At 36.0% G+C, this 72,089-nt stretch overlaps 5 protein-coding genes across 8 annotated transcripts; 2 read left to right on the top strand and 3 right to left on the bottom strand.

Annotated features, from left to right (window-relative positions):
• The first annotated feature begins 33,278 nt into the window (after positions 1 to 33,278).
• On the top strand, positions 33,279 to 36,082 carry LOC133817276 (cytochrome b561 domain-containing protein At2g30890-like). The gene is made up of 4 exons (XM_062249748.1): positions 33,279 to 33,976; positions 34,065 to 34,226; positions 34,835 to 34,983; positions 35,528 to 36,082. Exons 1-4 carry the CDS (start codon positions 33,815 to 33,817, stop codon positions 35,829 to 35,831), a joined length of 777 nt encoding a protein of 258 aa, XP_062105732.1. The 5' UTR covers positions 33,279 to 33,814; the 3' UTR covers positions 35,832 to 36,082.
• Positions 36,083 to 36,392: 310 nt separating this feature from the next.
• Positions 36,393 to 38,698, bottom strand: LOC133817277 (uncharacterized). Its single transcript, XM_062249749.1, has 3 exons — positions 38,377 to 38,698; positions 37,360 to 37,434; positions 36,393 to 36,760 (listed from the first exon to the last, which is right to left on the bottom strand). The coding sequence occupies exons 1-3, from the start codon at positions 38,603 to 38,605 to the stop codon at positions 36,465 to 36,467; spliced, it is 600 nt and encodes a 199-aa protein (XP_062105733.1). The 5' UTR covers positions 38,606 to 38,698; the 3' UTR covers positions 36,393 to 36,464.
• Positions 38,699 to 40,775: 2,077 nt separating this feature from the next.
• On the top strand, positions 40,776 to 48,677 carry LOC133817275 (protein VACUOLELESS1). The gene is made up of 15 exons (XM_062249747.1): positions 40,776 to 41,713; positions 41,918 to 42,208; positions 42,342 to 42,481; positions 42,872 to 42,977; positions 43,068 to 43,160; positions 43,248 to 43,337; positions 43,439 to 43,552; positions 44,008 to 44,115; positions 44,276 to 44,349; positions 46,384 to 46,438; positions 46,637 to 46,818; positions 47,286 to 47,415; positions 47,634 to 47,736; positions 47,988 to 48,085; positions 48,205 to 48,677. The coding sequence occupies exons 1-15, from the start codon at positions 40,928 to 40,930 to the stop codon at positions 48,358 to 48,360; spliced, it is 2,526 nt and encodes an 841-aa protein (XP_062105731.1). The 5' UTR covers positions 40,776 to 40,927; the 3' UTR covers positions 48,361 to 48,677.
• Positions 48,678 to 49,125: 448 nt separating this feature from the next.
• Positions 49,126 to 54,141, bottom strand: LOC133817274 (3-hydroxyisobutyryl-CoA hydrolase-like protein 5). Of its 4 annotated transcripts, none has more exons than XM_062249743.1 (16): positions 53,920 to 54,141; positions 53,680 to 53,760; positions 53,456 to 53,539; positions 53,279 to 53,347; positions 52,387 to 52,450; positions 52,109 to 52,182; positions 51,896 to 51,979; positions 51,683 to 51,767; positions 51,167 to 51,252; positions 50,731 to 50,852; positions 50,553 to 50,613; positions 50,354 to 50,452; positions 50,171 to 50,272; positions 50,008 to 50,049; positions 49,624 to 49,727; positions 49,126 to 49,518 (listed from the first exon to the last, which is right to left on the bottom strand). In XM_062249743.1, the coding sequence occupies exons 2-16, from the start codon at positions 53,710 to 53,712 to the stop codon at positions 49,464 to 49,466; spliced, it is 1,164 nt and encodes a 387-aa protein (XP_062105727.1). In that variant the 5' UTR covers positions 53,713 to 53,760; positions 53,920 to 54,141; the 3' UTR covers positions 49,126 to 49,463. The 4 variants fall into 4 exon arrangements, with proteins under 4 accessions (XP_062105727.1, XP_062105730.1, XP_062105728.1 ...); XM_062249746.1 differs by having other exon boundaries at positions 53,680 to 53,757; XM_062249744.1 differs by having other exon boundaries at positions 53,924 to 54,141.
• A 4,235-nt stretch (positions 54,142 to 58,376) lies between these two features.
• LOC133817273 (large ribosomal subunit protein eL20y) lies at positions 58,377 to 60,649 on the bottom strand. The gene is made up of 4 exons (XM_062249742.1): positions 60,497 to 60,649; positions 60,156 to 60,271; positions 59,838 to 59,901; positions 58,377 to 58,997 (listed from the first exon to the last, which is right to left on the bottom strand). The coding sequence occupies exons 1-4, from the start codon at positions 60,509 to 60,511 to the stop codon at positions 58,656 to 58,658; spliced, it is 537 nt and encodes a 178-aa protein (XP_062105726.1). The 5' UTR covers positions 60,512 to 60,649; the 3' UTR covers positions 58,377 to 58,655.
• Positions 60,650 to 72,089: the final 11,440 nt, after the last annotated feature.

Raw genomic sequence — 72,089 nt, 5'->3', positions numbered from 1 at the left:
ATACAACCACCTAAGGGCAAAACAGTCATTTCTCACTTATCCCGCTAATTATAATTAACGTTCTCCAAATCCTGTTATTCCCAATATTCTCAATTAATAATTAAATCATAACTCATTAACTGTTCATTCCCGGTAATGTACCAAGCATCAAATTACCCCCAGACTTACCCCGAGCCCGTAAATTAATCCCATTATGACCAAATTGCTAATTTGCATTCTAAGATCTTCTCATGCCGAATAGCTCGAACATATCCACATTATAATGTGGTCTCATCCATAAATCACCAACATGCATATAAATATACAGATATGCAATTATCATCATATATTCCACATAATAATGCATTGAAATCACATAATTGCATAATAAATTAATTATGACCCTCCTGGACCCTAATCCAACCATTAAACTACATTAGGGAATTTGGGACATTACAAGTTCGAAACTAGATAATCAACTGTACTAAATTCCAACTATATACGCATCGCCTTCCTTAACCCTCCTAAGACCTGGAAGTAATAACAGAGTCTTCATCTGATATGATAGACCTTGAATTCCATGAAGGCGTACTATCTTTCTCACATAGAGATATGTATACTGATCATCTGTGTTACTTTTCCTTACTGATAGAAGTGGACTCACTTCAAATACTGGTCCATAATGACCCAATTCCAATCACACTGACCCACTATCCCGGGCAGCCCCACCGCGAAACCCATCGCGATGTTTCCTTATTTCCACTATGGAATACTCAAAGGCTACAATAGCCTTACTGGTTTCCGATACTCTGTCTTGACCTGCTCACAGGTTAAGAACTTACCACGTATTTTGTTACGCCCCTCTCCATCCCAGGCCATCAGTATAAAACTTTCAAACTCTGGTACACTGTCATGATGCCTGGATGAAGAGAATAAGAGAGTAGTATGAGATTCATCCAGAATCCCTCATTTAATCCTAGTGTCAATCGGATCCCAAGTTCGATCCTTATACCACAATAAACCATACCTGACACTGCATAATCCTTAGCTACTCCAGCTAAGACATTGCCCTCAATTCTGCCATCTATGGTTCACTTAGCTGTTTTTCCTTTAATCCTCTCTGCAAGAGTAAACTCAAATATACAGCTGGCCACCTGGCCCACCAGAAACTCTACTCTAGTTCTGGTCAGATCCTTTAACCAACATGATGCATAGGCAATCCCTTTTCCATGTCACTGAGGTGTCATAACAACCTACAAACTGATTCTGATCTGTAAAAAGACTCAGAATTCTTTCCCAAAACACATGTAATATCCTGCCCATCCAAGGAAACTCCTGCCCTCTAAGGCGTTCCTTGACCTTGGCAAATTTCCAACCAAGAATATATCACAACACCGTCGATCAAGACGATCACAAATCCAATTCAAATAACCCTTGAATACTCTATCCATCTAATCCATCAAAACAACTCAGCACTCCCAGTGCCCATATCCAATACAACAATCAGTCTTCTATTTATTCTTCTCCCTGATCTTTAGCTGGTACAAACCAGATCAAAGATCCACCTTGGAGAATACTACCTTATCCAATAATTGAGTCTTTAGATCTTACAACTTTGTTGAAGTCGTTCAATACAGTACCCTAGACCTGATTCCATTCCTGGCACCAATCCAATCACCATTTATCTTTTTATGTAAAGGTAATTCTGACAAATCCCCTAGAAATCCATCCAGAAACTCACAGACTAATCTAGTCTGTTCTAATCTCATTGGCACGACCTAAGTGGTATCCACCACACTAGCTAGGAGTTCTATGCATCCTCCTACAATAGATCTTTAACTCTAAATACAGATGTCATAAGCATACAGGGTCCATGCACAGTGCCAACTAATACAAGGGTTTCCCACTCTCAAACCCAAGAGTTACTAACCTTTCCTTGAAATCTATCATTACCCCACACTTGGTTAACCAATCCATATCCAGGATCATACTGAAGTCAGTCATAACCAACTTTATCAAACCAACTAATGACTCATTTCCACCATAATCTACCTTATCTCTTAAAATCACCAATACAGTATCACATTCCCATCACAACATAACCATGCAATCTACATAATAAGTTTATGCTTCTCTAGATGCAACAAACAAAGAACAACATGGCACCAAACTAGTCAGCACAATACAAGAATCAGAACTAGAAAGCTGACCTGCCTCCCTTGAGGAACCAGCCTCAGTCTCAATCTCCGAATCTGACTCCATCAGAGCGAACAATCGAGCCGGAGTCGAGTTGTCCACCCTTTTTTGCTCATCCTTCATTCGCCTTGGGCAATCCTTCTTGAAATGCCCAACCATTTCACATAAGAAACACGCCTTTGCTCGGAATTCTCCTAGATGATGCCTCTTACACCGAGTGCATTCTGGGTAGACTTTCCACTCCTTGTCCTTGCTCGTACCAATAAACGGAGGTATCATTGTCTAAGCTTCGTGCTCTCCAGCACTCTCCTTTATAATCTGATTTTCTGTGCTCTCAACAGCAAGAGCCTTCCCTGCCACCTGAGCGTAGGTAGAGATTTCATGCACTGGGGAAACTCTAATGCCCTGAGCTATTCTGGGATTCAATCCATGAATAAACCTATCCTTCCAAGATACATCCATGGGTACCATGTCAAAAGCAAACTTGGACAACCCATCAAATATGTTAATATACTCAGTTACTGTTGCATTTCCCTGAACGAGGTTTAGAAACTCATTCATCTTAGCAGTCTTGGTTGCATCATAGTAATACCTTTCATTGAACAACTGCCTAAATTCTTTCCAGTCCATCACAACTGTATCTCGCGTCTGGGATACTACTACCCACCACGTCCGGGCATTATCCCACAATACATATGTAGCATAAATCACCCTATTGTGACCCACCATCCCCATATTGTTGAGAATGGAACTGATCATGCCCATCCATTGCTCAACTCTGAATGGATCTAGGCCTCCCTCAAAGACTGGAGGGTAATACTCTTGGAATTTCCACAAAGAAATTCCCATCTGTTCTCAACCCTAGGCTGAGCCAAAACCGGTGCCACTCCTGGCATAACAAAGGAATAGATGTTCCCCGACAGATTCTGTTGTTACTTCAAAAACCTAATCTCTTCCTCTTGCCTTTGCAATCTTAATTGCACATCTGTAAACATTTGCTGAAAATTCGGAGGGGCAAATGAAGAACTCAAACCCTGGCTGAAACTCTCAGCCTCTGTATAATCATCACCAGGTCTCATTATCTTCCTTGGATACATAACCTCTGATTGAATCTGTAGTCAATAACTTGACCCATTAAATATGATGAGCATATCAAGAGCTTTCCCCACAAGAACATTCTTACCACACTACATCACAATCACTACAGTGCTAAAAACATGCCCATGGCATTTATCATCAATCATAATCCCTGCTCTTCCAACATACCTACCATGCCTCCAACTCCAGCATGCAAATATCACATTTATATATATTCATGGAGTAGGTAATCATATAGTCAAGAGTCAGGCTCTATCAGAATCTCATGCTCCCTAATACAATGTGCAGGTAAAGCATTTACATTCCATTTAAGCATTTAAGCTATCTTTAGTGACGAGTGTACATGCCCAGCTTGTCTTCAAGAACCCTTAACCTTGGCTCACTCTGATACCAAGTTGTAACGCCCTACTACCCAGGGACCATTACAGTGTGAATTTCAAACAATGCTAAACTCGCTAATCGAGTCATTTGGCCATAATTGTGTAACTAAGTATGATTAACGGTTTAAGATTAAAAAATTTGGTTAAGATACAACATTTCACTAAAACGTTTATTGTATACATTGGGATCCCAAAAATATATTTAAAGGTTAATTACAACAAAAGATTTACAACCAGCCGACCTAAGCGGCAAAGTAGGGTTTAACCCTAGTTCCTCTTTAAACCCTCGGTCGTGGCGGTCGAGCAACTGCATATGTACACATTGTCACCTAAGCTTTCCAACTCAAGGATGGTCCAGCTTTCTTTTGCCTTTACATGCACCACATAGCACCCGTGAGCCGAAGCTCAACAAGAAAACTGTAACGCCCCAAACTCCAGGGACCGTTACGGTGTGCCTTGTAAACAGTGCTAAACTCGCTAACCAAGTTATTCAGCCAAAATCGTGAACTAAGTATGATTAGCGGTTTCGGGATTAGAAACTTTGGTTAAGATGTAATGTTTCACTAGAACGTTTAGTATATACATTGGGATCCCGAAAATATAATTTCAGAGTCTATTACAGAAAATATTTACAACAGGTCGTTCTAAGCGGCAAAACAGGGTTCAACCCTAGTTCCACTTTAAACCTCGGCCGTGGTGGATGAGCAGCTGCATATGTACACGTCATCACCTAAGCTCTCCAACTCAAGGATGGTCTAGCTTCCTCTTGCCTTTACCTGCACCACGTAGCACCCGTGAGCCAAAGCCCAGCAAGAAAACACTATAAAGTATGATATAATATCAACAACGATCACAACAACCATTCAGGACCATCAGTCCAAGAAAATAGGTGACAATAGCCAAAAGTCACAGTAATGAGCATAGCTCCCTCTAGCCATGTGATGATAGGGTCACCAGGGCTTAACTGATAAGTGATTCGTTCATAAGTTTGATTAGGACAGGTGCATGGTGAATGGTCACCAACATAACCTTCCTCCCGACTCTAGAGTCGTGCTATGGACAACGTCCCCTAGCCATGTGACAAACAGTCACCGGGGTCATATACCTTGGCTATAAACATCTGGTCATAGACCAGGCAAGTGCTTATAAGTTCTTCCACTTTAGGGTCGGTCTAGCATTAGTGCCATTGAGCCACTCAATGCATGATTCTCGACTTTAGAGTCGGTCCAGCATTAATGCCATGGAGCCATTCAATGCGTGATCATTGACCTTAGGGTCGGTCCCTGACTAGTCAGTGTCATACACAAGTAAGTCATGCCACCGATCATATATCACATGTTCCATATCCATAAACAAGGTATTCAGTATGCTTACTAAACATGTATTAGTACAATTAGGACCATGCATAAACACAGAGGCTCAAGCTCTGAACGATATCATACTCAGTATACAAGCGTGTCCTAACCACATGTTTCTCATGCATCATATGCAATATATCCAGCAATCCAACATGCACCAATAACAGCCATGCATGTCACGCTTAATAACCAACCAACATGCATCAAGAAAAGCCATGCATGTCATACTCAATAATCAACCAACATGCATCAATACTAGCCATGCATGTCATACTCAATAATCAACCAACATGCATCAATAATAGCCATGCATGTCATACTCAATAATCAACCAACATGCATCAATAATAGCCATGCATGTCACATATACACAGGGTGCAGTTTTCTTACCTCAAAGTCGAGCTAGAACGATTAAAAGAACGACCCTTGAGAACGATCAACTTTTAGTCCTTTAACGGTCACCTAGTCATAACCAAATATAGGATACCATCAATAAAAATGATCAACACAAGTTCCCAAACCAATATCTAGCCTCCGGGACATCAATCCCCACTTAACCAAGTAGTAGGATCAACCCCGAGGCCTATGGTAAGCATCCCTAAGCTAAAAACACAATTTTGGTAAAATCTGCCCTGATGGGCCGCGGCTCACCACAGCCATGCCGCGGGTCATCTCCCTGACAAAGGCATAATTGCCTCAGAAGTCACCTTAGGCCGCGACACACAAAAGCCAGGCCGCGGCTCATTACCCAGATCAGCCAAAAATCAGCAACGCACCAGCTCGACCTCCCCTGCATATTCCCTTAGAACCAAGCCTTCAAACTAGTTCCAAACCTTCTCCAAACACTCAATTAAACCTCTAAACATCACCCATAACTCCCCCTCATCAAAACCCAACCAAACATACACAAAAACTCCCCTTGATTCCCACTTTCTACATCAAAAACCTTAAGCTGAAAACCAAAAGGAAAACAGAGCATAACCTGAATTCAATGGCTAGAACTCACCTTAAAAACGATTTTGAGTCCCCTTAAATGTTTGAGTCAAGTTCCCTAACTCCCACCTTTGATCTCCTAGCTCAACTCCTCAAAATGGCTCTCAAAATTCAAAGAAAGGATGAAGGAAGAAGCTTGTACGGGAGAGAAAGGGAGAGATGAGGATAAGCTCTGTTTTATTATCATTCCACAACCTTCTAAATTTCCCAAGGCTGATATAAATCCTTAAGGTCAAAAGACCATAATGCCCCTAGGCCAAATAAATCCCTCTAAAGGCTTCCGAGGGTAAAACCGTCATTTCCCGCCTATCTCGTTAATTATAATTAATGCTCTCCAATTTCCGCTATTCTCAATATTCCCAAATACCAATAAATCATATCCCATTACCCTTTAATTCCCGGTAATGCTCTAATCATTAAATTCACCCCGAGACTCACCCCGAGCCCCGAACTTAAACCCGTTATGACTAGACCGAACACTTACATCTCATGATCGTCTCATGTCGAATAGCTCGAACCAATCCACCTTTTAATGTGGCTATATTAATTAATCACAACCATGCACCCAAAATACACAATTACGCCCACATCGACCAAATTACCAAAATACCCTTATAATAATAAATACTCCCATATGCATGCATTCACTATTATATAATAATATAATTCACGTAAACATGCATAAAATCATTAAGTACCATAATAAATCAATTATGGCCCTCCCGGCCTCCTAATCAAGGTCCTAAACCTCATTAGGAAATTTGGGGCATTACAAAAACTCAATATGCTCATGAACAGTAATAACATGTTACTAAATCACAATAGGCATGCCTAGCAATAATAGCCCTATTCATGCATGCAAATATGTCCAAATAATGGTTGTGGATCCTGCCCTCATGTATGGATGACTATCAAGTCAATCATAATTAGATGAGTGATTAACACTTTGAGGTTCTGATAACCATGTTGGGGCGTATAACCCTAATCAGATGAATGATTAACACTTTGAGGTTTTGATAACCATGCTGGGGCGTATAGCCCTAACCAGATGAGTGATTAACACTTTGAGGTTCTGATAACCATGCTGGGGCATATAGCCCTAATCAAATGAGTGATTAACACTTTGAGGTTCTGATAACCATGCGGGGGCGTGTAGCCCTAATCAGATGAGTGACTGATGAGTAAGTCACTAACTTAAACCAGATGAGTGACTAATGAATGAGTCACTACCAGGAATCAGATGAGTGACTGATGAATGATTCACTAACATAAACCAGATGAGTGACTGATGAATGAGTCACTAACATGGGCTCCGCACCCTTAGCCATGTGACGATGCAGTCATCTGGGCCTTCTGGCTCTGGCTCTAAGTGACTAGCCATTAGGCTAGACAAGTGCTTTTAGTTTTCATCGAACTTGAGGTTGGTCAGACATTAATGCTCATGATGAGTCATTCAATGCTTATGTTGATTAAATCTAATCATTTCGGCTTGTTTTGAACACATCAATGGTGTTCTTGACTCTTAAGCCAATACCATATGGCCCGTGATGATTTCTGACTCATGGGTCAGTACCATACATAAGTAAGCAAGATTTGCTAAGCATTTGATATGCAATCAATGTCCACATATACATCACTCAACATGCTTCATGAATAACCATGCATGTCACATATGGGGTGCAGTTTTCTTACCTCTGGTTCGAGTGAGAAATAACAAATGAACGATCCTTGAGAACGATCGATCCTTTAATTCCTTAGCGGTCACCTAGTCATAACCAAATATGGAATCCAATTAATGAAAATGAGCAATAAAAGGTTCTTGACCTAAACCTCACGCCTGGGACCTCGAATCGTACTCAAACGGTTAGTAGATTCGATCTCGAGCCTTAGGAATTGAAACCCCAAGGAAAAAACCCTCAAAAGTGCCCAAAATATGAATCAGGAAGAACAGGGTAGCACTACAGTGTTGCCCCCCTAGCGCCCCATCGCTACAACCAGAGCAGCCTGGCCCTGGACAGCGCTGTAGCGCCCTCCCTTGGGTGCTATTGCGCTAGGACCAGGCTGAAATAGCCTTGGTTCTTCCTCCTTCTACTTCTCCATTTCCAACCTTAAAAAATTGATCCCAAACTCCATCCAACTTCCAAATGAACCCAAATATCCACTCTATAAGTCCTAGGCATCATAATCCAAGCAATTATAGCTAAAAACTCCCATCAATTCTCAACTTTCAAATCAAAATCCCAACTGAAACTCAATAAGAAAAACAGATCAAAACCAAAGTTCTAATGGCTAGAAATTTACCTCAAAATCAGTATCACACCCTCTTCAATGGTAGATCATAACCCTAGACCATCAAGGTTCAACTCCCTAGCTTGGTTCTTCAAATAGAGCTTCAAAATTCAAAGAGAAATGAAGGAGAAAATGATGAACGGAAGAAGAGAAGATGATGCTCTGTTTTCTACAGCCTTCTATAGCTTCTCATGGTTGATATAATCCTTAAGATCAAAAGACCAAAATGCCCCCAAGCCTATTTAAAACCCTAAATAGCCACTAAGGGCAAAATCATCATTTTCTGTCTATCTCGTTAATCATAATTAACACCCTCCATTTCCCGTTATTCTCAATATCCTCAAATACTAATAAATCATATATCATTACCCTTTAATTCCCGGTAATGTACTAATCCTCAAATTACCCTGAGACTCACCCCGAGCCCCGAAATAAAAACCGTTATGACCAAACTGATAACTTGCATTCTGAGATTTTCTCATGCTGAAAAGCTCAAACAAATCTACATATAATGTGGTCTTACTCATAATTCACCAACATGCATGAAAATATACAAATATGCCTTCAACAGACCAAATTATCAAAATGCCCTTATGATGAATAGTGGACTCATATGCATGCATTTATCATCATGTAATAATATAATTCACATAAACATGCATAAAATAATTTAATAACATAATAAATCAATTATGGCTCTCCCAGCCTCCTAATCAAGGTCCTAAACCTTATTAGGAAATTTGGGTCATTACAGTTAGGGTTAAAATTTTTGGTCAAAAGAACTATTGACTTTTCATTTAAAAAAGTTTCATACATACATGGGATCCCAAAATATTACAAACAAACATTTAAAAGAGTGTATATATATCAAAAGTTACAATCAGCCAACCTAGGTGGCAAAATCGGGGATACAACCCTAGCTCCTCTGAAATATCCTCGGTCGTGGTGGACTAGCAGTCGCATATGTACACACCCCCACCGAAGCTCTCGAACTCATGGCTGGTCAAGCTTTTTTTTCCCACCTGCACCACATAGCACATGTGAGCCAAGGCCCACCAAGAAAACTTAAACTTGTGCATGAATAGTAAATACAAGTTCTACATACATATCTAGCATGCCTAGTAGTAATAACATACTTATGCATGCTTACAATTACAAATAAATGATCATTGGGTCATTCTGGGGCCCGTTGCCCTAAATAGTTTACCATAGAGTCAACCCCGGGGCCCTGTGCCCTAGCTATGTGACCATAGAGTCACCTGGGGCCCTTGCTCTTAGCTTTGAATAACTAGCCATAGGGCTATCCAAACACTTTATTTTTCAACGACCATAGGGTCAGCTAACGTAATAGTACGTTGCTAATTTGGGCCTAAACTTTTCGACCAGCGCGCTATTGCCGCCCTTGACTAATAAGTCAAGTCGTGAACCAGGTATTCAGATACAGATACAAATAAGCATACTTCAGATAACACAAGTATGCATACATTTTATCATATAACACAATCAATTAAATTCAAACATAGTAATAACCATGTTCCCTAACGGTGCCGAGCCCTAGCTACGCAAATCATGCGAATAATCATATAACACTTAGCCAGAAATTGAATATTCAAGTATGTTTAATCAACAAGTGCAATCTTAACTCAAACACGTACATTCTCAGGGGCCCAAGCCCTATTCATAATTATAATTAACAATTGGGCCAAGCCCTAATCACATATATCATGTATTGGGTGTAGTTTTCTTACCTCGGGTCTTAGTATAGCATAAGATAAGGACGACCCTTGAGCACGATCCCAGTTTTGAGCCCCTAGCGATAACCTAGTCACAACCATAATATAGGATCCCGTCAATATCAAGAAAATAAAGGCTTCCGGACCGAGTCCTAGCCTCCGGAACATTGAATTCTACTAAACCGAGTAGTAGAATCGATCCAGAGCCCTTAGGTTTACATTCCTGTCACTCAAAACCCACGGTGGCCAAAACAACCTAGGCGGGTCGCAGTGCGCCTCCCAAGTCAGAGGCTCCCTCCTGCTTGGAACCTGGACACGGGTCGCGACTTGGCCTAGAGGGTCACGACGCACCCCTAAAGTGGAAACCCTTTCTAGCTCTGGGTTCGGTTGGGTCGCGGTGCTCGAAGAACAGGGCCACGGTAATGCCCCAAATTTCCTAATAAGGTTTAGGACCTTGATTAGGAGGCCGGGAGGGCCATAATTGATTTATTATATTATGTAATGATTATATGCATGTTTGTGTGAATTGTATTATTATATGATGGTGAATGCATGCATATGGGCTTATATATTAAATGTAAGGGCATTTTGGTAATTTGGCCATAGTGGGCGTAAATGTATATTTTGGGTGCATGGTTGAGATTAATTATAATTTTACCACATTGTATGTGGATTGGTTCGAGCTTCTCGACATGAGATGTAAGTGTTCGATCTAGTCATAACGGGCTTAAGTTCGGGGCTCGGGGTGAGTCTCGGGGTGATATTAATGATTAGAGCATTACCGGGAATTAAAGGGTAATGGGATGTGATTTATTGGTATTTGAGAATATGGAGATTAGTGGGAATTGGGAAGCGTTAATTATGATTAACGGGATAGGCGGAAAGTACCAATTTTACCCTTGAAATGGTTTAGAGGTTTTTGTTGGCTTAAGGGTATTTTGGTCATTTTGGGATTTGGATATATATGATTTAAAGGCTGCTGGCTGTGGAAAGTGGTAGATTAAAACAGAGATAAAACAGAGCATCTTCATCCTCATCTCTCTCCCTCACCGTGCACCATTTCTCTTCCTTCTCCCTTTGGAATTTTGAGAGCCAACTTGAGGGAACAAGCTAGGAAATCAGGGTGGCAGCTAGGGGACTTGTGTCAGCCATTAAAGGAGGTTTAAGCTTGGGTTTAAGGTGAGCTTTATCCACTAACTTTCTGGTTATACCCTGTTTTAATGTTAGATTTCAGCTTGAGTTTTATGGTGGCTTGTTTGAATTGATGGAGGTTTTAGTTGAGGTTTGTCTTGGGTTTTGCTAAGGGTGTGGTATAGAACAAGTTTATGGATTTTATTGGAGGTTTGAGTGGTGTTTAAATTGGGTTTGATGGATTGGTTCCAAGAGAAATCGTAGGGGAAGAAAAACAGGGGTTTTGGCTGAACTGGGGGGTTGCGCCGCGGCATGGATAGGGAGAGTCGCGGCCCTTGGTGTAAACTGGGTTTGGGCGCCTCTGTCTGAGGGGCGGGTCGCGGCATGGACAAGGAGGGCCGCGGCCCTTAAGGTCATTTTTGCCAAAATGGGGTTTTTAGCTTGGGGATTCAAGCCATAGGCCTCGGGGTTGAACCTACTACCCAGTTGAGTAGTATTTGAGGTCCCGGAGGTTAGGTTTTGGTTTGGGAACATTTTATTATTCATTTTATTAATGGTACCCTATATGTTTGGTTATGACTAGGTGACCGCTAAAGGACTAAAAGCTGTTCGTTCTCAAAGGTCATTTCTTTTATTAATTCTTGCTCGAACCCAAGGTAAGAAAACTGCACCCTGTGTATATGTGACATACATGGCTATTATTGATGCATGTTGATTGGCTATTGAGTATGACGTGCATGGCTATTCTTGATGCATGTTGGATGTTTAGTGTGATTATAATAATAATCGTTTGATAATGTTTATGAAAAGTGTTATGTTTTCTTGCTGGGCTTTGGCTCACGGGTGTTATGTGGTGCAGGTAAAGGCAAAAGGAAGCTGAGCCATCCTTGAGTTGAAGAGCTTAGGTGATGACGTGTACATATGCAGCTGCTCGACCGCCACGGCCGAGGTTTAAAGTGGAACTAGGGTTAAACCCTGTTTTGCCGCTTAGAACGGCCTGATGTAAATAATTTCTGTAATAAACTCTTAAATTTATATTTTCGGGATCCCAATGTATATATTAAACGTTCTAGTGAAACGCTACATCATAACCAAAATGTTTAAACCCTAAACCGCTAGTCTTACTTAGATCACGTTTTTGGCCAAATGACTCGATTAGCGAGTTTAACACTATTTACAAGGCACACTGTAACGGTCCCAGGAGTTGGGGTGTTACAGCCACGACCTGACCCTACGAACCCAGATTTCCTCTGTTTTCCTCCAGCCAAAAACATACCAAAATCTACCCAAATCATTCCTAGAACAACAATTAAATCCTCACAACAGATTCAACTTAATATCAGTAGCAAAACCCAACCTAAAATTTAATTAAAAACCCACCAAAATTCACACTCTATCACTTGAGCCATAAAGCTCAAGAACACCTCAAAAATCAAGGAAAACATGACATAAATTCAACTGAAACAAGGATTAAAGCTTTACCTCTGCTGTGAATGATGCTCTCATAGCCACAACCAATCCCAAAACCTAACCCGAGCCTTCAATTCCTTGGTTTCCTCAAGATTTCCACACCAAAGTTGAGAAAGAGTGATGAGAGAGAGGGATTCGATTGGGAGTGAGGGAGAAAACTGAGTGTTTGAGAGTTTTTTTGTTTTGTTTATTTCCTTGAGGCTTAAGTAACTTAAGATATTCCCTAGGCTCAGGGTACCAAAAACGTCCCCGAGGGAAAAATGGTAAAAATCTCAAACATCGCCTCCTAATCTCACTAACTCCAAATATATCATCGAATACTTATTCCCATTACCCGACAACCGGATAATGTATTAATTACCCACAATACCCCTTGACTCACCCCGAGTCGGGGATTGGGTCCGGTTGCGACTTCCCCCCTAACTTGCTCCCTAGGATCGTCTCGTGCCGAGTAACCCAGATAAATTCACATAATAATGTGGTCTCTCACATATATCACAAATATGCACATATATACAATTATGTCCATAACGAGAGAAATTAAGAAAATTTCCATTCTAATAAGAAACGGGCCCACATGCATATCTAATACTCCTAAACATGCATATCTAATTATATTATTATATAATTCACATAATCACATAATTATACACAAATATATCATATAAGCATATAACTCCATAAATCGTCATCCTGGCCCCCTAATCAAAGCCTTAAGCCTTATCAGGTAATTTGGGACGTTACATAGACTATGTCAATTCAATGTCAAACTTGGTCTACTTCCATGCTAGACTGGGTGCATTCAATGCCAGATTGGATCCAATTGATGCACTACAAGAAAAATACTCTACAGCGACGACATCTATTGCGACGACTTTGGAGTCGTCGCTGTATGTAGGTAAAATCAATTATTTTTTTCTTAATTTATTAAAAAAATAAGCTATTGTCGTCGATGTAGGGTCGTCAACAACACACGACCAGGCCCTACAAATTTCTGATACGCATCGTCGCTGTAGGGTTCCAGGAATTTTGAGGGAACACGAGGCAGGAACTGACTCTACGATGACGACATATCATCGTTGTAGGGTCTTCATAGAAAAAAGAGGGAAATATGTTTGTCTATAGCGACGAAATGTCATCGCTGTAGGATGCTCAGGGAACTCAACTGCCCGAAGTTGGTTGCATATTTGCACCCCCTATAGTGATGACCTATCGTCGTTGTAGAGTCATCGTGGAAAAAAAAAGAGGGAAATATGTTATTCTAGAGCGACGACATGTCGTCGTAGTAGGTTAGGGAGGGAACTTAACCGCCAAGGGTCGGTTGCCTATTTTTCACTCTCTACAGCGACGACATGTTGTCACTATAGAGTCCAATTTAATCCACTGGTAAGTTATTTTGTACTCTACAACGACGACATGTCGTTGCTATAGGACCCAAAATAAAACGTGGGAACTTGAACTGCCAAAAAATTTAAGTCAAATTTCACTTCCTACAGCGACGACAGTCGTCGCTGTAGAGTGCAAAATAGCACACGAGAGTATTCGTGTACTATTCACTAATCGTCGCTGTAGGGTCTCATCGTTTGAGTGAAACGGTGCGTTTGATATCAACGACGACGTTCTCATTTCCCATAGCGACGACATGTCGTCACTATAGGATCAAGACATAAATCCCCCAACCCGAGCCTTCTTCTTCATTTTCTGCAAACACTCTGGAAAAACCAGAGCTTCTCCTCCGCCTCAAACCGCTGCACGTCACCGTAGGACGCCTCCCCAACCCATTTTTTTGTCATTTTTTCGTGAGGTTCATGAATCTATACCATACTCTTTCTATTGTGCCCTTAAAATTGTAGTTTTTTTTTTTCAATATATGGGTTGTATTTGATATAAATGGGTTTTTGTTTTTTTTTTTCTTCAGATTCCATTGGAGCCCGAGCCTGAGCTCTTGCCCTTGGATAATTCCCCAAAATGAGCCCTTAGGTATTGTTTTTAAATTTTGTATTGGTTTTTTTTGTGATTGATTAATGTATTGATAAAATGTTAATTTATGTTTTCAAATTGTGTAATTAGTTATTCTAGATAGTGTTAATTTATTCATTTATTTCAGATTTGTATGTTTTTTAATTTGATTATAATTATGTAATTAGGTATTTTAGATAATAATGAATATGTTGATGTAATTAAATGTTAATATGTTAGTTGTGTAATTTGTTAATTTAGATATATAGTGTTGAATATGTTCTTTTAATTTAATTAAATGTTGTGTTAGATATTAATTGAATATGTTTATTTATATAAATGTGAATGTGAATTGTATTTTAAAATTGTATGGTAGGGTATATTAATATAATTAGATGTTTATAATTAATATATGTATATCTCAAGACCAATAAATATAGTTTTCCAATATTGTCTCAAAACACTAAAAATCTTTTGAGCTTTCGAAAGTGCTTCAAATAGCATTTTTTATGCCTTAAACTATGCTACGGCGATCTATCACTGTCAAGTGTAGGTCTCTGAACAAGCTTTAGTTTCTTGTGTCGTGAGTCTCATGGTTCAACTTGAGACAAAAGTTATGGCCCTTTAAAGTGAGTTTGCGCGCGAACTCCTATCAAAACATTCTAAAAACTCCTAGGCCTATTCATCCATTGTCTGTCTTGCATCACTCATTTAGTAGGTGTGTTCATGAGCTCTCCAAAGCATGGTGTTGGGCCCAAAATGTTCGGCCCAAAAATCCTTTCCTCATTTATCAAATATTCAAAACGGAACGTTTTGGCATATAGAAGTTCTGAAGGTAGAAACTGTGGGTCAGAGGCGGTCCGCGCCTCTGACCCCTGAGCGAGACATTCAAAGTCGGTATTTTTGGAGGGAAATTCAGTTATTTCTCCCCCCCCCCCCCCCCCCCATTCCAGGGTTCGCTTGAACCAACTAACTGCTTTACATATTTTGTCCTATAAATATAAGATTCATAGAAGGGAAAGGGGGTCGAACTTTGAACTGACTTAAGCATCGGAGTGTCTTTCTTGCAGGTGATCCCGACGAGTCAAAGGCAAATTTCATCACCAGAATAGTGACTGAGCATCGTCCATTATTGGGAGAAGCCTCCAGATATAGAAAGACAAATTGTTGTTCCAATAATTGGCATCGTCTGTGGGAATCGAAAAATGTTTTGGCCTTAGCCACGTCGTCGAACCAAGAAATCAAGACCCCTACGAACCCAGAAATCATGCCACCAAAAGGCAACGGAGTTTCGGGCCCAGTCTCACAGAGCGTCCCTCCGGCGGACGTGAGCGACCAGATCAATAGGATGTGTCGCCCCAACCTCTGACACGCATGGGCGGACGGAAGCAGAACCCACCGGACCCGCTCAGCCAGCAGCCGAAATCCGGCCTCAACACACCACACCTCAAGCCGCGCACGATTCTCCCTCTGAAGGTCGTGTTCCCTCGATCCAATTCTTAGACAATTGGAAAGAAGACATGATGAGGGAAATGATGCAGAAGTTCTCAGATGGGCGATCAGCCTATGCCACCGAACATTTGGATCTAGTATCAAGAACCACTGAGAAATCGCCTTTCTCGGAATGGATTCAGAATGAGCCAAAGCCTCGAGACTTCATCATCCCTTCCCTGCCTGCATTCAATGGAAAGGGAGATCCACTAAACCATTTATTCCAATTTCAACAGAAGATGGAATTAGAAGCTAATAACGAAGCTATTCAGTGCAAAGTCTTTTCAACGACTTTCTCTGGGCCAGCTCTGTTATGGTCCGACAATTAAAACCCGAGTCGCTCAACAGTTTTAGTGATCTCCGACAGACCTTTTTATAGCAATACTGTGCGAACCGAGAGGCACCCAGAACAATGGTTGATCTCTATCGGATTGAACAGGGGGAGAATGAACATCCGAAAGCATACTTACAACGTTTCATTGACCTCGTGCATCAAATCCACGACGCCGATCCAATCACCGCAACAAATCTCTTCGTCAAAAGCTTGCAGGTGGTATCTCTTTTACATGAGAATCTCACCATGACGCCACCATACAACATGGCAGACGTGCAGACCCGAGCCGAGGGCGTCTTCAGGGTCTTGGAATTTTGAGAATGCGCACAGAAGAAGTCTGCACTCATCTCTGCTCCACCAACAAATAAACCTCAACCACCTGCTAGGGATGACAAGAGGAAGCGGAACCAAACAGATCACACGAAGGAAGGAAAAAGGCCAAGACAGGATCGACAGTCATCACGATACCCGTCCTTCGAATACCGTCCCGCAAGAAGTCATTTATGAAGAAAATAAAGATAGACCTATCTGGCGAGAGCCCTACAAAATTACCACTCCTTCTGACAGAAGGGATAAAAGCAGATACTGTCTCTTCCACAAAGATCACGGTCATACGATCGCTGAATGCCACAACTTGAGCAATCAGATCCAAGCCCTCATGAGGAGTGGGAGGCTTACCCAATACATTAAGGAGACGGGCAGACCAGGTGCCTCGCGGCATAATCCCGCTTCTGCCCACGCTCCACAAGCGTCAGACCCCGTGCACGCAGCCTCTGACAGCACCCAGGAGCCTCTTAAGCAAGTCCCTATGATCCACGGGAACGTATAACTCACTGACAATCAAGAGCATACAACCAAAATCCATAAAAGGATGGAAGAACGAGTGAAGCGATACAAATCATTAGGCCACGTGGTCAATCTCGTCACTTCAGAAGACAGGAGCCACCCAGCCTCTGCAATCACCTTCACCGATGATGACCTGAAGGGCGTACACCTACCCCATGATGATCCACTCGTCATTTCCCTACAGGTTGACCATTGCCAGCTGGGCAGAGTTCTGATCGACGGGGGGAGTGGGGTCGACATCCTCTTCTGGGAAGCCTTCCAGAAGATGGGTCTAGAGGAGAATCAGATCCGACCCTCCACCACGCCCATTTTGGGATTCAACAGCCAAAGAGTATATCTAAAGGGCATCGTTCGATTAACTGTGGTGGCCGCAGAACGTGCCCTGCCAGTAGACTTTCTCATTATAGATTCCACCACAAGCTACAACGCCATCATGGGGAGAAATTGGATCCACCGGATGCAGGGGGTAGTCTCAACTCTACATCAGGTGATGCGGTGTCAATCACTCAACGGGCACTACACCGTCGACATCAATGGCTGCCAGAAGCAGGCCAAAAAGTGCTTCCTTACCTTGAAAGAAATAAATAGCTTTGGTGTTGCTTCTCATTACAACTCCCCCGACAAATATCAATTACAGCAGGACCTACCAGCATGCCTAAAAGGAATCGATCTAGAGGAAGACCAAGAAAAACCCCTAGTTACGCTAGATACCTTAGAACAAGTGGGTCTAGACGACGCTGATCCCTCTAAGACAGTGCTGGAAAGTACCAAGCTCTCCGAAGAAGAAAGACAGACCCTCATACAATTTCTCAAGACCAGAATGAAAAATTTCACCTGGTCTCCACATGACATACCCAGAATAGACCCCTCCGTCATGAGTCACAGCCTAAATATCTCCAACAATTTCCCACCTGTCAAGCAGAAGCAGAGGAGGTTCGCTCCAGAGGTGAATCAAATCATACAAGAGGAGGTCCAACGGCTCCTGAACACAGGGGCAATAGAAGAATGCTTATATCCCAGTTGGCTTGCCAACCCCGTCGTGGTCCCAAAGAAGAATGGGAAAAAGAGAGTCTGCATAGACTACACAAATTTAAACAAAGCATGTCCCAAAGATAACTACCCTCTGCCTAAGATCGATCAAATGATAGACGCCACGGCAGGATATGAAAGAATGAGCTTCCTCGACGCTTACTCTGGATACAATCAGATCCCCATGAAATCAGAAAATCGGATTCACACGGCTTTCATAACAGAAGGTGGTTTATATTGCTACAAAGATATGCCCTTCGGTCTAAAGAATGCAGGCGCAACGTACCAAAGGCTGATGCACAAGCTGTTTTCCTCATTGCTCGGGAGAAATATGGAGGTTTATATTGACGACATGGTCATCAAGTCCAAACCAAGTTCTTCACATATAGACGACTTGATCGAGTGCTTCGACATCCTTGATGTTTATAAAATGAAATTAAACCCCTTTAAATGTGTCTTTGGGGTGTCCTCTGGACAGTTCTTGGGGTACGTCGTCAGTCAGAGGGGCATCGAGGCAAACCCAACACAGATTGCGTCCCTCTCAGAAGTCAAAGAGCCCCGAACCATCCGAGACATACAGGCTCTGACAGGCAAAGTAGTAGCATTAAGTCGATTCATATCACGAATGTCTGACCGCTGCCAGCCCTTCTTGCAGTGCATAAAGAAATCTACCAACACCACCTGGGGACCAGAGCAAAGAAAAGCGTTGGAAGAATTGAAAACTTATTTGAGCTCCCCTCCTATATTGAGCTCCCCCATAGCTAATGAATATTTATTCTTGTACTTGTCTGTCTCACAATTCGCTGTGAGTTCTGTTCTCTTCCGAGAAGAAGCCAATCTTCAGAAGCCAGTGTTCTACTGCAGCAAGATGCTCCTGGACACTGAAACTCGTTACAGTATGATGGAAAAGTTGGCACTCGCACTCCTTACGGCAAAGAAGAAGTTACGACAATATTTTGAAAGCCACACCATCATTGTATATACGGACTATCCATTAAAGCAAGTATTGAGTAAGCCCGACCTCTCTGGAAGGTTATCTAAATGGGAAATTGAGCTAGGGACGTACGATATTCAGTTCTCGCCACGAAAAGCAAAAAAAGGACAGGTACTAGCTGACTTCCTGGTTGAAATTCAGTCGTTCACTCCTGACACTCTACCAGAACTGTTAGAGTCAGAAGATCAATGAGTGTGAACAATGCATACTGATGGAGCATCCAATTCCCAAGGGGCTGGTATTGGCATCATATTAGAGGCTCCCTCGGGCCTCAAAATCGAAGAAGCCATTCGTTTAGAGCAATCCATGACAAATAATGAAGCAGAATATGAGGCATTAATCTATGGTTTAGAACTAGCACGAGAAATGGGCATCCAACGTCTAAATGTCAGAGGAGACTCACAGCTTATGATAGAGCAAGTGGCTGGAAATTTCGATACTAAAGCACCCCATCTGGCTAGCCTTCTACAGAAGGTAACTAACTTGCGATCACATTTTCACCAGTTCAAACTCATACAAGTACCTAGGGAGCAAAATCAGAAGGCCCATACCCTTGCCAAATTAGCCTCTGCAGGAGGTTGCACACGCCAGTCCTCCATATCTATAAGCCAATCAAGCAAAGACATGGAAGTCTATTCAACCTCATCAGAACCTGAATGCTGGATGGATCCAATCATAAGATACTTGTCCACCTCCGAACTCCCACCTAATCCAAAATATGCAAAACTTCTGCGCCTTCGGGCACAACGTTATTCCATAATCCATGGGACGCTGTACCGCAAGTCCTTCAACGGCCCCTACCTACGGTGTTTGCGTCCATCAGAAGCTAAAAAATTGCTAGAAGAAATACATGAAGGGACATGCGGAAATCACACAGGGGGACGGAGTCTGGCACACAAAGCACTTACAGCAGGGTATTACTGGCCATACATGATGATAGAGGCACGTGACTATGCCAAAAAATGCGACAAATGCCAACGATTCACACCCACCATCCATCAACCTGCTCAAACCTTACACTCCATCGTTGCACCTTGGCCTTTTGCAAAATGGGGTATGGATGTGGTAGGTGAACTACCTAAGGCTGCTGGAGGAAGACGGTATGCTCTTGTAGCCACTGATTACATCACGAAATGGGTTGTGGCTGAGGCTTACGTCACGGTCAGCAAAACAGACACTATGTCCTTCATCTGGAAGCATATCATATGTCAATTTGGGATACCGTGGGAGATAGTCGAGGACAATGGAACTCCGTTCCAAAATGCGAAGGTACAAGAACTATGTGACACATACAAGATCAAGCTTAGCTTTGCCTCTATCACTTACCCACAAGGCAACGGTCAAGCAGAGGCTTCCAACAAAGTTATCTTTGCCAACATTAAGAAGAACTTAGAAGACAAAAAAGGAGCATGGGCAGAAGAATTACCGAAAGTGTTATGGGCATATAGGACAACAAAAAGATCCTCCACGGGAGAATCTCCTTACGCCATGGTATATGGAACAGAGGCCATCATCCCAACAGAAGTCGGCCTACCTACACTTCGGACAGAGATCGCATCTGATCAAACAACAAACAACATTCAACTACTGCACAACCTAGACCTTCTAGAAGAAATACGTACGGTGGCACAATTACGACTAGAAAATTATCAAAAGGCTGCAGAGCGCTACTACAACAAAAGAGTCCACTCACGCACATTTCGGGAAGGCGATTGGGTTCTGCGCAAAGTCACAGGCAACAAGAAGAAGCTAGAACCTAATTGGGAAGGGCCTTTCGAAATCATAAAAATACTAGGTAGATGGTCTTACACCCTAAAGAACGTACGTAACAGAAAAGTCGTACCCCGTACTTGGAATTCAATGTCTTTGAAACAATATTATTGTTAATAGTTGTACTGTGCAATTCCAAAGTAATACAATAACTTTCCATTTTTTCACATTCTTTTAAATTTCTCTTGTATATTCAATCTCTTGACATTGTTGTCCACCATATTACACCAAGCCAGACACGTGACAATTAACTTTTCACTCGAAAGGTTTCCTCAATTATATCCCCACCTACCCTTGTTCAAAAATAACATTATTCACGTGCACTCAAAAACCACCTACCACAATGGCTATAAATAAACAATTATCTGAATGCTCGAAGTTGCAAACCTCCCCTAGCAATACACCGTATGTCTTTAATCTCAATACATACGTTACCCACACCTACACTCCAATAAACAAAAAGCAATAATAATGCACAGTGAGGATCACACCCCGCACATTGGCACCAGACTGAATCTCAGCAGATCGTGGCAGCAAGGCCACTACACACAATCTGCGTACACGATCCTACCGCCTCTGCCGTTTCACTGGATTTTGTACCGCATTCTAATTTGACTTGACTAAGCTCACAGGGAGCTACAGCCAGCCATTTCGCAGTCTAATCTGCCCTGACTACGCCGATTTGGCCGCCCAACGGAGGTGCACTGCAAACCCTACCCTCTTACCCGCATAGGAGGAGCACCTTCTGCTGTCTACTCTGCCCTGACTATCACAGCAGATCCATCAACTGTCATGCTTTGGATTCCTCACCAGTGCACACTAGCTGGTTTGGCAATCCAAGGCTGGGAGGAACTTTTCCCGCAGTCGCACCCATATCCTACACGATGGGTGCCTCTGACAGGATACACGGCAGCCCAAGCAAGCCATCACTATACTACACGGTATGGGTGCATTGGAAAGATACCTGCCTCACAATCTTGACCTCTTTGCATCTACTTCGACGCCCAACTCTACGCTTTGCCCCCCGTGTTCGGTCTGAATCACATTAACCCCTCTGACCTCATGGGAAAGTTTCAGTCTCCAGAGGCCGAACCCGTTCCGATCAAGACCACTACAAAACTCCCTACGATAATGACAACGCCGCAGGAGTACAACACTTTTATCAATGTAACTTAAATTGGCAGATGCTAAGCATGGGCACACATATTTGCTCAATTCCTTTCTCAATAAACAAAAATGAATATTTGTACTATGCACGATCAGAAGGCGACGTGTACTCAAAAATGGCAATAAATCAGAAGTTGTTATTTATAAATTATGTTACATTAACGACAATATTAATTCCTGATTTCTTAATTGATCTATTCTCTATGCACAACTATTTTCTTGCCCATAATTAATCCCATTCAATACGACGCATGTACTCTTCCATCATACTCTCTAGCTTCGGATGGCCTAACCCATAGCGTTCACACGATATATAGTACGGGATGCCACTTCTGATAAGCTCTTCCATAGCCCACGTTGAGTAAAGCCACTGTGGGTTGTCAAAGATTCTCCTCAAAAAGGGAACCTTCGTCCACTCAAGGTGCTCACCTGCAACAACAATGTTGTCAGCTCCAACCCATCACCAAAACACCAAGATGGATCGTTCACACAACACTTAACTGGGCATTCTCTCCCACCATCTGTATAATCTTTCGCTGTATCTCGCACTCAATGGCCTGAAGGGTCTATGAAGCTTCTGATCCGAATAAACCATATGACTCTCACCTGTCATCATGCCTTCAATTAAGTTCTAAACGACAACGAACACATCCAATACACAAACCAAGACAGCCAACAGGAAACAAAGCTCTATTTGTATTGATAATTTGCTCTATTACAATCATCTACATACTAGCGGCCAAAAGAGCCCAAAGAATGCATATACAGAAATTAATTCAAAGCAAAACATGACAGAATTTAACAAAATGATAGTGTGTCGTTCATTCTACGACACCTCTTTCACCATCTGGCTTGGCCTCTGCAACAGGCGCAGATTCTGCTGCCTTCTGATCAGACGCCACATTGACAACACTATCTTCAACAGCTTCCCCGTTGGCATTATACATCGACCCCAGCGCGTCGCCCCTCAACTTCAACTTCTCCAGATGACACGGCGGATAGAAAATCTGCAGATCCCCAAGTTCATTCAAATACTTGTTGACATCATACTCTCCTATTTTTACATCGACGCTTTTACAATACATCTCCAGTTTTGCCCATTTCTCCTCTGGGGTCTGCTTCTTATTGCGTAATGCCAGATCCAGATACTTCGCAGTATCTACCTCAGCCACCCTCACAAGTTTACGTTCGGTGATCTCGCGATCTCGAATGCGTTTCCTTGTGGCTTCAATCGCCGCCTCTGCTGCCCTCTGCAAAACCAAAAACATTATGAAATCAGCACACGTGTTTTATGGGCCCATTAATTTTCTAATACATTAATAACAAAAGAAGAGTCGCATACCTCTGCCATCTCCTCCAACTGCTTCTTGGTTTCGGTCACCGCCTATTCTGCTTCCTTCAACTTCTTCCCTAAATGAAGTTCAGCCTCCAACTTCTGCTTCCTGGCGTCCGCTGCGCTGGCCTCAAGATCATTTGACCTTCGCTCCATCTCTTTTTTCTCTTTTTCTAAGATCTCCTTATCAGTCTGCAACGACACTATATCCTCTTCAAGGTCGTTCATCATACTGCTAAGCTTCTCCATGCGGGCTTCATGCTGAACACAGACTTTATTTTTCTCCATCCACTTATTGGTCATATCCACCAAGTCAGCTTTCAGTTTGTCTTACTCTACTTCGAGTCCGACAGTGCCTACCAGCTTCTCCTCTATGTCAGTCACCCTCTTTTTTACCTCTGGCAACTCTGTTTCTAACCTCTTGATGGCCTCCACAAGCACGTCCCGATTCGCCTCGGCCATCTTTCTCCCTGCCCACTCCTCTTCTAATTTCGCCATCTGCTCTACTAGTTTAGAGCCATTCTGTATAGCCGCCGCATATTCCCGCCTTGCAGCAGACGCGCACACATAGCTCTGTGACAAAACAATTACGCCCATTAAATATAACATCATACACATATCACGAGATATAACAAGGCCTGATTTTTTAACCAACTTACCATCCAGATGTGGTCTGATACTTGCTGCAGCAAGTCACCTTGCCCGCTCAAGGATCCAATTGCTTTTGTAGGTAGATGGGGTCTGCTTATGCGTAACATTTCCTCCATAACTTCAGTAGACGCAGAAGGGCCATATTCTGACATTACTCCTGTTCTGTCACTTGCTTCTCCCCCTGCAGATGCAGCCGCAGAAGCAACGGGGGCAGCTGGCTTCTCACCTTCTGCTAACGTCGATACCATAATGCTATCAGACGCCAATGCAATTGTCCTCACACTAGAAGAATACGTCTTCGAAGGGCGTGTAAACAAGCTATCATCTTCACCCAAATCACTTGGGAGGTACACCGGCGTCTACACGGCAGAAGACGTTAGCTGCTCTAAGAAAGCGCTAGAAGATTCAAAAGTGCTAGTACCCTTCAGAGACACAACAATGACATCTCCTGGATGAGACTCAGAAGCAGTAGGCGATAATAAGGAAACGTCAACACTGAGAGTGTCAACACCTGTTACTTCGACAGCCCCTGATTCTTGACACCCAGGGGTAGTTTCAGATACAACGGTCTTACTTGGCTCAACTAGCAGAGGAGGGGTATCCGCAAAATCCTCTCCGAAGGCATCCTCTAGAAGCTTGTTCTTACGAGAGGCAGAAGAAGGACGTCTCCCCTCTGAGCCACGCTTATGGCCTATGTCAGACCCTTCAGCCAAAGCAGAAGCAGAGGGTAATGCCTCTGACGGCTTCATACAAACAACAGGAGACTTCACCTCAACTAGTAAGCCACCCTGCACTCTATCTCCAGTCACCACGCCTGATAATTTGGACGGAGAAGAGGAAACGCCCTCTGCGTGAGCCACCCCTTCTGAGCCTGCCGCCAAGGAAGACCCAATTGCGTGTGAAGTAGGAGACGCCCTAGGTAAATGTCCAACGGGGGCAGATCCTCGTGGCTTCTTGCACAACGAGAGAGCCCAGCCCGTTGGTAATTTACCTGGGGTAAGTTTGGGGATTGCAAAGGGAGATCCTTAAGCAGTGGAGACAGAACCTTTCGGGATCCGAAGCTTGGACGAAATGCACTTCCCGTCGTCCGAATCTTCACCAGAGGATTCCTCATGCTCCTTTCTTTTTCCTAAAGCCTCTGCAGGCAAAGGCACTTGATGGAGAGGCTAAATTGGGAGAGCATCAGAAGGCGTGGACGATCGCCCTTGAATGCGAGAAGATCTACGCGATAAGCTGGACTTATCAGGGGATGACTCTGCAGCAGGAGCTAGACCAGAACCCTATTTCTTTTTGCCTTCTGGGACCCCTTGACGTTTGGTGCATGCGACATAAATCTCAGAACACGCCCTTTCACACTCGGTCTTCGACAGAGACAGAGTTAAGGGAGTAGGAGGAGATTTCTTCATAAAAGCCCCCAGCTGCTTCACACATGCTGCTGTGATTTTGCTAACGGTCATATCCCCCTTTTGCGATCTAACTCGCACAGCGCCAAGATCAACTCGATCCACGAAGCAAAGCCGAGTCATAATTTGCATGCAGTAGGGGTTCAGCACACCCCTAATACTAATGGCGTTCTCCTTAGATTCATGCAGAAACCCCTTCTCTGTCAGCATGCTCTGCCGTTCAGGACTCATACTAACCTGAGGCCAAGAAAAATCTGATGCAAAGAACCAAAACAGTAATACACAGAGTTAAACTAGCAGATAATCATCCGGATATGATTAGTTTACATTAAAATCAATAAGGAACAGAATGAAAAATGTGACTCACCTTTTATAAACACCCTGGCCAAAGGAAAAATTTCCTGAGGCAGGAATTCAGGATACCACGCTCCTCCAACAACAAAGAAGTATTTATCCCAATTTCGATGGGAGCTATCGAAATCGGTGAAGATTGTCCGATCCTTTTTGGGAGAGAGGTAGAAGGTTTTCCAAGGCTTTCCCTCCATCGCCTTGTTCGTAGACTTGGTGAAGCACGCGTAAATGTCGTCCGATTGAATGTTGACATTCCTGAGGCTCCCTATCATCTGAGCCCCGACTATAGACTGAATAGCATTTGGGAGAAATTGCGAAATGTGAGCCCCAGAGTTTGAAATTATCTGAATAAGCAGAGTCGGGAGAGGGAAGCGGAGCCATTCGATATGTCTCAGACTCATGACGATCTCGGAAGGCTTCACTACGTCCTTAAATCGCCATTCTCGAAGCTCAGCATCCGAGAGCATCCTCACCGTGACATTGTCAGGAATGTCGAACGATTTGCGCATGCGTTCGAACGCATTCTTGTATCCATCACGATCCAAAGGCTCGGGAGATGAACGAGAAGACATTATTACACAGAATGAGACGATTGTCGAAGGATTGAACTGAAAGAAATCTCTAGGGTTTCTTCGGAGCTTCTCTCTGGAAGTTGGAATAAAGTTTGGAAATTTGAATGAAAATTATTTTAAAATAAAAACTATTTAAATGAAAGGTAAAATTCTGAACCAAACGCTTCACTCGATAACTGTGTTTGCATTGAGTGTAACTTTTCAGGTAATCAAATGATCGTGCACCCACGGATTACCTCGGTTTACGGAGAATGACGGCTCTAGGTGAACTTTTTGGTGTTGAAGAGTCGGCCCAAGATTCTAACAGATTAGCACACCTCGCCTATCCGAAGCTTGGGCCAGGGGGCATCTGTTGGGCCCAAAATGTTCGGCCCAAAAATCATTTCCTCATTTATCAAATATTCAAAACGGAACGTTTTGGCATATAGAAGTTCCGAAGGCAGAAGCTGTGGGTCAGAGGCGGTCCGCGCCTCTGACCCCTGAGCGAGACATTCAAAGTCGGTATTTTTGGAGGGAAATTCAGTTATTTCTTCCCCCCCATTCCAGGGTTCGCTTGAACCAACTAACTGCTTTACATATTTTGTCCTATAAATATAAGATTCATAGAAGGGAAAGGGGGTCGAACTTTGAACTGACTTAAGCATCGGAGTGTCTTTCTTGCAGGTGATCCCGACGAGTCAAAGACAAATTTCATCACCGGAATAGTGACTAAGCATCGTCCATTATTGGGAGAAGCCTCCAGATATAGAAAGACAAATTGTTGTTCCAACACATGGACTATTCCTTTCATATCATTAACATATTCAAATACGAGCTCTAATAATGTCTTATATTTTCCTTGTTCAATGTTTTCACATGTTTCATAGACACATGTAGCACTTTCTTTATAGTGTCACAATTTTGAAGCTCGGAGTCTTCACTTCTAATGACCTTGTAAGCAAATTCTAACCTAAATTTGTCATTAAAGTAGCTACTTATATGGTGAATATCATGAGATATTCAGGTTTTCGTTCTTGTCAGTCTTGATCTTTAGGATTTAGTATATTGATGACTGTGTATTATATGCATCATTCATGGTTCTTTTATCTTGTTGTGGTGTGTTTATCTCAAGTTTTTATGTGGATTTGATGTGCTATCTTAAAGTATGCATGCATAAGCTTAATTAATAATTTTGGTACCAACTTAGAGCTTTAAGCCTAATTTCGACTATGATCCCATCATTTTCTTGAAGAACTCATAAAAGTAAAGTTGTAGTTCTCTTTATCTACTTTCTACACCATTTTGAATCATTGCACTTTTGGAGTTCGGATAAAATGTTATGCTTGTTTTACCGAGCAAGGTTGAATTAAGAAGAAATGAGTTCTAGGCAACAATGTGTCGCCCCATAGGCAACAATGTGTCGTTAATACCCACAAAACTCGAGATTTTATCATTTTTTCACACGTTTTTCATTCAAATTCAAAGAGGAGTCAGATGAGGAAGTTTCTAGAAGGTAGGATACGCCCAAAAGTAGGCATGGCAAAATGGGGCGGTGAGGCGGGGCGGGGCGAGGCCCCGACCCGACGGGGCATCTTTGCCCCAGTAAAAACGGGGCGGAATTCGGGGCGGGGCGGGCCCCGCTATGAATTCAAGCGGGGCGGGGCAGCCCCGTCCCGCTACGAATTTAAACGGGGCAAGGCCGCCCCGCCTCAAATTTTTTTTTTTCTATACTCTAACCTAATTATCTCATGCTACTTATATACATAGTAAGTAAAATTGACATTTTATATGTAGTTTATAATATTTTTAATTCTATATAAACTATTATAAATATTGAAAAATATGTTTTATATAATTCATCCTCATTCTTGTATTTATTTTGAAAATTTTAAAATAAAAAATATATATATAATATTTGATGGTGTAGTAACCAAGTGTAAAATATAAAGATTACAATAAAAAATAATATTTAAGTTTGGGGAAAATTCTAAAATTATAATTTAATGTTTCTTAAAAAAAAAAAGTTAAATGGGGCAGGGCAGACCCGCCCCGATTAAGCCGGGGCGGGGCGACCCGCCCCACTCCATCCCTACCCAAAAGTCTTATATATAAAGATAGAGAAACACAATTTAAAGGAGGACAAACACATCGAAGAGATTACATCAAAGTCGTTCTAGAGTAGTTTTAAACTATTATTCATTTTTCTTTTCAAGATATTGAACAATATATTGAGTTTATGAAGAGTGATTAATTTCCTCAGTTGTTCGAGTTTAAATTGATCTTTCAGTGTGAAGTTGATTTTAGATCTTTATTTCTCTTGTGTTTGATTTATTGTTGCAATATTTATGATTCATGATTATATAATGCTTTACATAACATCAAAAAATAAAATTAAAAAAGAAGTTAAATAGCCTTCTTTATTGTAAATCATGACTTCATATGCGAAAATCATCACTCAATTATAATCAAAGATTACATGAAGTATATTCAATTAGTGCAGTTTAATAATTAAGTATATTATTAATTTATAGTAAAAATTACCACTAATTGCACTCATTATTTCGAAAGTAAAACACAAAGACATATTATATGCATTATAAAAGTAAAGCTTCATTACATTTTCTTTTTCACCATTTGGACGTATCAGTAATATATTAATACAAAAGCCGTAAATAGAAAAATAACGAAACTTAATCATATATATTTTTATAGAAAGAAAGAAAGAAAAAAAGTAGAGCAAAGCTAGGGATGACAATTTTACTAGAAAAACTCACTTATTCATGAGTACTTATTTTGATGGGTATGGTATTACCCGATAAATTAGGGTTTATGATAGGATGAGGATATAAAAACATGTACCTGATGCGGGTATATGGTAGGGTATGGGTATAGGTGTACCCAATCCTACTACTCTACCGAATTATATGTGTATATATTTTTATAGTTATTTGCATGTTTATATGTAATTTTTTATGAATAAATTTGAAATTTAATTATATTTTAAAAAAATATAAAATAAAATTTATAAGATAAATTAAAAGATAAATAGAAATATTAGTATATCTTATAAATATAAATACGTGTCATGCGATATATTATAAATAATTAATATAAAATTTTAATTATAATTTATACAATAAAAATTAAATACTTAATGATCTAAATTTATAAAATTAATTAATATATACTACGTACATATTCTAAATATAATATATCCTATTAATATTTAGGATTATTAACACATTATATTACATTTTAAATAACTTTACAAGTATAAATAAAGATAATATATCATATTAACTTTTACAATCTCTATCACATTATATTATATTTTTATTGATTTTATAAATATAAATAATGACTTGTTGGTATTTACTATTTTTAATACTTAAGTATAATATATTGATTTTTTTCAATTTATTTTATTAGGATAAGGATACACATGACTACCCTATATCCGTTAGGGTAATACTCATACCCTATCCGCAAAAAATTATAAGATAATAAGATAAAGTATGAGTAGAACTTATTTTATATGGTAAAATCGTGGAATAGGCATATCCTACTCGTAACCTACCTTATGTCATCCCTAAACTCTCTAACATGTTAAAAAAAGTCAAAACTAATGCATAATTACTGCACCATTATTATAATAATTGATATTGTTAATGTAAGACTCGTCTAAAATTTGGTGGGTTTCAATTAGATTGATCGTAGTATATAGGCTATAGTGCATCACAGGAAGAACAGAAGAGACAATTGATGAAAGAATCTATTTGATCTTCCCTAAACAAGAAAACAAACAAAGCCTATAACTTCCAAAATATCATCATGATGATGAATACTATTAATCAACAAAGAATGGGACCACACCACCCAAATAACTTTCTCAAATTTAAATATATATGAGAATTTAATCTCCATAATAAAAAGAGTGCTTTATTAACGATGTTAATATCTCCTTTGGGTGTACCTGATTGAACTTCTATATACTGATTTTTATTCTCTTGGGACCATTCTATACTGTGATATATATATATATATATATATGATCTATTTGCTTTTCTTATGAAGGGATTTTAGCTTAAATATATTACATAAAGGATCATTTTTATACTGAGTCTTTAAGTTTCAAAAACAATTGCAATTCAATTCAATTAGTTAATTTTTTTTTAGCAGAAATCTAAATTTTTCTACATATTATATATTTTCAAATATTTTTGCACATCTTATTATATAAAACAAATTAAAAAAAATTATTGGTAAACAATAAAACTTAATACTATTATTTATAGAAGAGTTTATACATTTTTGGATCCTGTATTTTTTCCAATTACCTGTTTGGACCCTGTGTTTTAAAAAAATTATTTTTAGACCATATATTTTGTAAAATAGTTCAAATAGACCCCTAAAATCAATTTTGATGAAGAAAAAATTAAATATAACAACACAGTTTTTAAACAGAATGATTTTATTTTTGTTCTGAATTGTTAATTTGATGAATTATTTGTGATTTCAGTTGAAAAAACTTTAACCAAAATCGGGTTTAGGGTTCTATTTGAACCATTTTATAAAATATAGGGTCCAAAAAGTAATTTATCAAAACACAGGGTCCAAACAAGTAATTGTACAAAATACGGACTCTAAAAATGTATGTGTTATTCTTTATAATATAGAGAAAAAATAGTTAAGTAGCCTTCCATTGGATGATGTAAAATTATATTTTTTTACCTAAATGAATAGTATTTCTTTATATGTAGTGAAATACTATTCATCAAGCTATAAATATTTTATTATTTTTTTATAAACTTTTGTATATATATGAGTGTGATACTATTATGTTTAATTATTTTATTTTTTAAAATAAATAAAATATTTTTAAAAATATAATATATAAATAATGTAAAGAAGCAGATGTATGGTATAATGTAAAAGTTTTGAGGTAAATTATAAAAATGTATGTTTTTGTGATATATTTTATACTACCATTTCTTTATAATATTTAGCTAAAACTCATAAAAACATCTTCCATCGGCTCCTTTATACATATATTTATAATAGCTATGCACAAATTCCAATTAATCTATATCTACATTTACATAACATTTACATATCCTTTATATAATATTTTAATATTTTTTTATAACTTTTCTCTCTCTATTTAGTAAATATTTATTTTTTTTCTTTTTTAATTATTTTATTTTACTTTAAGTAATAAAATATGTTTAAAGATATAATATTTAAATGATGTAAAGAAATATATAAAAAAAACTGATATATGGTATAATGTAAAACTTAGAGGTAAAATAGAAAAATGTGTATTTTGATGAGGTATTTTAAAGGATAGAGTAGAGCACCTACTGTGAGTGCTCTAGTAGAACTTAAAACTTGATTGTGAATTTAATTTTTGCCAAATAAAATCATTCTCAACATATAATATATATATACTTACTATAATTTTCAACAGCTTGGATTAGCCTGTGTAGTGATGATATATAGGAGATGAAATAAGCCCACCAAATAATAAAGAGAACAATTAATTAATTAAAAACAAAACAAAACAAAAGTGATAGAGAAGCAACAAGCCATCACATATTCTCCAATGCTTGACCCAATTCAATACTTTTTTTATTAAATGGATCATCACATGTTTTTTAATACAAAGCTTTCTTTCCTTTTTTATTTTTAATAATAATAAAACAAAACAAAACATTATAAAAGGCTTAAGATGATGGGAAGAACAGTAGTACTTGTGTCACTGTCACAATATTATTAATGACTTTAGTACATGAGGTTTCTGTCCACACAATTAATAAATATATATATATATGTATAGATAGAGATTATTGAAAGCTACATATACATGTTCCTTTTATTCACGTAAATTTAATGTGCATAATCATAAGAGATTTTCTTTTCTTTTAAAGCTATCTCTGACTCAGAGAATCATAACATTTAAACTCTCTAGTCAAAACATGTCCCCAAGAAACTTATACAATTACAAAATTTTAACCATGCATGTCTCAATAAACTACTAGACTACATAACCAGTGAGTAAGTAAAATAAAAAAAATTATTAATTTGTAAAATATATTAAAAAGGATTTTGCAATTCAACAATCAACCACATGTATTGAATACTGTTATTTTGCCCTAGTAAAATAAAAGAGCTTTGGAAAGCATCTCATGGACTAAAATAGAAAAAGAAAAAAAGTAACTGTCCAATAATTATTTAAATTTTATGGTATTATTCTTCATCCTATGATTTTTCAACTTGTGCTAAAAAATATATTATTTTCCACACTTTGTTACATTATTTTCTACATTGGGTTGGCATGACATTATAAATACATATTTTCTTAGTGTGTGAAATTATAAATATTAGTTTTCTCTGTTTTTGTATACTTTCAAAACCTATATAATGTAATACATAGAAGAGTGTCAGTAGTGGGAGGCAGAAGATAATGTTACACACACAAAAACCTACCAAAAAAAAAAACAATCAACTTTATATTTATATATATATGTACATATATAACAATTTCATATACCTCAGTTGAAAACCAGACATTCCATTTGCTCTGAAAAAATGCCCACTTTCTTTTCCAATATACCACCAATTCTTTTCTCTTTTTAAATAAAAATTAAACAAACAAAAAGGCTGTCAAAGTTGAAGAAATACCCCACAGAAGTTGAAATCTCAATCCAATCCCATTCCCCACTTCTTTTTTTTTTCTTTCCACTTTCTTTATTTTACTCAAGTATGCATTTTTTTTCTCACCTAATGCATCAAGAATAAGATCCATGCAATTTTTATGTACACACATACCTTTCAATCTTTATAAAGAATCCCACTACTTTGGCTCTCTCTCTCTCTCTCTCTGAAAAAAAACCAAAGAAAAATAAATATTGAGTTTGAAGAACACTAGAACTCAACCTTTCTTTGACAGATATTTGCTCTCGTTAGATTTGTGAGGCAGGAATGGTAAATGGGTCAGCCGGGTTTTGTTTTTCTGAGGCACAAAGATGACACATGTCTGACATTTTCCTGAGAAAGTGAGAGAGAAAGTTAGGAAGAAAACAATCAAGTGGGCACTACTATTTTGCTTCACAAAACCCAAGTAGTATCATGCTTCAGTAGCTATTGTTTTGTTTTGTTTTGTTTTTTTTCTTTTCCTTTCCTCGAGTTCATCGAGTACTAGTGACTCATATCTTATGCTAATGCTGTTAAGCATTATTTTTCACTTCCCTTTATAACTGAAGTTCACAGCTTTATTATCATATCAGCACAAGAAGGTTCTTTCACTTTATGCTTTTGCTGGTTTTAAAGATGGGATTTCAGCTCAAAATGGTTTCTTTCTGTATTCAAAAAAGTCTTCTTCTTCTTCTTCTACCTCTCCTCTGCTCATCTCAAGAAATAAATGTGGAAAGAGTAGATACTCATATGATCAACAAAGACAACATCATTAAGGTATTTTGTTTTGTTTTGTTTTTATCATTTAATTCTGAGCTTGGTAATATATGACACTGACACCCATATATGTATGATATCATTACAGATGGATCATAAACTATTGTTTAATATTACAATTCATGGATTTCTTCTCTGGGCTTCAATGGGATTTTTTATGCCTATTGGGATCCTCACTATAAGAATGTCAAACAGAGAAGAATGTGGAAGAAGACTCAGAGTTCTTTTCCAGATTCATCTTATTTCACAGGTGAGACTTTGTATTCTTTATTATTATTATTATTATTTATTTATAGTAACAATAAAAAAATACCATGTTATTATACAATCTAGATTAACCAACCCAATGTGTTTTTTTTAACTTTTTAACCTCTTTTAATTTTTTTTTTTGTTTTTGATTACTTTACTTTACAAACAATATCCCTACAGTCTTCCAAAAGATACCATTTATGCTTGAACCTTTGATTATTGAAATGTAGATACCCCACAACTCAACTTTTAATGATGGTGAAAGAGAAATTAGAACAAACTACTTCATAGCTAGCAAATATTTGATGTAGCCCACAGATTTGTTGGATAACTAAAAAAACAACAAAGTTAACTTTACTAACTCATCAGGTTATCTCTTAATGGGATTATCATGAAGCTTGGAGAGCAAGAAAAGACAGTTTAAATTAAAGGCTATCTGATCTTATTGTTACACAATTTAAAGCATATGTGCCATGAACAACAATTATGATGTTAGGTGTATCAACATATTAGTTTAGTCACAAAATAACTAAGTATAAAAAATAAGTATATCATTATGTCTACTTTTACTTCTTTTTTTATTTTAATGAGTGATTTTTGGCTGTACAGGCTCTGGCTGTACTTCTTGCAACAGCAGGAGCAGTTTTGTCCATCAAAAACTTCAACAACACATTCAACAATAATCACCAAAGAATAGGGGTAGCCTTGTATGGAATAATCTGGCTCCAAGTCATTATTGGGTTCTTCAGGCCAAACAGGTAAAACACCAAACACTTTCTCAGAAAATCATGTGAAATTAATTACATCTGGGTATTGCTCAAAATGGGCAAATCAATATTTTATAGGGTTACCTTATATTTTTACAAAGTATTATTTTGGTACCCTCTGTTTTCAATAATGCTTATATGGTACTCTATATTTTAAAATTATACATATTTGATACCCTACACTCAGATTTGATAGATAAAATTTTGTCAATATTATCAAATTGTCATTAGTTATATGTAATTAAGTAATTAAATTTAAATTTGGACTTTATATAATTGATTAAATTGATAAAATTTTATTAATTAAATTTGAGTTTAGGGTACAAAATATATATGATTTTAAAATACAATGTACCAAATATGTACGATTTCAAAATACTGGGTACCAAATAAATATTATTATAAACACATGGTACCAAAACGATACTTTGCAAAAACATAGGGTACCAAATAGTTACCTTCCCTATTGTATATATATTTTCAATTCTTTTTCTTGAATCAATATTTACAATTTTGAGTTTTCTTATGTCTACAGGGGGGCTAAGGGAAGGAGTGTTTGGTTTTTTGCACATTGGATTCTTGGAACTACAGTGTCATTATTGGGAGTGTTTAGCATATATTCAGGTTTACAAGCCTTTCATGAGAAAACATCAAAAAAAGTAGGGATTTGGACCTCACTTTTCACTGCTCAAATAAGTTTCATATGCCTTTTTTACCTGTTCCAAGACAAATGGAGTTATATACAAAAACAAGGAGTGATTTTGGGCACTACTACAGATCCAATGCCTGAGGCTCCTCCAAAAGAAAAGCAAAAAGAATTGGCTATGGAGTCTTGCTGAGAAAAAAATTATATATTAATTAATTATATTACTTATTTTACTAACCAGAAAATTTCATTTCTTGTTTTTCTTTTTCTTCTTTTTTTTGTTAAATATTCCCAGAGATGGGACACATTGGTTTTTAGAACCCAGTGTTGGGCTGTAGATTTCTACTCATAAGATTGTATAATGGATATTATTACTGAAACAGATATCACTGTTTTGAAGTTTGTTTGTATATTGGATTGTGTAATGAAAATTTTGGACCTTTACCAGTTAAAATTTGCAATGAGAAATAATAATTAAAACAAAAAAACTTTTTGAAATTAGTTTAATCTCATCAAGTGCATTGAATTCTCAAATTCAATTTTGGTCATCATAGCAATTCCAAATTTCTTGAGATAAATTCAAGGCTCAACCATATAATCTTTGACATTTTTAAGATTTTCTCTTGCTGACTTTTTACACCCAAAGATTAGTCAAAAAAGACAATGATTCTAAATTCAATGACTATATAATTCTCTTACCTTAAATGATTGAAAGTACTTAAGACACTTTTAGAGTAATGTAACAACCATCAACAACCTAAAATTCTTATCCTTATATACACATAATATATATATATATAAATTTATACAATACAATATGAGTCAATTAAGGAAAAAGTTGCACATAACCAGTTGCAATGGCAATACCCAATATCAGAATAGGGGGAAGGATTACAAAGGCACCAATGGTGGCAAAGAAAACAGAATCATTCCTTTGAGAAACTTCATTCATGTAAGTTTGTCTTTTGATATTTCTCTTCTGTGAGATGGTCAAGAACTTGGCACTCACTTTCTTCAAATTCTTACCCAATGGTATGCTGAAATCACCATCTCTGTCTCTAACAAGCTCAGCAAGTTGATCACGAATGCTCGGCTTCCCAGACCTACCATCACTCTCATAACCTGGCTCATCATTACGAATATTTTAACACCTCTTAAACCTTACCATAACTTCTTTTTTACGCAAATACTTATTTGGTTCTCTGTGTTTTGTTAAAATACATATTTGGTACCTTATATTTTCAATAATACTCATCTAATACCTTATAATTTGAATTCGTACATATTTAGTACCTTGAACTTAAATTTTATCGATATGATCAAACTGTACTCAATTATATGAGTTTTAAACTCAAAATTTAATTGCATATAATTGAGGACAATTTGGTAAAATTGTTAAAATTTGAGTTCAGGGTACCAAATATGTACAATTTTAAATTTCAGGGTACCAGATGAGCATTATTAAAAACATAGGGTACCAAGTCTGTATTTCCATAAATCACAAAGTACCAAATAGTTATATTTCACTTCTTTTTTTGTTCATATCGAAAAATATTTTGATCAAAAATTGAACCTAGGAGATTATTTTGAAAACATTAGTCTAAAAAGATATTTTTCAAAAGAGAGGTAAAAGTGCAAAATATAAGAGCCAAAATGATATAAACCTAAATAGCATTGAAGTGAAATGTATATGTTGAAGGAATTAATAGAGTTTCACATACCATTAGCTGATGGGCTGGTAGTGGAGGTAAGCTGCTCCAGAAGATCAAGCTGTGAACGAGCAGAGGTCAAAGGACCTTTAAAGAAAATTAAGCATCAGAAATTTGATTTATTAATAACATAATTACACTCTAAGATAAGAGCCAATTTTCTTGCTTATAATATAGCACAAGAAGTGTCGACTGCTATATTATGTTCAAAAGGGGCTTATTGAACTATTAGTGGTTCCTAGAAAATGAAAAGCAATCAAATCCTTACATTTCTTACAATGAGCTCATGTCCTAAAATTTCTTGTAAATTTGCCACAAAGTATGACACTTTTTTTTTTATTTGCTTTAATTGTGCAATATAACTCTTAAACTTGTTATAAATTATTGTAAATAGCTCATCAAAAATTGAAAGTACTTGTACACATCTAATACATTAGTGTTATTATAGCTACTTCTGTTTATATTTGATGGCCTAATTATACATAAGAGAATTTTAAGGATGGGAAACTATATACTAAAAACCTTAATTAAAACCCAAAAAATATTTCACACCAAGATATCAAATATTGTTGTGGGAGTATCAATAGTGTTCAACACCACTTAATGTCAAACACTCTAATTGATACAATTCTAATTTCTGATATTAAATTATATCAATCAATACTCAAAACAGGTAAGAAGCCCAGAATTATGGTAAGGAAGGACCCAAGTGGCAATCTTTGGCCCATGACCTGTTTGAATCATAACCTAACCGACTCCCAGCCCCAATAGTGATCATGAGGTCTGGAACATACAAGTATAGTACTAGTGGCCACTGGCCACCTACCACTAAATGCTGATGATAACTTGGTTTGATACCTGAACTGTGGTTCTGTTAACTAGCACCATAATATAACCAAGGAAAAAAAATATTTTCTTCTAATAGCAGATTGTATGAGTAACCATCTTCACCAATTCAAAAAATAATAATAATAATAAACAGCCATCTTTACCTTAATGGAACCATAAAAATATAAAGCTAAAACTTACCTGAAAAGGAAGTAGGAGGTGGTTCCTGCTCAGTAGTTTCAGTTTCAGTTTCAGATCCTTGAGATGAGCGAGCAAGTGCTCTAAATGAGGAAGAAGAAGAAGAAGAATGGAGCTTTATGAGTTGGTGAGTGTGTTTTGGTATGGGAGATGCTATTGGAATTGGTGGAGTAGAAGAACGAGAAGAAGGGTTTTGGTAAACACAAGTAATTGCTCTTAAATTCATAGCCATGTTTTGCTGTGACCTATTAATTTTATTAGTCTTTTGGTATTAGTAAGTAAAGAAGTTATGCTTTCAATTTCCATGGCTGCAATTCAGTTTGGAATTTTCAAATAATAATAAAATGTGTATGTTTGTATTATAGACCGCCTCAGCCTCGGTTTATATGGGCCACAAATGTTAAAGCATCTCCTTCCACAAATATTTCCACACCACATCACCCAAAACTTGACAATATATTGTAATAATTGTATGCCCTTTGGGTACGAATATTTATTGGGTTTTATAAATTATTGGAATTTTTTATAAAAAGAAATTAAGCAAAGATAAAGAAGAGGAACTCAAAGATCACCAAGCTTATTTGCCTAACTATCACAAGACCAAATATTTTTTTTTGCTGTAACTGCCTTAGCTAGTTGCACATCACATTATTTTGCAGTCCTTCAAAGGTAGCCTGGGCCAAGATTTACTTTTTTTTCCATCCAATACTTGTTCTCATCTCTAAACATATACAGAGTCCAACTTTGACCCACCTGATTTGCAACTGAAAATATTTGGTGATGTTGATTGAGGAAGCTACACAGACACAAGATGATCAGTTTCAGGATTCTGAATCTTTTTTGGTCAAGTCCTCATCTCTTCGGATGAAGCTGAAAACATGATTATGGCAAATGCTACGTGCGAAATCAACTAGCTTTTAGCTCTGCTTTGAGACTTTAGGATTAATAACACAGCTCCTATAACTGGCTTTTGTGAGAATAATGCTACCAATACCATTCACATATCTACAATTGGAGTTCCATGAGCACACCAAACATGTGGACGTAGATTGCCACATTATTAGTGAGAAAGTTCAAAATGGCACTCTGAATCTCAACCATGTCTCCACCAAAAATAATGTAGCTCACATATTGACCAAGGCTCTCTTCCCTTCTCAATTCAAAGATTTGGTAACCAAGATAAGTGTACAACACTGGTACACACTCCACCAGAAAAATGAGAAGAAAGAAAATTTAGAGAAGAAAATTTGATAAATAGCGGTTGTTTGGCAAGTGAGAAAAATTTGAGAAAGAAAAAAACAGAGAAGAATAAAAAGAATTTCTTCCCAAAAATGAAAAAAAAAATGAATGAATTAAGTTTTTATAAAAGTAAGAAAGTTAAAATTTACTAAAATAACCTACATTTTAAACCTACATAACTTTCCTTTATTTTTCAACTTAATACCATACAACTTAAATAAAAAATATTTTTTTTCACTAATATTTTTTATCTTTCCTATCCTCTTTTTTCACTGTCAAACATAGATTTGGTACTCAACTATATAGCCTTGAGAAATACTAAAGATAACCCTAAGATCATCTACAATGCTAGTACTCTACAATATTACTAAAAAAAATTAAAATATTAATATTTTTATATTCTCCTTTATTATCTAATCAAAAATATTTTTATTAAAATAAAAAGCAAAATGGCAACGTTGCCAACTTTTGGCAACCTCTCTCGACAATAATTTAATTTGGAGATCTACATTCTGACTTAAGGACCCACAAATAGCTATGACAACACCTCTAGCATCAGTATTGGCTAATGGGTCTAACAGGCAAATAATGTCATTCTCACATATTTAATTTAAATTAAAATGGGTGAGAAAAGCTCTATAACCTTTGTATTCCTTTACAGTAGCTCAATTACTTTGATTCAATATTTCATTACTTTGAATTCTTTTGTTTATGTATTGTTAGTAGGACTTAATAGGCTTCTCTTGACGCTTTATTTCGTCAACTAAAAAAAACCATGCTAACTATACCACAACACTAAAAAAAGTTATTAACTCGACTAGATTTACTATTGTCATTATCAGTAGGTCCAACAAAGTTTTTTATCCCCCTCTCACTTTTTTAAAATCAAATTATAAAAATTGCTTTTAATTTTTTAAATTACAAACCCTCCTACAATTTTATTTTGGAGAAATAATAAAAAATTGAGTTGAAAATTGAAAATAAATCACATTTAAAACTAAAGTTGAAGTAAACATAAAGTGCTGTGTAGCTTTATTATTATAATTTTCCAAATTTATGGGTTTATTTGTAAATTGAAAGTAATAGACATGATTTTGTAATTTTTAAAAATTCAGGAGAATAATTTAATTATCGAAATTCAAAGGGTGGGTTTTCTAATTATCATTTTTTGTTTTTGCGATGTTCTCTTTCTGAATGTACTATTCCCAAATAAATGAACAATTTACAGAACGAAGATTCGAGCTCCGATCAGATCAATCAATGAAACCATAGCTTTCTCTAACCTTTGAAATCCAAACCCAAAACCCTAAATTCAATGGCGAACGTCTCGGTCGCCGCCGAATGGCAGCTCCTCTATAACCGCTACTACCGTAAGCCGGAGCTTTATCGAATGGGTTGGAAGCATATGGACCTCACCCGGAACAAGGTCGCCTGCGCGCCCTTCGGGGGTCCAATCGCCGTCATCCGCGACGATTCTAAGATCGTCCAGCTACACTCTGAATCTGCCCTCCGGAAGCTCCGTATCTTCAATTCGGCCGGCGTCCAGCTCTCCGAGACCGTTTGGAAAAATTCCGGCGGAAGATTGATTGGCATGGCTTGGACCGATGACCAAACCCTAGCTTGCATCGTCCAAGATGGAACCGTTTACCGGTACAACATCCACGCGGAGCTTCTCGAGCCGAACATCTCCATGGGCAAGGAGTGCTTCGAGCAGAACGTAGTGGATTGCGTCTTCTGGGGAAACGGAGTCGTTTGCATCACTGAGTCGATTCAATTGTTTTGCATTCCAGATTTCAAGAATCCGAAGTCTATGCAGCTGGCCAATCCTGGGATTGAGGAGCCTCCGCATTGTATGGCTGTGATCGAGCCACAGTACACGATGTCCGGCAATGTGGAGGTACTACTTGGCGTTGACGGTGCCTATGTGTTGGCCGTGGAAGAGGACGGGGTTCAAGAGCTTGGCGTAGAGGTTCTGCGCGGGCCTTTGCAGAAAATGGCGGTGTCTCGCGATGGTCAGTGGCTCGCCTCGTTCACGCACGACGGGCGCCTTTTGGTCTTGACGTCGGATCTGCGGCAAGTTATCATCGAGCAAGATTGTGAGGTACATTTCTGGTTTTCGTTTTGTACTGATTTTGCTACATGATCACATTGCTATTTTCTGATTGCTGCGAGTGCTTTTGAGCTAATTTTGTTGTAGAAATGATGTTTGCATAATTCCACATTCGAATGTTCATTTTATCTTACCAATTAGTGTGGAATATATTATTTGTGAGAATGTGTCTGAACTTAGTTTGAGCGTGTACAGTCAGCTCTTCCTCCGGAGCAGCTGTCTTGGTGTGGAATGGACTCTGTGTTGCTCTATTGGGATGATATGCTCTTGATGATGGGGCCAAGAGGGGAACCTGTGCGTTATCTTTATGATGAACCGATTATACTTATCCCGGAGTGTGATGGAGTGAGGATATTGTCCAACTCAAACATGGAATTTCTACAACGTGTTCCTGATTCCACTGAATCCATCTTTAAGATTGGTAGTACATCACCTGCAGCTTTACTATACGATGCATTAGATCATTTTGATAGACGAAGTGCCAAGGTAGGGATTCTAAACCAACAAATATAGCTACTCTTCATTGGTTATTTTAGCAAACTACACTCCGTGACATCATATTTATTTAAATTATATATATGTATACAAACCAACCAATTCTTGTTTGCTGTTTTTCCAGGCAGATGAAAATTTGAGATTAATTCGGTCATCCTTGCCTCAGGCTGTTGAGGCATGTGTCGATGCTGCAGGTCATGAGTTTGATGTTTTGCGTCAACGGACACTGCTAAGAGCTGCAAGCTATGGCCAAGCCTTTTGCAGGTTAGTCTGCTTTGATAGCTTTGAATAAATTGACCTTATTAAACTTTTTCATTCCAACAAATGGGAAATTTTGGAGAGTATGTTAGTGTTTTTTGCATCATCGAGTGTAAACTGTTATTTTTCGTTGATATTGCTGGGATATTTTGGTAATAATCAGGCTAGAGCTACACGCAAACACCTTGTATTGGTACAAGACATAATATTGCAATAGAATAGGACAACATCTACTTAGTTTTCTGGATTGCTTGTGTAAATTCAAATGTTATAAGCATGTCTATGCTCACAGACCCTGTACTGGCTTAAAATTGAACCACTTTTAGCATCAACTATTAAAAGAATAAACATTTCTGATTTTTGCTCTCGTTAATGATATCCAGTTGGCTTTGGCAGCAATTTTCAACGTGAGCGGATTCAAGAGATGAGTAAAATGTTGCGGGTCTTAAATGCTGTTCGTTACCATGAGATTGGCATCCCTCTTAGTATACAGCAATATAAGGTTTTTCAAAACTTATTGTTTCAAGTAAATGTCATTGCTTAATCTTAATTTTTTTTCTTGTTCTTGTACTGAATCACTCGTTGCCTGCAGTTGCTTACAACGTCTGTTCTGATTGGCCGTTTGATTAACTCCCACCAACATCTTCTTGCATTACGAATCTCAGAGTACCTAGGGATGAATCAAGTAAGGTTTTAGACAAAATTATTTTTTCTTGAGGCACAAACTTAAGCAGAAAGTAATGTATTTTCTTCTATGACTGGCTTGATACAGGAGGTGGTGATAATGCATTGGGCCTGTTCAAAGATAACTGCTTCCTTGGCGATTCCAGATGCCACTCTTCTTGAAATTTTACTTGATAAGGTTTTGAATCTTGTTTTAAATTTTGTTGATAGTCTTGCTAGTTCAATTTGTTTCATATTTAGTATACACTAGTATCAACGTGGTTTTTGTTCCATCTTCAGTTGAGACTATGCAAAGGGATATCATATGCAGCAGTTGCTGCTCATGCAGATAAAAGTGGTCGCCGAAAGTTAGCTGCCATGCTTGTTGAGCATGAACCTCGTTCCTCTAAGCAGGTTTCATTTTTTTCTTTCTTTCTTTTTTTTTTTTTTTGAAAAAAGAGACAGAGGCCTTTGTCTTGGACTGACCTCCTCTCACAAATATATAAAAAACCTCACTTTTGGGGGAGGAAAACTGTGGTAACAATTAAAACAAACATAACAGAAAAAAGAGAGCAAACCAACTACCAAACAACAAAACTACACTAGCAAAAAACTACTCCACTCCCTAGTGAGGTCTAAAAAGGATAACCTTCAAAACCTTTCGTACGATACACCCAAGTGGCGACCCAGAGCTTTACTCTCTCCCAAATTTGATCACAACAAAGAAGACTTATCTTTTAAGCACAAATGGTTTTCTTTTCTTTGTAGAAAAGAACGGTACTTGGCTTTCAGAAACTAGGATTTTGTGCATTCCATGCAGAGTAACAGACTCAGTTAAGCATTTGGGAAATAATTTTTCTTCTGTTTAGGTTCCTCTTTTGTTAAGCATAGGAGAAGAAGATACTGCCTTGGTGAAGGCAACAGAAAGTGGTGATACTGACCTTGTTTATCTCGTTCTTTTTCACATATGGCAAAAGGTTATAATTCTGATAATATTCATAAATCTGATATTATTTTCATTTTGGGTATTCTTTATTTCTATTCATGTAGATTTATTAAAAAGATTCAATCATATAGAAAAAGCACTTGTAGTTCCCCGCATACACTTATTCACTGAGTTCTTATTTGTTGATGTAGAGGCCACCATTGGAGTTTTTTGGCATGATACAAGCCAGAACCCTGGCACGTGATTTATTTATAGCTTATGCACGGTAAATCTAACTTCCCATTTAGTACTCTGTTTTGTTTGATAGTAGCATGCAAGGATTTAATGTTAGGAGGATTTTATCTAATTCCATAGAAGGAGAGATGCAATGGGTAGTCTTCTTTCTCACAGAGAATTAGTACTACTTATACTTCATAAAATTAGATTCTTTTAACAACTATAATTGTGTCAGACGATATTGGGAAGAAGAAATCCTGAGCTTGTAGGAGAAACAATTTGATTTTTTTTTTTTTTTTTTTTTTTTTTTTTTTTTTTGAAAAAGAGACATAGGTCATGGAGTGACCTCTTCTCAAATAAATTGAGAACCCTCACTTATGGCGGAGGAATACTGTGGTGACAAAAAAAACAACTCAAACGAACAAAAATAAACAAACATTATCAAGACAACACCCAAGGACTCACACTCAACAAACTCTAATGCGCCCATAGACTACTCCACTCCCTACAAAGATCCAAAAAAGACAAACCGTCAAAGTCTGTCGTTCTATACACCCAAGTGGCCACCCAGAACTTGATTTTATCCCAAAGGCTGTCTACTACAGAAGAGACATCTTCAAAGATTCTACTATTCCTATCGAGCCAAATTGCCCAATAAGTCGCCAAAACCGTACTCTGCCACAAACGAACCATCCTTCGGCCGCCCCCCAGATTGGACAGGAACAGTTGAGAACAAGAAGACGGCATACACCAAGAGACCCCGAACTCTGCCAGTACTTTTAACCACACCTCCCTTGCAAGGAGACAATCTAAGAAAAGATGACGAACTGATTCTACTTCATTTTTACAGCAGACGCACCAATTTGGCGAAAGATAGTGGAAAGGTCTACGCCTCTGTAAATTCTCGTGAACGCTCACCTTATCCAAGAATAACAACCAACCAAACAGTTTAACTTTATACGGAGCAACACTCCTCCATAAAAACTTAGCCCAATCCAACTCTGGGCCTAAATGAGCATAGCTCAAGGAATGGAAGGCGGACTTACAATTAAAAACTCCACTGGTATCCGGATTCCAATTCCTTCTGTCCTCCAAAATCGATGGGAGAGTCACCACCTGAAGCATATGCATCAATTGAGCGAAATTAGCCACCTCCCTATCTAACAAGTTCCTTCTGAACCGCAAATTCCAACCTAAGGACCCCCCTCTCCCTTCCCCGCCCAAGACGGTCAAATCTTTAATCGCACAATTCTTTGCCATGGAAACCAAGAATAAATCCGGGAAACGAGACTTCAATGTATCTTCTCCAAGCCAAACATCCTCCCAAAACCATTTGATTTAAAAGACCAAGTACAACCTGGAGAGTAAAATCTTGATATGAGCTTGTCCAATAAAAAAGGAATAATAGTCTAGTTGCTGAAACTTTCTTGCATTAAACCTTGAAATCTTTTGTTACAGGCATGTTGAATCTGATCAATATAATGCCGGACACGATGTTGCTTTGCATCATTATGATGAGGAACAGCCAATTAATATTTTCTATCTAACAAGAAAATAATATATTAACAAAGTAGAGTTTTTTTAAAAAAGAGTTGTGCTTCCTTTTTTACTTTGCATGTTTCTTGAGGAGTGGTTTTACAGAGTACTGTGCTCGCCACTTTTTGGGGCATTTGGTTGGAGAGGAATAGTAGAATCTTCGAGGAGTCCTCCTCTTCAGTGGACATTCTTTGGGATAAAATCAGGTTCTGGGTGGCCACTTGGGTGTATAAAACGAAAGATTTTGACGGTGTTTTCTTTTTGGACCTTTGTAGGGAGTGGGTTTATTTATGGTCGTAATTCTGTTTTTACTACATCTGGGTACTACGGTTTTCCTCCGCCATAAGTGAGGGTTTTCAATTTTATTAAGAGGAGGTCATCTTGATCTCTATCTCATTTTTTCAAAAAAAAAAACAGAGTAGGTGCATGATGCATTCATGGGAAAGAAGACCTCATCTGATTATTGTGTCTGTTTTTCTTCTGTCCTGGCTTTCTTTTGTGCACAACTACTGATTCTGCTCTTTTTTTTTTCTTTCTCTCTTTTCAGGTGTTATAAGCATGAATTCCTGAAGGACTTCTTTCTATCAACTGGGCAACTTCAAGTAGGTCAAATAAATTCCACAGTGCTGCTATGCCTTATTTCATTCTAAATTTAGAAGTTATTTGGGTCTGTATTAAACTTGGTTAATTGAGTGGCTACCCTAGCTAGGCAGTGCAAATATTATTTTAAGTGTTTAATATTTGATTGCTGTTAATGTCTCACAATATATTGGGCAATGTAAATTTCAATGTCATTGTAGGAGGTAGCTTTTCTTTTGTGGAAGGAATCATGGCAGCTTGGAAAAAATCCAATGGCAAGCAAAGGGTCCCCACTCCATGGTCCACGTATAAAATTGACTGAGAAGGCACAAAACCTTTTTTCAGAAACTAAGGAGCATACGTTTGAAGCAAAGGCTGCTGAAGAGCATTCAAAACTTATAAGGTCCGATATAATTATCTTACCTATTGAACCTTGATTGAACTCACTAACATCAAGAACAGTGCTGTTTATTGCGATAGGGTTCAAGAAAGAGGCTGTGTAGAACCTGGAGTGTAATTGAGAAGGTCAGGCTGGGGCTTAGGGTTTGTTGGCGAATTCCTTAGGGCCACCACCTGGTGAATAGTCTCAAATATCATACTTCCTAAAAATTATAGGGTTTGGTGGGGCTCTGGTTTCGACTTTAAGCCTGCTAAGCAGATTCCTGCAATTTTTGGGATACTGAATAGAGAAGAATAGGATTGATTGATACAATAGTTTTTCATGATTTATGTATTTTTATGACAGGAAAACTTTGATTTTTTTCCTTATTCCTTACAGTATACCAGAGAGTATTATAATTGCAGGATTCATGTAAATAATGTCAAAGGGAGTCTAGGAATAACTTGTTTCTGTTACTTTCGGTTTTGCAGAATACAGCATGAGTTAGAAGTCACAACCAAGCAGGCTATATTTGTTGATTCAAGTATTAGTGATACCATTCGCACTTGTATCGTCTTGGGAAATCATCGAGCTGCAACGAGAGTGAAATCAGAATTTAAGGTTTGTAGGCCTACACATGCCACCAACTGAATTACTTCTTTTAAGTTTGGAGGAGGAAAAGTGGTTCAACTTGCATCAGCAATCATATTTGTAATATTGATAGAAGATACAACTCTTTCAATGTTCTGTGATAGTCAATGGGGGGCTCCTTTTCTGTGTCAATTCATATGTAATCTGTAATCATTTCTATTTATTAATGGCTTCTGGACTTGTTTCAGGTTTCTGAGAAGAGATGGTACTGGCTTAAAGTTTTTGCTTTGGTAACAATCAGAGATTGGGATGCTCTAGAAAAGTTCTCAAAAGAAAAGAGACCACCCATTGGTAATTTTTCTTACTATTTGAATATTCTTCAAGTCTCTTTTGCATGTAAGCTGTGCCGCTTACTTCTGTCTGTGAGTTCTTCATGGTGGAAGCATAAATAAAATGTAAACAAAGAATAAAAAAATTGTGAAAGGAGGGATATCTTTGGGGTTCGCTACTTTTTTAATTTTAATATTCAGGGAGCCCTCCAGATATAAATACTGTTGTTTCTTGACCATTTAATGACAAAAGTTCCCTTTGGAATCAAATAGGTTTTAGGCCATTCGTTGAAGCATGCATTGAAGCAGATGAGAAGGGAGAGGCCTTGAAATATATCCCCAAACTTGCTGATCCTCGAGAGAAAGCAGAGGTAAGACCGAAGCCTACACAATATGGATTCCATAAAGCCGCGTCTGCTAGCTGGTGTTTAATTACTTCATTTTACTGTTGTATTGTATGAACTAATTTATGACCATTTTTCTTTTGTAGTCTTATGCTCGAATTGGCATGGCGAAAGAAGCTGCTGATGCTGCCTCTCAAGCTAAAGATGGCGAGTTGCTGGGACGACTAAAATTAACATTTTCACAAAACGCCGCAGCTTCGTCAATTTTTGATACCCTTCGAGACCGTTTAGGTGTCTCATAGTTCTCTCGTTTATTTATCTTTTACGTTCTCATTTAAATTTTATCATTGTGTGCATCGTGTGCATATTCTTTTCTTAACATTGTAGTATATTACAGGATAAAATGTATAGCACAACATGTTTCGTAGAGAGTTTGTTTTGGTGTTGTTTCGTTGCCTGAGTTTTTCTTTATTAAGATTATATTAATCTTAATGTTTCTTATATTAACAATAAATTGTGTGTTTAATATTTCCATGAGGAATTATGTATGGAATATTTGCCACATGTAGAACAACAAAAAGATGAGTGAATATAAATATTTGGCGTTTCTCTCTTATAATATATTTGTTTTGTGACTTATTTGAAAAAGAGTCATTTTTAGAGCAGTTCTCAATACTATAGAGGTTGTAACAATTTGACTTCTGATTTTATTATTAATGCAATGATGCAAATGATGCGAAGATATAAACCTTTAACACAAAATTATGTCGTAAATGTGATTACATTCAATTTTTTTGGTCAATTCAAATCAAATAAAATTTTCATATTAATTTTCTATTTAAATAGCCACACATATTCATTATCCAAACTCGTGTATGAACGATGTCATGGAAACGATAGATGCTCCTCTTAGCTTAATTATATTTCTTATAAATAAGTAGTCCTTAGTGAGATTTTGGGAACTAACTTTCGAAATAGCTTTGGCCTGGGATTTTTTATTTGTTTAGATGGTTATTTCTTGACTGGTGATTTATGAACGATGTCATGGATATAAAAGATGGTGCTGATGAAGTTGTAGTTGATCTAATTTTTATTTTTGAATAAAATACGCCTGAGATTACAATGACACTTGCGGAGATCATACTGATCAAGAAATGGCCACATAATTCTTTCCAATTCCAAGTTATTATTTTATGATATAACACACTTCTTTATGCTTCTGCACATAGTGATCAAATGAGCATTTATTTTACTGAAATGTTACAAAGCTAAAGATTGGTGACTTATTAGAGTCCTTTTACACTACAAGAGGTAAAAAAAACTGTCACATAAACACATAAACCAACCCTGCAAGAAGCACAAGAACTTGGATGAGCACGTTCATGTTGTTGATGAGATTTATTGCTCATTTCGATGCCTTAGATAAAGCATAGGTTGAATTCTCATATTTCTCATCCCACCTGTTTATTTTTTTGGCCAAAAAGATTGTTGAATTAATTTACCAAAGTGATATGATATAATATAGAATGATGAGGTTGGAGTAACAGATAAACCGGCTCAGTTACCTGCATTCTTTTTCTGGAATCTGAAGCTCTAATTTTTCTTCGAACTCCTGAAATATAAGGTCCAATTTTCCTTCTTCTACTTTATCCAGAGTTGGTGGAGACCACTACATCATCAAGGGTGAAAATTAAGGTTAAATAAGAAATTTTCATATGCAAGTTGTACAAGTCCAAACAAATTTCACATATCTGATTTTCAATGAAACGAAACAGTAGCTAGATATCCGCCAATCTCGAAAGGAAATGCAAAATCATATCATCCTTGAATGTAGATGAATTTTGTCCATGAACACCATTTAGTCATACCCAATTTTTTACTCAAATTTAGTCAGCTCTATGTTCAGATATACTAAGAGAGAAAAGAGAAGATAAGAGAAAGGACAATACCTTGGGAGAATTATCTTTGTCAATGGTCAGAGCCCTTATACCCTTTTGAACAAAACAGAAAAAGAAGTTTTCAGGAGCAGAGCAATAATATTGTTTCTACCAGACTTGAGTGTGCAACAAGATTAATTTTCAGAAATCGATATGATCACAACTGTATAGTTACCTCATACACATCATTAGATATGGTGGCTCGTAATATGTTTATTGTTAGTCTAAATTCCTTCTTCAAACATTCTGAGAGTGATTGCTTCCTACCTTCACGGATCTGGAAATAACGAGTTAGAGACAATGGAATCATGAAACCAGTATGCATTACTTCTGAATCTAAACTAGAAGAAACTCGTACCGATTTAAGTGTTACTTTTAGTCCAGTCGGGGACGATCTTTTTAATCCCTTTAGAATGGGACCTATCCATCCATTTCCTTCTTTTTTAGCTTCTACTTCCTGAAAGTATGCACCAGTGTCATGGACCACTTGGTGGCTAACCAAAAGTAAAAGATTGTTAACTCCCTAACATCTGTTACATGAGAAGGGGAAAGCTTACAAATGATTCTATGATTTCAGCCACAGTATCCTTGGAAAAGCATTCATCAATAATAGACTGCCTGAAAAGTCCGCACAGAATTATCAGCAAATTATGTGTGGAAGTGGAACTTAGAACTTTTACTGTTAAAGATCTTTGTAGAAAATTGCAAATAAAATTACATTTTAAGATTTCTTACTTGTTTAGAACACTTTCATCATCAAGCTTAACTTCCACAGAAAATACTTCGATTGCTGATTTGACTGCATCGGCTTTGCCAGAATTTAAGCTTATCAAACGCTTCTCTAGCTCAGGCATTTTCTAGTGTACAAGAAGAAAAAATTATCAAATTTTTTTGCTGTAATAGAACAACACTTAATAAAGAATGGTCACAATAATCCAACAAAGCAAGAAGAACCTTGATGTTATTCAATTCTGTGAAAGCATGCTCTAGCTTCTATAAAAATAAAAGCAACACCACCACATTTCTGTGTTGGATCATGAATAAAGAGTTTTGGTTTCTTGTGATAATTGTACTTATAATTATTAGTACGTAAGGGTGGCTATAGAACACTATCATGAGGAATGGTTCGATGAATTGGGTTCAGTGGTAAGAGAATAATTTCCTAACTTACCTCAGAAGGAACAAAATGAGTTGCCAGACCAATTGCGACCAATTCTTTACCATTTAACCTTGCACCAGTCAAGGCCAAATACTCCCCTGCATGCACACCACACTGTTATTTGTCTGTAGAAAAGAAACAATGGAAAATTCTATCCCTTTATATTAGGGCTGTCAATTCGTGTTATCATGTCAGCCCATTTATAACCGTGTTCGTGTCGTGTTATCTGTTTATGAACTATTTAATGAAAATCGTCATTATGATCGGTATGTCAAAAATTAATTAATCGATATAATGATTAATTTGGTTGAATTTTATGAAATAGTTCTCACAAAAAAGCTAAATTAGCTCGTGAAGTTTATGCTTGTCATTTTATTTATATGAAAATGAATAAACAAAATTTGTACAAATATTTATTTTATATCTTTTATTAAATTTTGTAGTTAATCGTGTCAATTAATCGTGCTATATTCGTGTTATCGTATCGTGACCTGATTTGCCAGCTTTACTTTATATCAACATGCTTACCAAGGTTTCCAGGGAGACGAGAATGTATGTAGGAGAAGCCACAATCAGTATGAAACCCGATACTTGCTTCTGGAGTGGAAAAGACCTATTTAGAAAAGCAATCACAATGTGAGACCTATAGAAAATTATTATGAACCACAGAACTTGAATCACACCTACAAAGTGATAGATATGCCTATATTTAAAAAAAAATGGACAAGAGCAAGTGCCTACAGTTTTTTCTGTGACAACTGAGAACTTCAATGGGACCATTAATGATGCACCTCCACCCATTGATATTCCATGAGCAAGAGCAACCTGTGGATCAATATCAACATCTCAAATTTACATCCATATCATAGTAATGCAGACTTCTGAAGATTTTTGGGAAAAAAAAATTGTTTTCATCACAAGTTCTCAATAAATATATCAATGCTGATTTGTTACCTGGGTTTTCTTGTATGTATGAATATGATTGCAAAGCCAATACATTCTATAAACCACTTCCAGACAGGAGTCCTCTGCCACCAAAAAGTTCAAAGGTAACTTTGCTTGCTATATATACATTAAAAACAAGTAATAATTTCTATTTTTCTTTTCTCTCTCGCCATCTTTCTAATTTTCTCTCTTAAGACAAGTAGCCATAAAAGCAAACTCTTTTGCATTTGCATATTGGAAAAAACAAATAGTATCTTATATAAGAATGTTCAGGGTTGAAAATTTACTTTCTGTCTTGCCATCATAAAACATTTTCAGATCTCCACCAGCTGAAAAAGCTCGGCCTGCCCCCTACAGAAGATAAATAATAAACAACTTAAGAACTTAACCAAAGTAGTCTAATACAAACTTATAAACACACGTTCTTATTCAATACCATTACCCTATAACTAAGCAAAACCTGTGGTAAATATTGTAATCATGATATAACTATTTATTTGTTATATTTCAGTTAAACATCAGTTAAGTTTGTTTCTTGAAGTCAAAGAACTTGGCTGAGCTGTCCAAGCCCTTGAAGACCTATATATATGTGGCTCATGTTTCAGAATCAAGATAGAGAAAAGAGAGAAAACTGAGAAGAGAGCTCTGATTTTCAAGTGGAAGAGATTTGTCAAGGGGAACTGGTACAGAAAGTTTCGGCTCAGAGGATTCCTAGGAAAGTTGAGTGAATTCTTGTATGAGTGTGTGAGGAAATCTTTGTACTGTGAGGGGTTCATTCTTGAGTGAAAAATCAGAGTGTTTTGAGAGAGATCAGCCTAGTGATCTACTGGTTTTCTTGTACAGAAAAGATTGGTGTATTCTGATCAAATTGGAGCTTTTGTAATCTTGGTGAAACAACTGTCAAAGACTAATAAAACCCTTGGGGAAAGCTGGATGTAGGCTAACTATTTTGTTAGCTGAACCAGGATAAAGTTTTGGTGTTCTTCTTCCTTATTACTCTTATTTGTTTATCATGTGTTTTGCATTTAAATCTTGAAATATTTGTTCTGTTTTTGGACATAAGTTTAAGATAACATAAACTTAGAATAGATATCTGTTTAGTTTGATCTTCACCTTAAACTCTGTTTTCTTCCTACAAAACCAATTCTGAAAATTCAGAACCACATAAGATCTACTGACCTTGATTAAAACAAGCTCTACATTGTCATCTTTCTCCCACTTCTCCAAGTATTCTGCTAGCAGAGAAACCTTTTATGGTGTAAAATAAAGAAGTCTTAGAGCCATAACCAAGAACTCAAAGCTCAAAACACATTTCCTTAATAAATATAATGTAGGTCAAATATTGAGAGCATATACCATTCTTGATGAAATGACATTCAATTGGCGTGGTCGGTTCAGTGTGATTAACCTCACATGCTCTATTTCTTCTACAAGAACAACCTAACAATCCATTCCAACAAAACCCACATTCTGATTAAGAAATCCATTCTCTGTATTTTTAAAATTATTTGAAAAATGTCAAAAATTCAAAGTACCCATAAATGAAAAGAGGTAGAAGAACAACAGGATTAAGGTATTACCTCTTCAATTGGCTTTCCAATTTCTTGTGCCATTGATATGATTAATTGGCTTCTCAGCAGTGCACAAAACAAATAATTCTACTAAGAAATTCAGACAAGATAAAATAATCAAAAATAATTTATGGGCAGTTTGAGTCATGCATCTTATTCATTCTAAATCATCATTTATCATGTAATTTAACAAAGAATCAAAACACAGAGCAGAAACTGGAACAAACATTAAGTAAGCAGGAACCTCACTTACTACTCAAATGATTCAAATGAAAACGAAACAGATGGATTAAAGAAAGTTAATAAAAGTTCAAAGCTTTAATATAGTTGAATTGGAAATGAAGTGGGTTTATAGAGAGTTAGTTTGTAAGAAGAGCAGATGGTGAGGTTGGTGGATGAAGATGGCTAAAGGCTCGGTACTAGGAAAGCTAGTGAGATTTCCTTCCTCCACCCACCTACTACCACTCCCACCCCACCCCAAAAAAATGAATTATTTTGCTACGACCAGTAACTCATAGTCATAATAGAATAGGGACAATTCTTCTTGGTTGTCCTGCTGATTGAGATTTTTTGTTTAGAGCATCTGTAAATTGTTAGTACCGAAAATTAGGTTTAAACTGTTTTTTTGTTTTCACGTGTAAAAATATTAGTCACGAGTACAATATGTTTGAACCTAATTTTTGTACGGTAAATTATTCAAAATTTTCTGAAAATTTATAAAATGCTCTAAATAACTACAATATACACGATTATAAAAAAAAAATCGTATACTGTTTACTGATCAAGAATAAATAGAGCCTAACAAAAAGACTTAAAGTGATACCTGAATTCTCTATTCTATTATATCTTATGAAACGGCAAATACTGAATAAGGAATAAGGAATAAGAACAATTATTTAAGACACCACTTTTGGTTCTTCTAAGTCTATAAAGTCACATTAATTTGGTTGAATATAATTTTTTTTGTAGACTTTGGTAGAGGCTTGTCATGTGCATATCTGCCTTAGCCTCATCTAACCGGGTTGTTACATTTATGAATCTTTAAGTTTAGTAACTACACCCTAATGTAGAATTCAAATCCTATATCTTTTTTAAAATTTCTTACAATTATATTATTACAAATTGGATTTCAATTCAAAATTAATTAAGGGGGGTTTTTCTTAAATACATATTTTTTATTTTTTTTTCTACTTTATTATAGCTCTTAATTTTTTTCTTCAAAAATATGTACTCAAGTTTTAAAAAATACAGTCTTAAGAAAAATAACTAAAAAAATAACTTGAAAACAACTCACTGAATTAATTTGAAATAAACTTAAAAAAATACAAAAATAATAATATATATATGTATATATATATCAGAATAATTAAACATTAACCAAAAAAATATAAAATAACTTGAAAACAACACAAAAAAATATACAAAGCCGTAAAAATATAAAAATTTCCTTAAAACCGTAAAATTGAAAGAAAAAAAATTAATCGTAAAAATATAATTTTTTAAGGAAATTAAGTATTTTATATAAATACGAAATGCAAATTTATTCTATTTATTAAGTTATTTTTCATCAATTTATATTTGAGATTTTTTTTAATTTAATTATTTATTTATTTTATTTTTCAAATTGGTTATTCATAAAATATTATCAATTTTTAATAAATAAGATGCACATTTTTTTAAGTATGTACAATTCAAGACTTAACATATAAAATATAGAGAAATTCTCTAGTAGTCCCCTCTAATGTACCTTTTATATTTGAACAAGATGTTATTTTTTTCCCAAACTAGCACTAATAGATTTTTGCCTCCCGAATTTTTTTGCTTGACTAAAATACCCCCGAACTATAGCACTTGTAAACTTTTTCCTCTTACGATAACAATTTGCTAACGTGACAGTTAAAAAAATTAATAAAAATAATTCTTTATTAATTAATTGAATTTAAATTAGAAAAAATAAATAAAAATCATTTTTTTAAATAAAAAATTAATAGACACTTATTTTTAAATTTATGAAATTATATAAAATCCTATAAAAAATTAATAAACATAATTTTTTTTAATCTAAATATAATTTTTGAAAAAACTAAAATCAATATTTCTAAACTAGATTAAAATATTTAAACTAAATTAAATTAAAAACTCAACGAAATCTATATTTCAAACGTAGATAATCAAAGACATTTAGAAAACATTCAAGCAAAAAATTAAAGATTTTAATTTAGTTTAGTTCAAAGTAAAATTTACTTTAGAATTGATTTTAGTTTTTTAAAATTATATTTGGATTAAAACTTATTTATGTTTATTGATTTTTGATTTATTGGATTTTATATAATTTAATAAATTTAAAAATCAGTTTATTAATTTTTTATTTTTAAAATTATTTTTATTTAATTTTTCTAATTTAAAATCAATTAATTAATAAAAAATTATTTTTAAATATTATTTTAACTGCACGTCAACAACCGTTACTATTTTGGACAGAATGGGCAATAGTCCACAAATGGTATAGTTCAGGGTATTTTTTACAAGCAAAAAAAATCGAGGAGCGAAAGTCTATGAGTGTTATAGTTCAAGGGGAAAAAGCATTTTGTCCTTTATTTTTGCGATACATGGGTAGTTAGAATTTTAGTTTTTTTTATATGACAATGTATATTGTAGTTATAACAGTCATCCCACCAAACAATTATGTTGCACGAGTGCCTAATTTTTTATATGTGTGTGCAACAAAATACTTAAATCCTAATTTTTGTAACGTAAATTATTTGAATTTTTAAAAAAATTTGTGAGATATTTACTATAACTATAATGTATACTGTCATCTTTTTTTTAAATTATAACTATCTAGGTGCTAGATACACAAAGGGAGTGATCTACTAGTCCAAAGGGATTACCCTAAAATATTACAATTATAAATAAATATTTGTTTAGATACTATTTCCTAGTCAATGTACCTTATCTGTACATTTAAAATGTTATAAGTTGATAGGTTATTAGGAGTTGTTGGTAAATAATCTTCATTCTATCTTCTACGCTCTTTATTGACTATTGACTTTTATTATTATGTTATGGAGTTAGATGACTAAAAATTAATAATATTAAAAATAGTTTGGAAAATATATAACCTCCTTAAGTTGATATAAATGCATATTAACTTATAATTTATTATATAAATTTAGTTTGTGAGAGTTTTTTGTTTTATTATTTATTTATTTTTTAAGAAAAATTATTTTGAATAATAAAAATTTTGCATCTTAATATAATAAAATATGAATCATTTACTATACTCTTATTTATTTCGTCTTATACTTCTCTTCTTCAATAAATACAAAAATATTATCATATATTTGACAAATCAATATAAAAATATTTGATACCACAAAGACAAGAAATATAAGTCTGTTAGATCGAAGAATTCATGGTGAAGTCTTGGAGATAAACAAAAAAAAATATAGCTTTCTTCGTAAATGTAAATGTGCCATGTACCGTATATGCAAAAGTATTCAAATGAGAATGGTACTTAGATTGGGTTGGATTGGATCGGATCGGAGAACCTAAACCTATTGATATGTCAAATATTTTTATCAATTACTTCAGGCCATTATTGGTATGTCAAAAGTTTTGAGATGTTGGATCGAATGGTTGTAAAGTTTGCTTTGGCTTCCTTCAAATGACCTGGCTATACTCAATGAAATGTTTTAATAACTTTGATTCCTAAGACCCCTAATCTGACAAAGACAATTGGCTTCAACCAATTCACTTGTGTAATGTACAATACAAAATCATCGCTAAAGAGTAAACTAATCACATGTTTCCTAAGAGCAAAATGTCTTCCTTTCAAGGTGCTTTATTATAGACAATGCTGTGATGGAGTTTGATTGCGTAAATGCCATCAAATGACATTGTAAAATAAAAAAAGTAAACTTAGCTTACTAGCTCTCAAAATTGATGTATCGAAGACCCTAGATAAATTGAAAATTAGTCAAATGTATGAGGAGGAAGCTGAGATTCCACAAAACATAAGTCAATAAGATTAGAGTAATGATATGTGCACTAAAATTATGCACCAACTGACATAATAATTTTATTTAACAAATTAAATTTATTTTAGGCAGCACCAACTATTTCAAAAAATAGTGGTCACGTCAACTGGTGTAATATTTTTGTGCATAATTTTAGTGCACCTATCATTATTCATAAGAATATACAATACATCTATTATAAGATAAATTGTTGATATTTAGCACCTTAAGGTGTCTAACACATATGATGTAACATTTTATATGATTGGTTAGCGATACTTCATAATACTTATTAAATTCTAATATGTGAAACCTAATATTAAATTGTATCAACAATATATCACTTCCTTGTAATATTAGACACGAGTAATGTCCTTAGCAATTTTCTATTAGAAATTCCATCATGGCAAGTGTTATGGCAATATTATCCTGACGACCAATGTAGTTTTTGAGAGCCTGGAATGTGATCGGACAGGCCCTACTATGTTATATAACATGTACATGTAAATAACAACTTTAAATATTTCTTTCACAAATCATCTGTGTTTGAATCAATTACTGTTCATCAATGGGTGTTTTAAGCAAAAGAAGAAAGCCCCGCTCAATCTGCATCCCTTGCATCAACTTAACACAAATAAAACAATATTAAACCATGTAAGGTATAACCAACCTTACCAAGAATGCACATGCAGCAAGGTAAAGATTATCATTGCTCCAAAGTTTTCTTATCATAACTTTAAAACTAGTATTACCAAAACTCGTCAAAATCATAGTACCTCGAGAAAGCACAATCTCCAAAACTCAAATACAAATATAACTAGGACACATAATAAAGTGCAAGCACCCAAGAAGAAAAATCTCTAAAGATGTGAATCACCACCTATTCACCATGTCTAACTTCATCTAGTTTTACTGGGTAGAATTGAACAGCTTCTAAGATGATGGAACAAAATGCAGACAACAGAATTACATAAACAGGTTGGGTCTTGAAGCCTTGTATGTTGTCTTCAGCTTCCTGGTTGGGGGCCTGACCTTCTTAAACACCAATGGGAACTTGATTTTGGAGTTGTGGAACTGCTTGGTGATTTCCCTCTTGCAAAGCTTTGCGGGGATGGTTGCAGTCTTGATGATCTGGATGCATGGGAATCTGACACGGTGACGGGATGCCATCTCAGTGTACATTTGTTCTACTGCACCGTTGAGAGTTGTGTCTCTGTACTCCTTGTACATGTTGTGGTATCCAGTACGACTCTGATAACGCAGCCAAATTCCAAAGTTCTTGATGGTGGTTGGGTTCTTCTCATAGATCTGCACTCAAATACTGGACATTAAAACTTATTTCCAGGTAAATTGTGTTCATAATAAAATGTAAACCAAATATCATTCTATCAACGGTGAAACTACAAAAGCAAAACCATCATCCAATCACTATTACATTCCATTACATATGCCCACTTATAATTCAACGTCTTTACTTCCTATTGTCTACACTGGAGGCAACTTGAAAAATCTTCATTCAAAACAGGATGAATATCAAGATACAGTAATTATTCGAGCACAGAGTCTACAGACTACATACAGTTACTCTCCACGTATATACCAAGCAATCATTTGCTTTCCAACAATTACTTAGTCGAGCACTTCTTAGCCTATTTAACCTAAAATTCCATATCATTGCCATATACACAACCTCAAGACAAATTTACAAACATCATCAGAAAAATATGCTGATTCGGGTCGGCATTACAATTACATTCCAGTAACATGAATCAATGCGAGCCTAAACAGTGACAATACACTTTGATCCAAAGCAAATCAACTGAAATGAAAAAAATATCACAAATATCTTGCAGTAACATGTATGTATTAGTATTGTTGTCACATAGGGTAAACTCGGTAGTGAGAAGAAACATCAATTTCAGGGAGAGCATTCATATCTTTCAACAGTGTTAGATATCAAACTAAGCCAGAAAGCAAACTCACACGGGTCAATAATTCTAACTTAACTTAAAGAGTGAACTCTCAATGCTGTCTCTTAGTAAACAAAGTTTAATCGATGAGCATGCCTAACTCAAAGCTAATGAACATCTCAATACATCATCTTTACTAGGGTAACATAAGTAATGTTCAGATGAATTAGATAGATACCTCATTAATGGCCAAAATTTGCCCATTACTTTTCTTGACCTTCTTCAGCTTCCTCAAAAAGTACCTAAAAAACAACAAAGTTGATAAATAAAACTTCACCTTATGAAAACAAAACGTCTCAAACAAACAACATCTCAGAATCCAAAAACTATCAAAAAATAATTACTTGAGCTGGTTGATTAGCTAAATTCTTGGTAACAGATAAAACTTGAATATATATATATATATATATATAAACATATAAACATCACTTCCTACTCAAACAACCATAATTGTATACTGAGGAAAAATCAAAATCAGAAAGAGTTGAGTAAATACCAGAACTTGGACTTGGCACGGACCTCATTGGTGGCCCAAAGCTTCATTCTATAGATCTTGGGGTGCTCATCCGATTCAGTGGGCAGAGCTCTCCCAACCACCTGGTATTGGTGAAACTGGCCAAGAAAACACAACCAACCTTCATTGTCAGCTTCTCCGAAATCAATTTACGCAATAAAAAAATTCGCTAAACAAAACTTCGGCAAAAATAATAATAATAATAATAATAATAATAATGCAAAGGTAAGAAAGAACAGCATATACTAAAAAGAACAATATAAAAAAAATCAAATCAAATCAAATAAAAAAAGAAAGAGAAGAAATAAGAGAGTCTCTCTCACCCTGAAAGTAACCATTTTTGGAGAAATTAGAGAAGAAGAGGCAGCTGCAGTCCTCTGGTTCTGGTTTGGGAGAGAAGATCTGTAAACGACGAGTATCGAAGGTTAAAACCCTACTACTCTCATATTCTAGGTCAATATCACTTCACCTGGGCTCGGTTGCGGCCCAAAGGCCCACGGTTTCTTTACTATCTGGGCCAACATCAGCCCGGCACTGAACTCCCTATTCCGAGAATCCGTACACTTTTACAGAAAACCCCCAATCTTCTAATATTAAAATCTAGAATGATAATTTAAAACTAGTCATAATGGTGACCTAAAAAAAACAACTTGGTTACCTTCAATCAGTATATTTTGGGAATTTACTCATTTGGTACATTTTGTTTTTGCAAAGTATCATTCTGGTATCCTTTGTTTTCAATAATACTCATATGGTACCATGTATTTTGAAAACATAGATATTTGGTATCCTAATTGATAAAATTTTGTCAATATGACTAAACTGTCAGCAGTTATATATAATTTGTATCTCGTATGATTGAGAGTAATTTAATTAAAATGGTAAAATTTTATTAATTAAATTTGAGTTTAAGGTACCAAATATGTACAGTTTTAAAATACAGGGTACCAAATATGTACAATTTCAAAATGCAGTGTACTAAATGAGCATTATTTGTAAACATAGGATACCAAGATGATACTTTGCAAAAACACAGAGTACTAAATGGTTAACTACCCTTATTTTTATCATCATTAGGAACTTACATACTAACAACTGCATCTTTATAAAAAACTGGTATTTTTGTTAATTTTAGATGTAACATTTTTTTAATTAGAAAAAATATATTTTTAAAAAAACGAGTTCTAATTAGTATTTGCCTCAAAGAAAATGAATTAACATTACATTTCCAAATACAAGTCTTAATTTTGAGTTTAGAAAAAGAACACATGGAATGCAGTGATTTCCCTAACTATTGTGGGGGACAAATGACTTGCATTATGCCCAATACAATGACCATATGATGGACTATGACTAAGCTTATATCTAAGTTCTCAAATTTTAGGAAACTGCAATTTTTAATACAAAATACTTTAAAATTTAGAAAAATACCATTTTATATGTAGTTATTATAAAAATATCAAAATTTGTATAGAACCTGCTTTAGGGTCGGCCTTGAAACCGCCTAAGGCACTTAGATAATGGGTCCTATTCAAAAGAAACATTGTATGGTAGAATTTATCATTTTTCAAAAGAAAAAACACTATACTAACAATGTTTCGAGTAGAGTTATCCATACTTATTTTTGGTTATGATTATGAAGTAATATTATAACATGGTTTTGGGCCTATGTCCTAAAGAAGGGACATTTTTCATCATATTTGTTTTACCACTTTTATCTTCTAGTTTATTTCAACGAAGTTTCTCAAACTTTCCAATATAAAATTTTCATTACGTAATGAGTTTTCTCAAAATACAATTTGGATATTTAAGAACAACGAACTTTTATTAATCATTACATGATATAGTATTGTGTATATCATTACAAATCGGAACATTAAATGATTCCCTAAATTTATTTAGAGAGAAAGAATGTCGAATCTCACTATGAAAAAAGAGACAACAACACCATAACTATCACCACAGGAGGGACCAACAACACACTATTTAAGATACAAGACTATATATTTGTATGTATATATAAGTATGTACAATTTTTAGTTTAGATTCGGTTTGAACCCATGCCCTTTAATTTCACCACTAAGCTAAGCAAATGGTGGTTTAAGACCACCACACTTTGATTTCTAAAATCTTTTTACAATAAATCCACCACAATGTATAATAAAGCAAAATGCCATTATTTTTTAAGACATTAAATTGCACTTAAGTGTGAAATAATGAACATTTGATAAGATTTCAAATAAGAAAAAGAAAATCTCTTCAAATCTAAGGAGAGTCTCCTTCAATATTGCTGAAAAAGAGCTCTGAGCTATGTTTTTTCATTATCAAGACTTTCATTAACCACATGTTACTTGTCCCTAGAGTTGAAGTGTGTGACGAATATAAACTAAAAATATCATACACGTCTTTCTTTTAAGAGAATTGCTAAGGAGCATTATTGGTGTCCAACACTACAAAGAGGTGACGTACTGTTATGAGTGCAATTTAATATCGAGTCTCACATATTTAAATTTAATAAATATTATGAAATATCGCTAACCAATTATAGGGTGCTATTTCATGTGGTGTTGGATACCTTAAGATGTCGAATAGCAACACTCTTAATTTAATTTTAGTTCTTAGAAAACCTCATAAATGTCTCTCTCTTAATCGTGAGAATTTGTAAAGTCCCTTGACATCAATAATAAAAATAAATGTTTAATTTATACACATAATTATTTTATTTTCTTATAAATGTTACTACCGATGACTCATTTGATACCAATAGTAACACAATTAGTTACTATCAATCATCAACTTGATTCTTTTGTCTAGCTTTTATAATTTTATCTATGATTACCAATAGTTACTACAAGCTTCCAATGGTTTGAAAAGTTATGGAATTATTTACTGATGATTTTGAAGACTTTATCAGTTTTTAATGGTTACAATGACCAGATAAGTCATGTACTAATTTAGTTATTATGACTTACATTTCACAGTGAGGGAGCTACTCTTAGCTGAGGTAGGCTTAAGTCTATACTTTTTAAAAAAAAAAAAAATCACCATGATTATCTTCATGGGTTTCTTTATTCATTCTCTTGCGTAGTTGTATTTTGAAGGCTTCTTTAATTTCAATATATGATTTTCAGACATGGATATTTAGAACGACGAGAAACTTATATTATTATAATATAAAATAATTTAGAGTTATGAGTGTTGTACATTGTGCAGATATAATAGTAAGGGTTTATACTTTTTTAGATTCTGGGTTTTGTCTCATTTCCTGTTTGGACCTTGTATTTTAAAAAATTATTTTTTGGACTCTGTCTTTTGTAAAATAGTTCAAATAGACTCCTAAACTTAATTTTGATGTACATAAAATTGAATATAACAACATAGTTCTTAGGCAGAATGACTATATTTTTGTTCTGGGTTGTTAGTTTGATGAATTACATGTGATTTTAGTTTAAAAAACTTTGATCAAAATCGTGTTTATGAGTCTATTTGAACTATTTTATAAATCACATGATCCAAAAAATAATTTTTCAAAACACAGAATCCAAACAGAAAATAAGACAAAACACATAGTCTAAAAATGTATAAACTCTAATAGTAATAACTAATAAGCTCGAATTTAAATGGTCTAATCTATTAATTTTTCTTTATTTCACTATGATGATTTTTGAAAATATCTATTTATGATAATTAAGATAAAACTAACTTACCATCTAGTTAGCACTCTTATGTTATTAGTGAAAATATTTATTTATTAAAAATGAAAAACAAAAAATAATGACCTAAAATTGATCAAGTTTCATCCCAAAAATTTATTACCAACTTTACCTCTAGCCCATACAAAGTAAAATTTTTAGCTCCGTCACCGATTTCACCATAAGGTGAGGAACTTATATATTAGTCACCAATGATTTTGACGAGTTACCACATTAGTCAATTAGCTATGTTTCTAACAAGCAATTAAAATAGTTCTCAATGATTATCAATTTGGTTATTATGAGTTACAAACCATTATCATAAGTTATTATTACTAAGGGTTTCAACAAGTTCCCATATTAGTACAAATTGAACTATATTAGGGATAGTAAAAAAAGAACAACGTAGTCATATTTTTTTGAAAAAAAATATTTGACAAAAAAACAAGCATACGATTTATTTTTGTAGCTTTTGTAAACAAAAGGGGATTTTAAAATTTCTCATAAATAGGGGATAAAAATTGCATTTAGCTAAAACCAACGTGACTATAATAATTTACTCATTAATCATTACAAATTGTTATAACAGTTGAGATATAGAGTGCAAAATCTACTTTTAATTTTTAAAACTAAGAACTCATCTTAGTAATTTTCGATAATTAATAATCTGGTTGAGTTAACAATAATTTCAAGAGTTATTCACAAATTCACTAATGATTACCAGTTAAGTTATTATAAGTTTCCAAAGGTTCTCAATAGGTACTAGATTGTGACTAACCAATTGGTTACTATAAGTTACCAATATTTCCAACAAGTTATCATAATAAATAAGGGTCCCTTGGCAAAATGACATATATTTTAAAGTTATTTTGCACTTTAGCATAGTTTTAATAGTTATTTGCAAAATGACCTCTCATAATTTAGACATTTGGTCGAAAATTTAGACAGGTAGTCGAAATATTCAAACAACCAGTCAAAAATATTAGAGAACTGGTCGAAAAATTTAGACAACTTGTCGAATTTTAGACAGATGTCATTTTGTAAAAAATTATCAAAAGTATACCAGAGTGCAAACTCACTTAAAAAAAAATGTTATTTTCACCAATTTATGGTTATCAAATCAGTAATTATAACTAATGGTTCTAAATAGTTATCGAAATAGTCAAAATTATTAATAGTTTCAATTAATTGTCGTATTAGACACTAATAGTTTGTTAACTGTGAAAGAATAGCAAATGGTTACCTATATATATAATTCTTATATATAATGACTAATTTTTTAAATATACAAGTTTCTACCAAACTATTTTCTATATCATACATTTTAGAATATTTAGAAAATATAACTAATTGTTTTATGGCCACTGTGAATTCAATGTCGGTGGAGTACCAACAGTTGTATTTCTGCTGTCATTTGAAAGTTTTCTTTGTTGTTTATTTATTAGTAGATATTTCTTTTTTAAAAAAATCTTGAAGTTTAAAGCTTCTTCTTGTGAAATAAAAAAAGAAAAGAAAAAAGAAAATGAAGAATCTCATGCATTTCATAAATTCTACGAAAGTAAGTGTGACAACAATATATTAAATATTTTTGTGAAATATATTTTGAGGAAAAGAAGAAAAATGAGACAAGAATTTAGGGAAAGAAGAAAAAAAAGTTTACATTTTTCGACCATAGAAAAATATATTTGAAAATTTGAATTTGACCACGTGAGGATAGAATGATCATCATCACACAGCCTTGACCAGAGGTCAAATCTTTGATTTGAATGAACATTAATCCCACTCCAACCCATTTCACTTCTGGACCCAAACCAAAACCCATTTTTATTCAACACTGCCGTCAAGCCCTAATAAATATCATGAAATTTAATTAGTACCACTGCTTATCCATATATACAATTTTAGGTTTTTTATTTTTTCCTTTAATGTTAATTTGACTCTAGATCTCTAATAATTATAAATACAACCTTTTATTTTATAAATTGGTCTTAGTCCAACAATTTTGATACTTCTTTTCTCATTTTTTCATTCTCTTCCTACCCAAATCATTTTTTGGTTTGTAATTGTTTAAATTCGAGCTATAAGTACTACATTTTTACCGATTTATTTGTAATTATTTAAAATCGAGAGTCATACTGGTATTAAAAGAAACTAGATTGATACCCATTACACAAATTATAAATGAAATTTCTTATTATTTGCAGTGATTAGGCTACTTGGTATTCTATATGTTGATTAAAACTATACTAATTATAAATAAAATTACAGTTACTTATGGCATAAGTTTTATTTTTTTTCTTAGCTCTATCTGGGGAAAATCCTAGGTGTGTTCCAAACCCAAAGAGACTCATCTCACACCTTACATTATTATTAAGCTTTGAAAGCACCTAAAAACAAGACTATTCAATGTTGGTGGATGAGTGACAACGAATAGTTTCTCTTTTCAATACCAACAAATTGACATGGCTGCCGCTGCCACAAGAAAAATGTTAGTTATAGTTCCCAATCCCAACCCACAATTTCAATACAAGATTTACACAAATTTGCCACGTGAACTAACTTCGATCATAATCACACTAATAATAATACTACTTTTATGTTATAACATGAAACTATATATATATATATATATATATATATAGGGTATTGTTATGGTGCATACCTAAAAAGGTATGAAGGTATGCTCCGGTGCATATTTTTTGTGACTTTTACTGTTTTTTGGCTCATAAACAGTTTTTGACGCGAGTTTTTTTTATGACTGTGTTTATTGTAGCTATTTAGAGCATCCTGTAAATTTTCAGGAAATTCCGAATAATTTACAATGCCGAAAACTAAATTCAAACAGGTTGTTGCACGCGTGATTAATTTTTTTTATACGCGTGGAAAACAGTCTGTTTGAACCTAGTTTTCAACATTGTAAATTATTCGGAATTTCCTGAAAATTTACAGGATGCTCTAAATAGCTACAATAAACACAGTCATAAAAAAAACTCGCACCGAAAACTGTTTATGAGTCAAAAACCAGCAAAAGTCACAAAAGGTATGCTATATATATATATATATGTACTTAATACTAGGTCTAGTACTAGTACTATACCACTTCATTCTTTCAATCACCTAAAACTTTGGCAATGGTTATTAATTATGAAATGATAAAGATATTTTTCTTCGCTATATATGATGATAAAGAGCAAAAGGAAGACCAGGTAGCTAGCTATATATATATATATAAATATATATATATATATATTTTATCAAAAGAAGAAAAATAAAGCTATGGATAGCTTTCTAGCTAGCTTCAAAACAACTTAAATAAATAAATAAATAACAATGACTCGTTCAAAGAAATATTTACTTCATGTAGAAAGAAAACGACAACTTTTTTTTTATTATTACTAAAAAAGGTTTTTACCGAATGTGTTATCGACTTTTGTGTTTTGTTAAATGATAATTTGAACTCTATGTTTTACAAAATTGATAAAATTGGTACCTTAGACCCGATTTTGGTCAAAATATTTTTAATTATAAGATCAATTATCGGATCGTTAGTGGTGCGATGAGTTCAGAAAAGTAAAGAAAGTAGTCGAGAAACTGATAATAAAATATTATATTTGAATTTTTTTTTAGTAAAATTAGGTATAAGATAATACTTTGATCTATTTTGTAAAAATATAAAATTTAAATTGTTATTTAAGAAAATACATAGTGAATCGCGTATTTGATAAAAATATATAGGTCAAACTATTGTTTTCCCTAAATAAACATATTTTGTTAGAACTTAAAGGCATCTCAAGAACCAGCTGAACCAGTTTCTATGATCACACTGTATGGCACTTCCGAGAATTTTCTGAAGCCTTATACGTACTTTAAAATTCAATATGGTTAGATTAAAACAATTGAGAAATTTAAATAAATGACACTAAGTGTAAGGTAGAAGAAGTTGAACTTTTAAATCAATCTTTATGTTTACTGGTTGTATGTAGATATATGACAATTCTAAAACATGTGTTAGGGGGGTCAAAGCCCTTGGAATTGACTTAATGCTTTGTTTTCATACTGAGCAGTCCTTAAGTTACAAATTTAACAGTTGACCGATTCTTATTTTAAAATCTAAATCCAGTTTTGTAGAGAAACTAAAGTGTTACTATTTATGAGAATATAATACAAAGTCTGACACGCGTTTAAAAAAAAGTTTAGTCCTCTTGATTGAAAAGAAAAAAAATAGAGAAATAAATAATAGACAATTCTATGGCCCATATGCCCCAATGCTTTTTTTTTTTTTTTTTTTTTTTTTTGTGTTTATTGGTTCGTGGATAGTTTTTGTTGTAATTTTTTTTTTTTTTTATGATTTTTAAGAAATTTTGAATAATTTATACTGCTGAAAAATTATGTTCAAACATGTTTTTTTCCACAAGCATAAAAAAAAATTAGTTATGGGTGTAACAATTTGTTTGAACCTAATTTTCGGCACTGTAAATTATTCAGAATTTTCTGAAAATTTGCAGGAAGCCCTAAAAAACTACAATAAACACGGTCATAAAAAAAATCACGCTAAAAAGTGTTTATGAGCCGAAAATACAAAAGGTATGCACTGGTGTATGAGCTTATGATGAGGTATTCTGTGACAGTTAGTATCTCGTGATCCGTAAGGGGAAAGACCGGGTAAAGTTGTGCAATCCCACATCGCCTAGGGAAGGTCAAGTGTGATGATTCTAAGACTGCGTAGGTATAAGACTACACAATTGAAGAAAGATTAAAAGAATTGATGGGTACTACCTATGCCAACAAGATGCATCTTCTTTTCGGTAGCCCATCACTTGAGAGCTCCAAAGTTAAGAGTGCTTGACCTGGAGTAGTCTCATGATTGGTGACCTCTTAGGAAGTTTTCCCAAGAAACGTGCGAGTGAGGACAAAGCACGCTGGAAAGAGTCGTGTTGGTTTGCAGGGTCAGTCGTCATTCTAGGAAGCAGTCATAGTGACACGATGCATTACAAATAGTATCAAAGTCTTGACCCAACCGAAAGTGTGGCCGATGGGGACGTCAGACCCCTAAGGGGAAGTGATTGTGACAGTCAGTATTCTGTGATCCGTAGGGGGAAAGACCAGGTAAAGTGTGATGATTCTAACACTGTGTAGGTATTACACAGTTGAAGAGGGATTAAATAAATTGATGGGTATTATCTAGGGCTGAGCATAAAATCCGAAAAACCAAAAAAACCGAGTACATCGACCTTCCGAACACCGAAAAAACCAAAACCAATTAAACCGAACACCGAAAAAACCGTTAACGGCATAAACCGCCATTATTCGGTCGGTTTGAAAAATCCGTGTGGACCGACCGGTTTGAACCGAAACCGACCGAACTTATAAATATACATAGGTTATGTTATGCATATGGCCTTTTAATTATGTTTTCAAACTTTCAAATTTGTGAATGTAACTATGTTCTATGTATTTATGTTTTAAAAAAGCATCAAAATAGATTCCAACAATCCAAAATTTTTAGTTTTTTTTTTAACTAAAACTTTCTAAAAAATTATGGAATTTTTTTTTAAAAAAAAATTTAACTTCGATTTGGTCGGTTTAACCGACCAAACCATGATCCAAAACAGTCGGTTTTTTTTTTAATTGGTTTGGTCGATCAATTTTTGGATTGCACTAATCCGGACCGAAAAACGAATTCAGGATTTAATAATATGAAAAAACTGCCCAAACCAACCGATGCTCAGCCTTTACTATCTATGACAACAAGATGCATCTTCTTTTTGGTAACTTATCACTTGAGAACTCCAAAGTTAAGTGTGCTTGACTTGGAGTAGTCTCATGATGGGTGATCTCCTGGGAAGTTTTCCCAAGAAACGTGCGAGTGAGGACAAAGCACACTGGAAATAGTCGTGTTGATTTGCAGGGTCAATTGTCTGTAACGCCTTGGATAACCAAGACCGTTACACTGTGTGTTTGAAATAGTGCAAGACTTGCTAATCAAGTCATTTAGTTTGAACTGTGTATCTATTGACACAAAGGATTAGGTTAAATAGAATTTGATTATAAACGGTTAAACTTTATTGAAAACAGACGTTTATTTTATGGGATCCCAAATCAGGGTTTAAATAACGCAAATACAAAATTCTTAATTACAAATAATTGTCCAAGCCACTCTAATGGAAAAATATACGTTTTAAGTTCCTGTTCCTGTACAAATCCTCGACCATGGTGGCCGAGCAGCTGACAATGTACACCTCGCCCCCAGAGCTCTCCAACCCATGGCCAACTTGCCTTACCTGTACCATGTAGCACCCGTGAGCCGAAGCCCAGCAAGAAAACATAATATCATATCATAACAGTATTAACAGCTAAACAGTTCACAGAGCATAACCCAATAACCACAAAGCATTACTCAGTTCCTTCAAGCCATTAAGTCCATTCAAGACAACACACTAGTCAATAGCCAATAATCCAGCTCCAGATATTCATTGAGTCATAGACAATATTCTACAACAGATATTCAGCACATACATTCAGATTCAAGATACAATCAATCACATAATACACTCTTATCACATAATATTCAGGGCCGACGACTTAGGCCGCACCCTCTGTTTAACCCACTGACTCCGGCCCGCTTAAACCGAGCTCAGTGCATAATAAGCTGTCCTCAGATACCAGTGTCCGAGCCGCGCCCTGTGCGCAACTGTGGATTTCGGCACCCTTAGGCCGTTACCACATGTCCCCGTGGCATAATACCACCTTATAACATTCATACCATTATAGAGAACTCTTAGTCCCAACATATTCACATGGTGTATAGAAATCACATAACAATACATTCAAATATAGGGAACACTTAGTCCCATCCTATCCACATACATAGGTGCAGTTTTCTTACCTTGATTCCAAATGCTTTAATTAGAGAGGACGACCCCCGAGCACGATCCATTCCCGAGCTCTAGCTTATCACCTAGTCACAACCAATATAATGAATTCCATTAATACTCGGATATAGGTTTCTTTATAAAACTAACTCCCGGGAAACCGAATCTCACTAAGCACAGTGGTAACTAAGCACAGTGGTAAAACCAATCCCGAGCACACTAGGCTACCTTCCCGTGCTTAAAACCCTTGAACCACCATGTTTACACTGCGGCCCTTGAAGCTTAGCCGCGACCCTTCTCCAAAACAGAGCCAACACCACACCTGAAGGGGACACGCGCCGCGGCCCTTGCTTTGGGCGTCACGGCGCTTGCCTTTGGCCGAGCCTTCTTGGCTCCTTTGCAAGCTAGGGCCGCAGTGCTCTAGAACAGAGCCGCGGCCCTTCCCTTCGAACTTAGAATTCCCACCATTTCCAATCTCCAAACCTTACCCAAAACCACCCCAAAGCTCCCTATTTCCATATCAATCATTCCCAACACTTTTAAGACAACTTTAACATCTTAATTCAACAGAAAACTAAGCTTAAAACTTATAGTAATCCCATCTTCAATTTCTGAAACCCAAGAACACAAACACCCAAAACCAACCAGTCAAAACCTAAATTTAAACTTTTAAATCATGAATTAGAGTTTACCTCTTCCATTGAGCACCTTCTCTAAGCCAAACCCCAACTAGTTCCCAAGCTTTCAGCTCAAATTCAACCTTAAATATCAAAGTTACAATTATCTCAACACCCAGCTAGAACTCAGAATTTTCTAACCAAAAGAAAGGAATTCACTGCTTACCTTGGTGCTGATTCAGTTCCTTGGATAACCCTTGAGTTAAACCTCAAAATCCCCTCTTCAATTCCCAGTAATCCTTAGCTCAATCCCCTCAAAATCTCACTTGATTTTCTCGGTTTATTTCCCTTGTGTTTCCCTTGAGAGAGAGAAGATAGCTGAGAAAGAAAAGGTCGGTTTATTGTGGTTCTACTGTTTTCTATTCTTAGTAAGTCTAACCTTATCATTTAGGTCAAGCCCAAGGCTCAGGGTGCCGGAATCGTCCCCGAAACCAAAATGGTAAAATCTCCCATTATTCTCACCTAGACACCCTGACCTCAAATATATCTCCATATATTTATTTTCATAACCCGATAGTCTAATTAACTACCCGATACCTATAATATCCCTGACTTATCCAAAGCCAACTATTAAGCCCCGTTGTGACTTTTCCCGCTACCTGTTCCCTAGGATCGCCTCATGCCGATAGTTACAAATGCATACACCTTTACATGCATATATATATTTATCAATCT

The sequence above is a fragment of the Humulus lupulus genome, chromosome 2, assembly GCF_963169125.1.
Source record: "Humulus lupulus chromosome 2, drHumLupu1.1, whole genome shotgun sequence".
Taxonomy (NCBI): domain Eukaryota; kingdom Viridiplantae; phylum Streptophyta; class Magnoliopsida; order Rosales; family Cannabaceae; genus Humulus; species Humulus lupulus.
This window is presented reverse-complemented; position numbering and strand designations above follow the sequence as displayed.

What these genes read in the sequence shown, in the direction of transcription:
- LOC133817274 (XM_062249743.1), bottom strand. Translation starts at nt 53,712, where the DNA reads ATGGCACAAGAAATTGGAAAGCCAATTGAAGAG. An exon ending in ATGTCATTTCATCAAGAATG is followed by an intron (nt 53,348 to 53,455) that starts GTATATGCTCTC and finishes ACACCATAAAAG; the next exon opens with GTTTCTCTGCTAGCAGAATA. An exon ending in TCGTCTCCCTGGAAACCTTG is followed by an intron (nt 51,253 to 51,682) that starts GTAAGCATGTTG and finishes GTGTGCATGCAG; the next exon opens with GGGAGTATTTGGCCTTGACT.
- LOC133817273 (XM_062249742.1), bottom strand. An exon ending in CGTGCCAAGTCCAAGTTCTG is followed by an intron (nt 59,902 to 60,155) that starts GTATTTACTCAA and finishes GTTGTTTTTTAG; the next exon opens with GTACTTTTTGAGGAAGCTGA. An exon ending in AAATTTTGGCCATTAATGAG is followed by an intron (nt 58,998 to 59,837) that starts GTATCTATCTAA and finishes ATTTGAGTGCAG; the next exon opens with ATCTATGAGAAGAACCCAAC.
- LOC133817277 (XM_062249749.1), bottom strand. Translation starts at nt 38,605, where the DNA reads ATGGCTATGAATTTAAGAGCAATTACTTGTGTTTACCAAAACCCTTCT. An exon ending in ACCTCCTACTTCCTTTTCAG is followed by an intron (nt 37,435 to 38,376) that starts GTAAGTTTTAGC and finishes TTTTCTTTAAAG; the next exon opens with GTCCTTTGACCTCTGCTCGT. An exon ending in TACCAGCCCATCAGCTAATG is followed by an intron (nt 36,761 to 37,359) that starts GTATGTGAAACT and finishes ATGATGAGCCAG; the next exon opens with GTTATGAGAGTGATGGTAGG.
- LOC133817276 (XM_062249748.1), top strand. Translation starts at nt 33,815, where the DNA reads ATGCTTTTGCTGGTTTTAAAGATGGGATTTCAGCTCAAAATGGTTTCT. An exon ending in AGATTCATCTTATTTCACAG is followed by an intron (nt 34,227 to 34,834) that starts GTGAGACTTTGT and finishes TTGGCTGTACAG; the next exon opens with GCTCTGGCTGTACTTCTTGC. An exon ending in GGGTTCTTCAGGCCAAACAG is followed by an intron (nt 34,984 to 35,527) that starts GTAAAACACCAA and finishes TTATGTCTACAG; the next exon opens with GGGGGCTAAGGGAAGGAGTG.
- LOC133817275 (XM_062249747.1), top strand. Translation starts at nt 40,928, where the DNA reads ATGGCGAACGTCTCGGTCGCCGCCGAATGGCAGCTCCTCTATAACCGC. An exon ending in TTATTTATAGCTTATGCACG is followed by an intron (nt 44,350 to 46,383) that starts GTAAATCTAACT and finishes CTCTCTTTTCAG; the next exon opens with GTGTTATAAGCATGAATTCC. An exon ending in TATCAACTGGGCAACTTCAA is followed by an intron (nt 46,439 to 46,636) that starts GTAGGTCAAATA and finishes ATGTCATTGTAG; the next exon opens with GAGGTAGCTTTTCTTTTGTG.